The following is a 72,089-nucleotide window of genomic DNA, read 5'->3' on the forward strand; positions in this document are numbered from 1 at the left end:
AAAATGTGAAAATTTTTATAATTTGTCATCAAATTAAAAACCTCGGTCAAGGTTTTCCAAAGTTTAAAAAATAACGGTTAGTTGATGAAATAACGGTTAGTTGATGAAATAACGGTTAGTTAATGAAAAAATAAGAAGTGAAATTTAGCAGCGCGACAAGGTTTATTTACCCGTAATAGAGTTCTATTGAATTCGCTATTGTATCCGCTATTGTATTCTATTCATAAAAACTACTGCAGGAATCGCGGCAATTCCTGAAATACACATTTATTGCTGAACTCTACCGCCGGCGTTTCGCAATTATTAATTTTCAAAATGATCCCATACTCTTACAATTATATATTTATATGTGCTTTTTATATAATATTAACAAATTGCAAATATTGAAACTACAAACTTTGAAAGTGAAAATATATTTACCATCGAAAATATATCATACTTAAATTCTATAGAATCTATAATATCCAACCCAGAAGTGCCCACTAAGGACCGTCGATGTTAGGATTTTTAAAAATCGATATATTGGTCACTCATTATCGATAATAATCGATAAATCGATTTTCCTCCCAATTTTAGTGACCTGAAAATTCAAGTCATTAAGCTTCAAAAGTTTGAATACTTGCAATTGCGCTGCCAGCGGAAAAGTCGGTGTCAAATCATTAAATGAAAAGATGTTTAAGTATGGGCTTAAAATCATCAACATCACTCGGTCTCATTGATTCTAGAAGTTTTGACATTTCAAAATACGTCTGTACTGACATAATTGCGACGGTTAACACACTGCTTACGCCCAATTTTTGGATTTTTTTTTCATTATCGGCAACTCCGATATATCGATTTTCTTCCGAAAGTGATATCGGCGATATTGATATTATTGGATAGCCGATTTTTTGATTATTATCGATTCATCGACGGTCCTTAGTGCCCACTTGAGTCCCAGAAGTCATCGCTTGACCAAACACGCATAGTACGTTGATCGAAAAACCTAGCAGAGTTATAAGACACCGCGTGGCTGTCTTAACAATGCAAAAGAGACGTACAGCTTACCCACTAACACTAGCTCATTTACAAAAACCTATTGAACAATTATGTAGTCAATCGATAGTGCGGACACTCTTCACTTGCAAACCACCAAAATTTGTGCTATTTTGGCATTGGAAAAGAAATCTCGTGAATTATAGAGTGCCCTCTCAACAGTATCTACTATCTGCCTACATGTTTACACTCTAGAAATGCCAACTAAAATCATCCAACAACTTCATTTTAAGAATTATTTCAGTATAGAAATCAATAGGAACAGAAAGAGTATGGTCTACACAATCCAGGAAAATGTTTTATTTGTTTCCTCCACCATTCTATATTTCCCTAAAATTATCACATTTTTTCTCCAAAATCCTATGTAAATGATTCTCCACGTTACGCAGAAATTATGTGCGATAAATCATAAAAATTTGACACAATTTTACATCACTTTAGACAGTATTGCAATATCTTAATGATTTTTAGGCATTTTGAACGGCAACTTGAGTATATTCAGAAATAAAATATCGCGCCAATAGAGGCCCTGCATTCTTTTATCGATTGACTCTAAGCAAAGAATTTGAACCGGTGTCCTTCACCGTAGTTATGGCGGAGTGCAGTCCATTCAATCAAATGTTGTCATCAACCTATGTGATCGTAGTGCAGGGTTATGTGTGTGAGACGAACTGTCACGGTAGATTGCAATCATGCTTTTGTTGAATGCATTTGAGTAGTCCGCCATATTTACGGGATGATACGTCATATGCAAGGCCTCTATGGGATGACACTCTTTTTCACACATTCATTTACAACGCAAACTTGTATCAAATCCCGGTGGTTTGCGACCAATGAAATGTCCGTACCCCTGGATTTATTAATCCCTAGCTGGTATGAATTATTTATTAGGTTTGTCAAGGCAATAACCACGATCCGTTTTGTAATAATATAAAAGCACTTGAAATAGAATCCCGCTGAGTTCAATGAACTGCGCCCTGAAACCGATGGAGAAGTGCCCCATAAACAGTCCCAGAACAACGCCAAATATGGATTAAAAGACCTTTGACCTTGGATGTACAACAGCATGTTATGATCTAATGGGAAACTGTGCACATCAACAAACACCATTTCTATCAAAAAGGCAACGGCCGATATAATTTGAAACCACATAAATTACTAGAGTTGGTTCTTCTCTTGGATTTGGACCAAGCTTTAGAATATCGACTGTTGCGTTTTGAAATAAAACAAACCAGAAATTTATCACCCATTGTAAAAGATATATGGCACATGTACCGAATACATGTACATACATTGGCTGACCTTGTGGATTTCCTGGCCCAGCCATGCTAACCACATAAAAAAATTATACAATTAACCTAGTGCAGCTATTGTCATAGCAGGGTATTATTATGTAATACTCCTGATCCATATTTGGCAATCTCTTGGACTGATAAAGAAGCTCTCCCATTGACCTCTATTAACAGGTCAGTGAGCTCTCCATACACAAATGAATAAGTACAATAGGACAAGGCCAGCACCTATTACCTGCTTAGTAACATGTTATTTTGAAGTCTTCTAAAGCTTAATATCTTGAAGATTAGTAATCGTTAGTGCATATGAACTGCGCATTTATGATGCAAAATATTAGTTCTAATATAAAATTACAAATATTGGTATTATGACACACGGTATACGTGATATATAAAACGACTAATAAAATCATGTCATCATGGCGTCATGTCAAAGGTTCATTATATCCCGTATGTTTGTCTAAATTCATATATATATATGAAAACAATTTCTACACCTATTTAATATGTACTCAGGTGGAACCTTGCTTTTTTAAATTTTCATTTCTTTTTATGTAACAAATTCAGGTTTTTCCATTACGAGGGGCCGCCAATCAATACAAATTTAATGCCAACATTGAATGAACGCAGAATCAAGAATGGGCGTTTCTAGTACATACAGCGTCTGACTCTACCTGCGGACCTAGCCTAAGTCCATACCTGCCAACATTGTAAAAATAAAAATCTGTACAGGGTGCACGCGATCCGGGGCGCGCGAAGCACGCGCTCACCTGTAACGGCACATGCTTGCCAACCTTTGGAACTAAGGTTGGTGTATAATTAGAGTGAAGCAAGAAGTGAAACTTTGGAAAACAGAAGTTATATACTTGTTATTCAAGGTTGGGAAAAATAAAAAAAAACAATTTTTTTTAATTAAATTTTTTCTAACTTTTTGAAAAAAAAAAAAAAAAATTAAAGTTTTGGCAACTTTAGAGAACCACTGGACCTATTCTGAAGTGCTAAGATCATTCACAGGTAATTTGAAAAAATTTGAAAAAAATTACACAAAAATTACAGTTTGTTATCCTTAATATGTAAACCATTAACTAGTGTTTACCTCTTCATGTATCACATATTATAGATGCATTGGTTTTGCATGCATTTATAATATGTGCTACATGAAGAGGTAAATATTGGTTAATGGTTTGCATATTAAAAATAACAAACTGTAATTTGTTTGTAATTTTTTCCAATTTTTTTAAAAATTAACCGTGAATGATCCTTATGATCCTAGCACTTCAGAATAGGTCCAGTGGTTCTCCAAAGTCGCCAAAAACTTTGAAAAAAAAAATCTTAAAAAAAAAAAAAAAAAAAATTTTTTTTGCATTTTCAAAAATCGGATTTGTTCCGATTTTTGAGGTCAAAGGTCACAAAAATCGGAACGAATCCGATTAAATCGGAACAGTTGGCAGGCATGTAAGTCCCATGGGCTCCAAGAGTGGCTCTCCATATACACATGAACAAATACAATGATGGGTCGCCATTGCTCTCCATACCAAATGATCAAATACAATGGAGAGTCCGACTGCCATGCAAATGAGCCAAGTGCCCTCTCAAGGGTCTGCTCTGTGATATCACACTGATCAAACTGATCTTTATGTTATTACAGCGAGGCCCACATACAATGTTCAACACAAAGTGAACGATGTTATAACTTGGAGGGCTATAACAACCAACACCGCCAAATTCGACTGACGTGTGTACAACGTGGGATGCTGAGGAAATTGAATACTCGTTGTCTAATCATGCATGTGTGTTTATGGTTCGGATAGCGGTTACTTAGCAACTCTCGTTCCGCTTGGGTTTATTGAATACACTCTAGTCATCAATGTGTCGTTTCCAGTCCTTGGTTGAACTATTGGGTTCAGCTATTAATTTTTTTAATAATTCTGTTACCCCATAGCATTAAAAAACTGGTATTTTGATAATTAAAATAGCTGGATGCGGTATGCAGCTGATTGGGGTAGTTACGGGTCGTTAAAACCACTAACCGCGAAATGAGGATATCGAACTAGTTTGCCCCGCAGGGCTTCAAAGAACCACAAACTGCGAAATATGGATATCCAACTAGTTTGCCCATAGGGTTACAGAACCGCTAACCGTGAAATATGGATATCCAACTAGTTTGCCCGCAGAAATTACAAAGAACCGCTAACATGAAATATGGATATCCAACTAGTTCACCCCGAAATATGGATATCCAACTAGTTTGCCTCGCATGGCTACAAATAACCACTTAGCGCGCAATATTTTTTACCTCAAAAAAAGAATTAGTATCTACCAAAAAAACGTTTCAAAACGTAAAAAGTGGCCAAAGTTTAAAAAATCTTTCCTGTGTGGCTTTTCACCCTTTTTTAAACTTGGTCCCGTTTATTAAAGTTTCTAAAGACACATGCGAAGTCATCTATAGGCTACTTGTTGGTTTTCTTAGTTGTCAGTGTTTATTTTGTAGAGCAAATGAATTAATGTTAGTATGCGTAATTGAAGTTTTTCCATTATAGACGTTATAATGTATTTTGTAGCAAATACTAAGCTTAGTTAAATTAGCTTAAATTCTTCATCGTCATGTGCGATTCTGCGCCTTATGTACAGATGTACGGCCTATATGTAGCTGCTTGGCACACAGTCAATTTGCTAAGTATATATAATACTCTACTACTCTACGTCATATTGCACCGCTTTCGAACAGTCTTAATCCTATAAGAGCACATTGTTGCATGTAAAAATTAGGACTCATTCTTCTTGTTACTTTACTAAATGGGACCAAGTTTAAAAAAGGGTGAAAAGCCACACAGGAAAGATTTGTTAAATTTTTACGTTTTGAAACGTTTTTGGTAGATTTGTATTATATCGTGAATTTCGATAAATATTGATATCAGAAAGACATCCTTCGTATTCAGAATGCAATTTGATATGTCTAATGTGCTCTTGTGTCCCACAAAAAATACTGTCAAAACACTCAAAACGCTCATTCCAGATCGCTAAGGCAGGGATATTCGGGTAATTTTGCACCCGGGTACCTGACACACTCAGGTGGGTAATTGGGTACCCAAATTTGCAAAAAAAATTAAGTTGGAGTGTCCCAGGACCTTAAGCTAAATGCTAGGATCATTTATGGTTGACCTACAAAAAAAAGAAAAATTTTTGTGTGTTTTAATATTCAAAGTAGGCAAAGCGATAATTTGTGCTCATGTCATACTCTATTAATGATTTCAAAATGGATACAAATTCAATGCATTTTGAAATCATTAATAATTTTTAATTTTTGTTGTTGTTGCAATTTCAGGTAACCCGATAGTGAAATCTCGGACGAGTACCAGAAAACCCGACCAAAAATGCCTGCCTTATTTATACACATTTGTCCTAGTTTTCCTTTGTTTTGTTGGACAATCCTATCACTACATTAATCTTTAAAGACTGACAATAATTTTGCATTTGGTTTTGAAAGAAAATTTTTTTTGTGTTTTTAATATTCAAAGCGATAATTTGTGATCATGTCATACTCTATTAATGATTTCAAAATGGATACAAATTCAATGCATTTTGAAATCATTAATAATTTTTAATTTTTGTTGTTGTTGCAATTTCAGGTAACCCGATGCTGACTTTCTTACCCGCCGGGTAGTGAAATCTCGGACGAGTACCAGAAAACCAGACCAAAAATGCCTGCCTTATTTATACACATTTGTCCTAGTTTTCCTTTGTTTTGTTGGACAATCCTATCACTACATTAATCTTTAAAGACTGACAATAATTTTGCATTTGGTTTTGAATTTGATATGCCCTTGCACACAACAAATGAAATTAAATGAAATGAAATGAGAACAACAATTTATATTCTCACTCCATATTGCTACTGTTATGGCATTACTTTTTTGCTAGTTTTGAATTTCCTTGCAACAATTGAAATTTGGTTGCAGCTGTTGAGAACAATAATTGGACAGATTCTATGGAAAAGGTTTTATTATTTTACTATAAACACAGAAAAAGTTTTTTTAAAAAAAGGCATTTACAACTATTATTATTATTATTATATGGATCTAGAAATTGACAATGCAATGCCCGTATTCTCATAACAAGGACATGCTGAAAAAGATGACAGTGAGAGATTTTTCCATTGCATCAATTTTTTTCATGTATGTAGCATACGTGAGCAGTTGATTCTTCAATATGTAACCTTTTGCTGCATCTAATTCCATATGAATGATAATGAAACTTAGGAAAATAATGAAAAGAAAAGTGGACACAAAATTTGAAAAGTACCGTATTTTCACCGAACTGTCCATACTTTTCAAATTTTTAATGAATGGAGACATTCATATCATATGGTAATTGGTAAATTCAACTTATGCATAATTGAATGTCTCCATTCCCTAACTTTTTAAAACTATAGAAGTATGGACAGTCTGGTGGAAAAACTGTCCACTTTTTTTTTTTTTAACATTTAGCATACGAATTAGAAATTCACACACTCACTTGAAATGTTTCACCAGATGTCTTACTTATAAATTTCTTCCCAAATGAAGGCCATTGATATTCAGCCTCTTATCTGTACGAACACACAGTGGAATGAACACATCAGTAACAATGTTTCATTTGTGTATTGCAAATAGCATTAGTTACATTATGTGGTTATGTGAAACAGATAAATAAAATGTCATTTGTAAATTGTAGGTCTATCTATGTACATTGATTTGGTTTGATCCCTGAGTGAATTTTTTCATGTGTATTTAAGTCACTTCTTTGTGCAAAGCCTTTCTCACATGTATGACATTTGAATGGTTTTACTCCTGGATGTTGTGTCCTTATATGGCTGTACAGACGACTGCTTTGTATGAATCCCTTCATACATATATGACACTTGTATGGCTTCTCTCCTGTATGAACTCTTAGATGACGCTGGAGATGAATGTTTTGTGTAAATGCCATTTCACAATATGTACACTGATATGGTTTGATTCCTGAGTGAATTCTTTCATGTCTTATCAAAATATTTTGTTGTATGAACCCTTTCCCACATGTACTACACTTGAATGGCTTCTCACCTGTATGAACTCTCATGTGTTGTTTCAGATGAGGTTTTTGTGAGAACATCCTGTTACAGTGCGAACATTGGTGTTGTTTGATTCCTTTGTGTGTCATCTTTATATGTCTGTTAAGATTGCTCTTAACACTAAATGCCTTGCTGCATGTAGGACACTTATAAGGTGTTTCTCCTGTATGAACTCTCATGTGTTTTATCAAGTAACACTTTACTTTAAAACCCTTCTTGCATATATCACACTGATAGGGTCTTTCTCCTGTATGAATCCTCATGTGTTTTATCAAGGCACCCTTTGCTGCCAATCCTCTACCACATACACTACACTGATGAGGTTTATCTGCAGAATGTTCTATATTTCTCTGTATTCCATTGTCACTAGCATTGTCTTGATGATGTGATGTTCGGTCTTGTATCTTCACATCAGATACCTCATTACTGTCATTCATAGGCTTAAGTTGATTACTTGCCACAGACTGTGGTGACTTCATATGATAACTGTTCTTCAAATCAGTTATTTGCCTGTTTTGGTTATCTACTGGATGAAATGTAACAGTTCTTGCTGTCCTTCTGTGTTGATCACTTTGATGGCTTGAAACCACTTTACATAGAGATCTGCCTAGCATTGGAGATGATCTTGATTGGTAAAAGGTTAAATCTACATGCTTGCGGTGGCGATACTTCAGATGCTTCAAAAGAAATAAGCGACCTGTGAAGGCTGCGCTGCAGATTTCACATTGATGAAAGTTGCCATCTGTTGGGAAAACAAACAGACAATAAATTTGGTAAAAAGTGTAGAAACTAGACAGTAGTTATGTTTTTTGATCAATTTGGTGGAATACTATACATCCTTCAGATGTTTTCACCTGAGCAATACAAACGGTATACGTGCTTGTCAGCTGGAAAGAACATGCAGTCAGAACTAATTATATTATTGCAGCCTACAATTTCAAGTATGCTTATCTGGTAAAAGGAAGTCTGGACCTTGTGGTATTGGATGCACTGATCAGAGAATATTCTGTACAAGAAATGAATGATGAGACATTGATATAAGTACATGATCATTTATGATGAATGGAAATTAAAGTGAATTGGTTCACTGACTCAATGTGGCTTATTGTTTGTTGCTTACCATTGATGAACTTTTCCTCCTCTATTCCTAACTCTTTGGCATACTCTTCCCCATAATAAACAAGGAGTTCTTTTCCTGCATAGATTGGTTTGAAGCTTCGGTAGTAAACCTGACCACGGAATTGGTAAGCTATGAGGTTCTGTTCTGGTTCATTTCTGGCACAGTTGACATAACGCATCCAGTTGGCTTTGTGCTTGTTTTTTCCATTGATGTAGTGTGTTCTCTTCTTGTCATTAAATATCTGCAGTCAAAGATCAGATATATGAATAAAATTTGAAAGTAAACTAAAGAGTGAACTGAATTATCTGATAACCTACTTTGTAAAGCCACTACCAAATGGGAACAGCATACAAACTTTGCTTTTGGTGAGCGACAGTGGCGGCGCCAGAAAAAAAATTTCGGGGGGGGGGGGAGGCAAAATCAAATGTTGCACAAAATTGCAGCAAAAAGTGGACATTTTCGTAATTTTGGGTTTTTACTGGGGGAAACAGGGGGCAAGAGTTCTGACTGGGGGGCATTTGCTCCCTCATGTCCACCCCCTCCCCCGTGGCGGCGCCGCCACTGGTGAGCGAGGTTCCAATGAAGTTGATCTAGACTGGATAACTAAATTTGATCTCCCTCTGGCTCATCTGGAAAAGGATGGGGCAGGTGCCATTATTAAACCCTTGTTACAGTCTGTTCAAATGAGGGTAATACCTGATTGTCTGCTTCACTTGCCTGCCTTGTAAAAATGCCCAGACCCGCTATCTAGTTGACTCCCTTTCAACAGGTCACTTGGCCTAGTTGAAGTTTCATCAGCATTTTGTCCCTAATTTCAGCTATTGATGCCTAGTATCATGCGCCCTTATAGTAAGCATTCATTTTTACCTAGTCTTAACATGTTACACTTAAAGGCCCTTTCAGTGATTTTACAGGAACATTAAAAAAATTGGAAATTTGTTGGAGTTGCTTAGAAATAAAGAATAAGTCTACAGAATTTCATTAAACCACTTTTCCCTGAATACATCGACAAATTAGTCAAAAAACAGAAGTTTTAGAACGGTTTTCTACTTCAACTCAGATCGACTCGAGAAAATCGAGATTTTCGTACAGTGCGCCACCAATCGACTGGAAAAACTTCCTAGTCCAGTGTTTCTAACACGGGGGAAGAAGAGTCTAAATTGATTTAAAACAGAAGTTTAATTTTTGTAATAGAAAACAAAATAAGCAATTAAAGGTCAGTTAGGTCACCGAGGCAAACTAACAGTCAATTCAAATATGAAAAACAGTTAAAATTGTGTATTTTGTTTAAAATAGTAGCTACTAATGTAATAAGTAGTAGAAACAATACATAGCGCGTGTTAGTGCGATGGAGAGTGAGCTTCTTTCGATCTCGAGTCGGATTGTACTGTCAGTATCAAAAGTCCAGAATCATGCAAATGCTTTATTTTGTCTAAAATACACGGCTTTCGACCGAACCACTAGCAGGCTACCGTAAAACCCCGTCTACAAGGATATACCTAAGAAACGCCCTCAATAAAATTGGTTGCTTGTTGTATTTGGAGTTTGAGCAAATATATACTGGCACTGGGTGGCTATGCATTCCATCTAAGTATGTTGTAACACCAATCAATTGTATTGACATAATAACGACTGTTTCAGTATATCAGGATCGTATAGCTCAATTGATAGAGCGTCAGACTTTGGAACTGAAGACATGCTGAAGAGAGCATGGTCCGGGCACCGTTCCGTTTTTCATTCTCGTTTAATTTTAACTTTTTGACATGTTCTTTTTATCTTTCTTCAAATCTACCTTTCTACTTTTAATTTTAGGTGTGTTTTTTGTGTGTTTTTTTTTGTGTTTTTTAGTTTTTTTATAGTTTTTTATAGTAATTTTGTGGTTTTATAGAAACTAGTAAAAGCATTTATTCTAAATAATAGCGAAACCCACGGTTAGACAGATGTGTTGTAACTACTTGTCTGTCCTCGTCTTTGCAATAAAACCTATGTTGCACCTTTGTGCCATCCCAATTCTTGAGGAATGGTAGGTAGGGTGCGTTTTTGTCTTAAGCACGATTTTGTTTCTACTTGAAATGAAATCAAAATAAATATTGTTCTGTTGCCACAATTGCAGTTTTTTCAATAAAAAAAAAATAGATGAGGAATAATAATTATTCCATATTTGAATCTATTGTCCCATCAAGAATAGAGTGTCTTCAAAAATTTCAATCAATTCATCTGACAAAGGAAACTATTCTGGTCATTCAATTTTGTTTAAGCTTGCACCTGTTATATCACAGGCGTTGGTAGAGAAGGCACACTTCTCTTGTCTTCACCGAAGTAGTGATGTAAACACTAACATGATTAATTACCATAGCTAGCAATGGACATACACTATTTTTTGTTCCACTTGAACCCATACTATAGGCTATTCGCTGTCGATGTGGCGTAATTAATCGGATTAACTACCATAGCAATTGATGAATACAATTTCGAATATATAGCCCTGCACTTCATCGTTCACGTGGCACCTATGCATTAAACCATAGTTGTCAAAGAAATGCTAATCACTCGCCATGTAAGATTAGTATTTATGAAAAGAGTGGTATTCAATCTATGTTTGGTGACATCTGCGGGTGATTAGTGCAATCTGCTTGATGGTAGTTATTGCGATTATTACGTCACCGACAGCGAATTGTAGTATAAACGAATCCAACAAGCCAAGTGATGGTCAGAATTTATTCGCCATTATACGCTGGTGAAGTTGCGTAATGTCGGATTAATTACCATAGCAATAGGTGAAAACAATTTTGAACATATCGCTGCGCTACAAGCAGGTTACACTCATCACCTGTACTGTGTATGTCTGCAATCATAGATTGAATACAATACTGGTCTTTTCAAAGATCTTACAGGTGCAGCATGATATGGTTCAATGAAGAGGTACCGCCTGAACGTATCAGTGTATAACGCGGTATATTCAAAAATTGTTTTCACCTATTGCTATGGTAGTTAATCCGATTATTACGTAACTTTGCCAGCGTATTGAAAAAAAACAGGAGGATGTGAGTTCATAAGGGCAATGTCGGGGATTATAGGTCACAATCGATGTGGAGAGATGAGAGGTCCGACCAACAGCCATAGCGAATGGTTCATGTTCAACTAATTCCAGCGGACGGTCTGTGGCTAGTAAGGAATCGTCTTTGACCACATGCGCAGATCTGTCTCGTCAGGAAGATATTTAATATCCCGAATTTATAATAGGCATATGCCTACCAGTTCCATCGTATAACCGATCTGCTAGAGAATATTTGTTACCATGTTTAATAAATTCAGTATTTATCGTATAATAAAATGTAGCCAAATGTATATTATGTGTCACACGGTTTTCTGCGAACCACTAGCAGGCTATGTTACCACATCTATGACAATGACAAAGGTGAATTTTGATGATTTTTACGATCGTCCGGATGAGCAAATCACTTAATTCCCTCCTCTCCTTATCCTGCCAATATTATATGAATCAAAGAAAAATAAAGAAAAAATAAAATTAAACAAGAAAAAAAGACAAAGAAAAGAAACAATAAAAGAAAAACAATAGAATAAATTAAACTAAATATGAAAAAAAAATTATCACGAAAGGAGTCTTTAGAAAATGCAAGAAAATATAAATGAAAAGTTTGAACAATATTTTGTTTATAAAAGTTTGTGTGACCGTGATGAGGCTCGAACTCACCATCTTCAAATCTAAAGAACCAAAGTCTTATGCCTTGCCAATTGAGCTATGCTCGTGAGATGCGAAATAAAGATAAAATAATACATTGTATACCTGCTTGTGTCGGTAAATGATTTGCTCAAATTCCATAATGATATAATATTGTGGAGGGCGCTAGCGTGAAATATGCTATCATCACAGTCGCTTCTATTCCTTATAGACGGGTTTCTACGGTATGTTAGCACATCTATGCCAATTACAAAGGTACCAAAATCTGAATTTTGATGATTTTTACGATCGTCCGGATGAGCAAATCACTGAATGGGCCTTTAAGTTAATTTTTTGTTACTTGCTTGGTCTGTCCTTCGTCCCGAGTGTACACAAGCATAAACACAGAAGTGATAAACAATCACACTGATTAGCTGATCAATGCTCTTGACAACAAGATGGTTGACCCATTGGTTGTCTGTGCATAGAAGGGGAGGAGGCCTCACCACTCTTATGCAATGGCCAATCACCAGTGCGTATCCGGACCATGGAAGTACTAAAAATTACTTAACTCAAAAAATAATACCCTCAAATTTTACTTGATTCTGAAATCTTGAATGGGTCTACCACAAAATATAAAACAAGACCAAAAGACTATGAAAACCAACAACATGTCTAAATGACAATGCTTACCTCCCAAGAATAGCCACTCTTTCTTCCCATTTGCTCATTTACAACAATCTCTCCTCCATAGGGTCCAAATCTGACTCCTTTTGGAATGAACTTCTCTGTCCATACCCCTTGACCAGCACCTTCTATACCAGCCTCTTTAACAACTAATCCAGGTGGTAAGCTGAGTTTAGCACGGTTCTTGCATTTTGATGGTACTGGAGTATCTTCAATGATAGTCAGAGGATGAGATGGACAGTCATCTTCATACAGCTCATGGCATTCCTCACAATCTATGATAAATGTGTGACAATAATTAAAGGGAGTTATCAATGATATGCCAAAGCAGATATCATCAAAATTAAGAAATCTGCATTTTTTTCTTATTCAAATGTCGGCATAAACTAAATAAATGCACATAAATTGGTGCATGCGGGAGTTTGATAGTAATAAATAAAAAACAATAATAAATCAAGATTCTGATGTTCAAAAAGATTGGGCCACTAAACTAACTTTGAATTTTACTGCTTTTGTTTTGGTTATAAGCATTTAATAAGCTTACTTTTTAGCTGTTGAAAATGTAACAAAAATTCTGTGTTTATGGTTACACCATCCCTTCACTGTATCTAATTATCTTGTCAAAAAGAAAAATACTCACAAACATAGACATCATCTTCTACTGCTTCTAGATCTTTGTAGGATTTTCTTGTTCCTTCTCTTAAGGAGTAACGTCTGGTACCTGTTATGTATATTATGGATAAACTCACTGTGTTATTTAAAGCAAAAATGTATTATCACAATACATAAAATTTGATGATATATGTAACCAGTCACACATCAAAAAGGGGGACTTTACGGCACACAGGATATGAATGAAATCAAGCATAAAAAATAACAAACATAAAATCATGACTTTTGCATGTAAAATCAAAATGCTGTGATCAATTTTGAAGTTGATACAATGCTACTTGCCTACTTTAACATGTAAGTATTATCTGATATGAAATTTGAATTTTGAGATTCCACCTTTTGATATGACTGATCACATAATATATACCCAGTAAACATAAAATGTTGGGTTTTTTAAAGATCATGAATATGTTTTTAAAATGTTATTGTAAAATATTTTGAGCAAAAATGTTTACAAATATTTTGTCAATAGTTAAATAACATTCTGTTAGAATGTTTTGCATCATCATCAGCTATTGCTGGGTAGCTATATGGATACCCATTTTTGCCTCATGAGTGTCACAAATAATGGACCAAAATGACACACATTTATTATAAGGAAATTGTGACTTGTTAAAAGGGGATTTGAGTTTTTTATATATTGAAGTTGCAGATGAAAACTTCAGTTTGAAAGTTTCAGACAATATTTTTAACATGATTAGTATCACAAATTTGGAAAAAAAAAAATCAAATTTTGTAAATAAATCACCACTTGCTGTTTTTTGGCCTTTTCTCCATTCACAGTCGTTGCCAGAAGTGCCTCTTTTGACATACCACGTCACAAATGATGCTATGTGAAATAATATGAGTCATGTTTCTGTCTAGTTTTTAACATGTTAATTAAAAATCAAAGAAATTCTAAATTCAAGAAACGGACAATTTAAAATGGTAGAGGCTCTACTAATCATGTTCTTTTTCAAATTTTATCTAAATGCTCTTATTTAAATAACAGATTCTAATATTTTTTCAAAAATAAAGCAAAACAACAATCACATCTTTCAACAAAATTAACTTGAGATTTACTTGATTTTTTTTTTTTAATAAAGGAGAATTTCACCAGCTAACAGTTCAATTTTCTTTATACAATAATGGGTGATTTATGCCAAATATAAGGCATCACAGACGGTGCTGTGGGCTTGCTAACAAAAATACAAATGCGACTCTCAGAGCACATCAAATCTTGGGCATTGCCCCTTGGGTTCCCCCACCCTAGATGAAACTACGAAACAGGGTTTTAGGCAGGATTTGAAGGTTTGGGTCATTGGGTGTGTAAATTCAAAAATATGGGTGTGTAAATTTTAAGATTTGTATACAAAGTATCTGCCATGTGGGCAAAAACTGGGTGTGTAGGACTGTAATTACAAATTTGGGTGTGTAAAACACTCCACACACAGCTGGCTGCCTAAGCCCTTGCTACGAAATCAACATCATGTTCACTTGCTGAAAAATTAACAATTTAGATATACCGTAAAACCCCGTCTACAAGGATATACCTAAGAAACGCCCTCAATAAAATTGGTTGCTTGTTGTATTTGGAGTTTGAGCAAATATATACTGGCACTGGGTGGCTATGCATTCCATCTAAGTATGTTGTAACACCAATCAATTGTATTGACATAATAACGACTGTTTCAGTATATCAGGATCAGTATAGCTCAATTGATAGAGCGTCAGACTTTGGAACTGAAGACATGCTGAAGAGAGCATGGTCCGGGCACCGGTTCCGTTTTTCATTCTCGTTTAATTTTAACTTTTGACATGTTCTTTTTATCTTTCTTCAAATCTACCTTTCTACTTTTAATTTTAGGTGCGTTTTTTTTTTTTAGTTTTTTTATAGTTTTTTTTTGTAATTTTGTGGTTTTATAGAAACTAGTAAAAGCATTTATTCTAAATAATAGCGAAACCCACGGTTAGACAGATGTGTTGTAACTACTTGTCTGTCCTCGTCTTTGCAATAAAAACCTATGTTGCACCTTTGTGCCATCCCAATTCTTGAGGTAGGGTGCGTTTTTGGCTTAAGCACGATTTTGTTTCTACTTGAAATGAAATCAAAATAAATATTGTTCTGTTGCCACAATTGCAGTTTTTTCAATAACAAAAAATAGATGAGGAATAATAATTATTCCATATTTGAATCTATTGTCCCATCAAGAATAGAGTGTCTTCAAAAACTTCAATCAATTCATCTGACAAAGGAAACTATTCTGGTCATTCAATTTTGTTTCGCTTGCACCTGTTATATCACAGGCGTTGGTAGAGAAGGCACACTTCTCTTGTCTTCACCGAAGTAGTGATGTAAACACTAACATGATTAATTACCATAGCTAGCAATGGACATACACTATTTTTTGTTCCACTTGAACCCATACTATAGGCTATTAAGCTGTGGATGTGGCGTAATTAATCGGATTAACTACCATAGCAATTGATGAATACAATTTGAATATATAGCCCTGCACTTCATCGTTCACGTGGCACCTATGCATTAAACCATAGTTGTCAAAGAAATGCTAATCACTCGCCATGTAAGATTAGTATTTATGAAAAGAGTGGTATTCAATCTATGTTTGGTGACATACGCGGGTGATTAGTGAAATCTGCTTGATGGTAGTTATTGCGATTATTACGTCACTTGACACAGCTAATTGTAGTATAAACGAATCCAACAAGCCAAGTGATGGTCAGAATTTATTCGGCCATTATACGCTAGTGAAGTTATGTAATGTCGGATTAATTACCATAGCAATAGGTGAAAACAATTTTGAACATATCGCGCTGCGCTACAAGCAGGTTACACTCATCACCTGTACTGTGTATGTCTGCAATCATAGATTGAATACAATACTGGTCTTTTCAAAGATCTTACAGGTGCAGCATGATATGGTTCAATGAAGAGGTACCGCCTGAACGTATCAGTGTATAACGCGGTATATTCAAAAATTGTTTTCACCTATTGCTATGGTAGTTAATCGATTATTACGTAACTTTCGCCAGCGTATTGAATAAAACAGGAGGATGTGAGTTCATAAGGGCAATGTCGGGGATAGGTCACAATCGATGTGGAGAGATGAGAGGTCCGACCAACAGCCATAGCGATTCAACTAATTCCAGCGGACGGTCTGTGGCTAGTAAGGAATCGTCTTTGACCACATGCGCAGATCTGTCTCGTCAGGAAGATATTTAATATCCCGAATTTATAATAGGCCTATGCCTACCAGTTCCATCGTATAACCGATCTGCTAGAGAATATTTGTTACCATGTTTAATAAATTCGTATTTATCGTATAATAAAATGTAGCCAAATATATATTATGTGTCACACGGTTTTCTGCTGAACCACTAGCAGGCTATGTTACCACATCTATGACAATGACAAAGGTGAATTTTGATGATTTTTACGATCGTCCGGATGAGCAAATCACTGAATGGGTCTTTAGTTCCTCCTCTCCTTATCCTGCCAATATTATATGAATCAAAGAAAAATAAAGAAAAAATAAAATTAAACAAGAAAAAAAAGACAAAGAAAAGAAACAATAAAAGAAAAACAATAGAATAAATTAAACTAAATATGAAAAAAAATGATCACGAAAGGAGTCTTTAGAAAATGCAAGAAAATATAAATGAAAAGTTTGAACAATATTTTGTTTATAAAAGTTTGTGTGACCGTGATGAGGCTCGAACTCACCATCTTCCGATCTAAAGAACCAAAGTCTTATGCCTTGCCAAGTGAGCTATGCTCGTGAGATGCTAAATAAAGATAAAATAATACATTGTATACCTGCTTGTGTCGGTAAATGATTTGCTCAAATTCCATAATGATATAATATTGTGGAGGGCGCTAGCGTGAAATATGCTATCATCACAGTCGCTTCTATTTCTTATAGACGGGTTTCTACGGTATATTACCAGATTTTGAATACTTAAAAAAAAAAAAATATTTTGCACCTGTGTCATTCTGCATTTCCTTCTTCGACCTCATCCTTTTCTGTTTTTGAGATGTCTGTTTAACAGCATGTGGAGTCACTACATTTGTGTCATCATCTTCAAAGTCACTGACATTAATATTAGCAAGTTGTTCAAATGCATCATCACTATCATACTCAGGGGGTCTAGATGTACTTTCTGGCTTTTTCTGTTTGAAATAAGAAAATAGTTTTTAATACAAACAGCTACAGAAACAGTTTCTCACAATCATGACCTTCTGTGATCGATAATGCATAGAATAAATGAAAAGTTTTTACATGCATGGTAGTAACTTGACTGATAAATTCTAAAGTTTAGATAATTACACAAACAAAAACCTTTTTTTTTAAGTTGTTTTGAATGAGGGTACAGGCACAACAGGTAAAGGCTCCGACTCATCATGAAGTAGCTTGTGGTCACTGGTTCAAATCCCTGCAGTGCCTTGTGTACTTGGTCAAGGGGCTTCACCTTGTTTGCTGAATGCATTACCCCACCCAGGTGTAATTGTGGGAGTTGTTAGGATGATTACATTCCCAAGTGCTGAAAGGAGCTGCACTACCATTATGGCCGAGCCTTGATGAAGCAGAATGTATCTCAATGTCATTAGAACAAATATTGTTTAAGTGTGCTGGTACTATAGTAATGTGCATGTCATCAACATTTACATATTATTATAACTTTGCAAGATGGCTTACCATTATCTTTTAAATTACATGCTACTTACCATTTCTCTCTCTTTCCTTCCAGATTTTTTCAAAGGGACTTTAAAAGATGGCATCTTTTTACGAGCTGTACGGATCAGAATAAAATAATAATGAAAAAGGTGACTTAAAAAAAGTTAAAAATTAATAGAATATCTAATTATGCTTTTGTAATTGTGAAAGATGTATTACCAGTTTATAAAATTACTTAAAATGATTTATGTCCGCCAAATTTTCAACCACTACATTTTGCATTTCTCTACAACTTTCAAGGCATAAACTCTGTTAAGAGTTTGCGAAATGCGGTTCAAAAGAAGATTATAGAAGATTATCTATTCAAACCACCATGCCATGAAAGCTTCTAGAAGTCAATGTGAATGCGAAAATCTGTAGTAGTAAATTATTCACAAAAATATGACAAGTTCAGAACAGTAGTTTTAATATTTCCACATGCAGTACAAAATTACAAGTTATGTATTTAGTTAAAAGACCAATTATTGGAAAACTCTTTTGGTTTGGATAAAAAACACATCACATATTGTTGAAAATTAGTGATTGAATTAGGTTAAACTATTTTTATGTTCCAAAAGTCAAGCTTTTAATATATTATCATGGTATTTTACACAATTAATATTTACATCTGCTTCCTCCAGGCAGCCAGTTGTCATCATCTTCATCGCTGTTTTCAACTGTAACCTTTTTCTTCATCCTTCCAGTTTGTCTCATGAAATCAGGTGGTGGGACATTCAAACCTGAGGAAATGGCAAGCAAGTTTACAATTGACAAAAACAAATCAAATCCTTATTCCTGTTAGTCACTGTTGTGGTAATGCGACACACCATAGTTACTGGTTCACACTTGATTGGGTTGCACTGTTAGCAACACATTAAAATTTAAAATGGCACCAAATTAGATAAAATCTAATCTGAAACATCGCTGAAGAAAGGAAATTTGGTCAAGTGCATCTTGATTGATAAGACTCAAAACAAAATGGAATAATAAACAAAACCAAATCTTACCAACTTTGATCATCATTTCATAATTCTGTTTCATATTTCTCATTCTAAGCCTCTCATACTCAGAGAACTCTGCAAATTCTGCTGCAGTAAAATAAACTTCAATCCCATGGTTATCTTGTTCTGGTGAACTCATCTTGCTCTGTTTACTCGCTTTAAAATTCATCATCAATCTGAAATGGATAAAAATAAGTTAACTTCAGGAAAGACAATGAAGATTTCAAGAGGAATATTTTGTAATTTTTGTACCAACATTTAACTTCCCCCTAGTGTGGGCATGATACCCTATTAGCAACTTAATACAAGAACTTTAGCAAAATTGTCTTCCTCAAAGTTCCTTCAGCTTATATTGAAAATTTAAGAAATCACTCATCATGATCATGTTCTTGGTGATTATAATTGCAAATTTAATTTCATTAATTAATTTTAAAAAACCCACTGTGATGTCCACTGGTGTATCATAGGATTGATTGAGGCATTGAGCATCCAGCATCAGACACCCCCTGCCAGCTACTAGTAATTGGGAGACAGGCTTAATTGCCTACAGACTGAAAATACAGGGAGATCAAAATGGCTGCCTACCTGAGCAACACGGATGGCACATGGGCTGAGATAGTTGCAGATTTTGATATCTAACATTTGCAATGTAAATGCAAGAGATTCACCAGAAAGACTTAGCAGTTATTCAAGAACCTAGTGGAGGTAAAGTTATACGTTGGTATGAAACCATTCCAAGGAACTGTTAAGCTTAAGCTAGCTGTGCTGTGTTATTTGATTCTGTCATGACATGACTTTGAGTAGTGTACCAACGTATACACCAACCTTACTGATGGCCTAGGGACAGAATACCCTTTACTACCAGGTTCACACAAAGTAAACACAGTACACTGCAGTTACTATTTCAAAACAATAAAACACTAGTAACATTTATTTTGGGGTTAATTACATCATCAGGTGGGGCTTTAACCATGTTAACCTGCTTCACAAGTTATAATACACATACACAATCATATAATGTATAGCATACTAGCCATAGAGTAAGAATATTAATATGTTATCATTGGCAGTGCCATCATTGTGGCATGAGATGATCTAGAGTCATTTGTTATCCATATCATGTCTTGATCTGTAGTTGGGAGTTTCCATGAAGACTAGTCTGTACTCTGTAGCCAGTTAATGCATGCTCGCAGTTCTCGTTTTCGTGTACACTACTCAAAGTCATGTCATGACAGAATCAAATAACACAGCACAGCTAGCTTAAGCTTAACAGTTCCTTGGAATGGTTTCATACCAACGTATACCTTTACCTCCACTAGGTTCTTGAATAACCGCTAAGTCTTTCTGGTGAATCTCTTGCATTTACATTGCAAATGTTAGATATAAAAATCTGCAACTATCTCAGCCCATGTGCCATCCGTGTTGCTCAGGTAGGCAGCCATTTTGATCTCCCTGTATTTTCAGTCTGTAGGCAATTAAGCCTGTCTCCCAATTACTAGTAGCTGGCAGGGGGTGTCTGTGGATGCTCAATGCCTCAATCAATCCTATGATATACCAGTGGACATCACACCACTCAAATCTCAAGTTGAATCAATCTGTTGCAAAATATATGTACCGGTACCATACTCTACTTTGATCAGCTCCTGATCAGCGGGAAATGTTAGGCTTTTAAGTTTTACCACTACGCCGAAAAATAGATCTACATTAAGAGTGATAGAGTTGACCTGTCTGGTCTATATTATGTGTGTTTAAATAAAGTAGCCAAATTATAGGACTTCAATTAATAATTCGCAATACTTCTCACAAGTTGTCACAAGACAATTCTCGAAAGAAAATATATTGGTATCAATTCGCGATGTTTAACTTAAGGCCCACCGATTACAAAACTGTAAAGATGTTAATTATGATATAAACTCCCAGCCTTTGACATGGTTCTACATCAACAATAGGCATGATAGGTAGTACATAATGAATAATGAGAGAGTGACCTTTCACTTGACACAAACTACCTAGTATGTGACAGCAACATTACATCAACTACTATTTACTATAGTGACATGAACAGGGCATTTCAAACCATTTACATTTTTTGACACAACTATCACGTTTACATCGCACGTTACACTCGTGCGATGCACTCTTTTCATGTGCATTCACCTGTATACAGTTTGTCCACTCTGAAGTACAAAGTGACAATGTGCACGTATACAGCGCGTTAACAGTGCGTAGTACTGCGACTGCGTTTCTGCTGCAGGTATTCGTGCCTTCAAAGTCAGCACAACGTGTGTGTCCGCGTCTGTACTTTGTACACGCAGAGTAGACTGACTGTAGGAAGGACCTTGTGCACAGAAAATAGGGAAAGGATTTTTAAACATAACAAAGGAACAAGCTCCAAGATCCAGCGTGATTTTTACATATATACAAGGCCTAACATTTTTTGAGCCAATGCCCTTAATTTCAATTTAGTTGAGAGCAGAATTCTCATGCAAACTGGCCCAAACTATATCCAACTTGTACTGTTATAGTGTTAGTGTTACCCAGTGGCGTAGCACTGCCACTGACTGGCAGCGGCGGCACTGTGTCTGGCTGGGTAAAATGGCTGATAAACCTCCCGGCCTAGGGACTAGGTAAATCATCTGACTGATTTGTTTATCATTATCAAATTCCTATAATGCATGAAAGGCTCACACATGCAGTCATGTCATGACGTAGACTCGTAGTGATTGTGATTGTCCCTCGCCCCTGCATGCATGCCACCCGTCATGCCCGTATGATGTATCTGACTCAGCATGCATGCATGCTCAGCAGGTAGGCGGGCCTAACTTATGATGGTTTCATACTACCCTGCCGCTTGCCGCTGAGCAGCGTGGCGCACGCGCATTGCAGACAAATGGACACAATAAAGGCTTGTCATTGGTTGAAACGCCCTGCGGCAGGAAAGTATGACGGGCGCTTAAGGCTAAGTATGTAACTTAACAAACCCAAACCCTAGTCCAGGCCTTCTCAAAGGGTGGCCCGCAGGCCAAATCCGGCCCACGGTGCCCTTATTAATCATGTAATGGCCCGCGGCCTGGCACTGATTGAAAAACAAAATTTAACAAATTAAAAAAAAAAATATTGGGGAAAAATCAAAATAGTCAAAACCCCGGGGTCAAAACAAGAAAACTTATGTTTTTTCATGCAAATTTTGTGTTAAAATTAGGTTAAACCTCTCAGCTTCCAGGGGGCTCCGCCCCATGGATTGGACCCCCGCCAGGGGCCCTAAGATGGACCCCATCATCCACCATGTCCACCATGTTTTAGGTATCCCAGGCAAACCTTATGCTGGGAGCCTGGTTTCATCATACTACCATGCCGCTTGCCGCTGAGCGGCGTGGCGCACACGCATTGCAGACAAACGGACACAATAAAGGCTTGTCATTGGTTGAAACGCCCTGCCGCTTGCCGCAGCGGCAAGCGGCAGGAAAGTATGCTGGAGGCTTTAGTTAACACATTTCCTAGTCAGCCAAATTCGCCGAAAATGTCAATGCAAATTTACATAGAAATTTAAAACAACTGGCTGAAGAAGGAAACCTACATAAATATGTTTTCTATACTTCACTTGACCCAAATATATGATTTTTTATGCTAATGGTGATAAGACAATCGCACATGGAATTTTAGAGGGATTTTGATAGCAGTTCCATTAAAAAAAGCTGCTATCATAATGAGAAAGATCTAGAAACACCCCCGAAATGCCGTTTTGGGGAATTTTGCTAGCTGAATCTTTTTGATGAAAGTCGATCTTTGACCAGATGTAATTGTCTTTGCTATGGAAAGTGCTATGAAAAAAAGGTTTTCAGTTTTGGCTTTGTTTACTCAAGCATGTCAAGGGCTTTAATTTGATATATAAAATGATGCAGTTTGATGGCAAATTTAAAATCACCTAGCCTAGCCATACCTACATGTTTGTCTAGAACCTATACGATGTCCTCATTCACAAACTGATACTATCTGTCCATGGCGAGCGGTCCGAATTTTGAGCCATACAAGTTTACGTGGTGAACTAATGTTTGTCACCCTACGCTCTATAGACTATTGATTTTTTTTAGCCCTTCTCATGTTCTTCAGCATTATTGTTCAACACAATTTGGCCCTTAAAACAAATTAATTGAGAACCCCTGCCCTAGTCTATCGTGATTGGACGAGAAAACGTAATGCAAAAAACAACTACAGACTGTTTTAGCCCTTTTGATAGTCTACTTTTATCAAACAAGTTAAAAACAAATACGAAAAATTTAAGCTTACATTCATCATGTTCATTGCATCGTCTGCTCGCATTCGCATTGAAAAAATAGTGCTGGGCGGTATCAGCAGGCGGTATAGGCCGAATTTATACTCCTTCGCTGACCTACGGTACGAGCGATTGGTAGGACTATAAGTTTACCAATGCAGCAACTTTCAAGAAAAATTTGATTTAATTAAAAAAATGTTGGGGACTTGGGATTGTCTTTTTTTTTTTAACAACTTTCGGCTACTTTGATATCATCGGGCCCGGTACTGTTCCAGTAGGCCTATATTCAGGCCTATAGGCCTAAGAGATAGATAAATAACATTTTCAAACTAGGCCTATAACAAATTTCATTCACTGTAGGCCTACTGTTTTAATGAGTTCTGATTTAATATTGTCATGGCCAGGGCTTTTTCAATATATAGGCCTATTATATAGGGGAGAGTGGGGTAAGTTGAGCCAGGGGGTAAGTTGAGCCACCCCCTCCAGAATGAAAATTAAAAACTTATTTTACTTTGCAGTTCCACTTATTTGTATATGACATAACAGAGGCTTCTCAAGTGTAATATGGAATCACTTGCACATAGGGTAAGAAAGCTGCATTAGAAAGTTCATTTTTCGCACTTTTGTTGAACTTTTGGCAAAAACCAATTTTTTTCATGTTTCACCCAGAAAGAAAAAGGCTAAAATGATAGCATTCTGGATATTGAGGATGTGATATATGAACACTATTTTAGAAAACTATTTAGGCCTACAACTGTAACAAGTTTTAGTCAGGTGGGAGGTTAGGTTTTTGACAAAAAGGGTCACATGGGGTAAGTTGAGCCAAAGGCCATGGGGCAAGTTGAGCATAGGAAAAGCCTGCAGAAATTTCCCCAATTTTTTTTTTCAAAGTAAAATCTTGTCAGAAATTACTTGTATGCAATATTTAGATTAAAGTACTTCTATATCAAACTATTTTTCGAAATAAATACCTGAAAACAACAATTAAAAAAAAAAGGCAAAATTGAATTTCACAGCTACGGCATATACTGTGCATTTCTATGTATGGTGGCTCAACTTGCCCCCACGACTGTCTCAACTTACCCCACCGTTGGGGTAAGTTAAGCCAATTTGCAAATGATTTTTGGTGTCTCACTGTGCGAAAGTGCAAAATATTGATTACAATTTTGTGGTATCATAACCAAGTAAACATACATATGTTTCATTTGTAACACTGCATTTGGGTCCTGCTTTATTTATTTGAGCGTAGTGAAAGTAAATGTAAAAAGTGGCTCAACTTACCCGATTTTAGCAATTTCTTCTTCATCCGCAGGTCGCAGAAAGCGTGTTAATTGTAACCATTAGGCCTACCAGTGTATTTAATGGAGCTGGAGGCTAAAGTTGGGCCTATACTTGAAAAATACCGTAAATTAAACTCATTAGCAATTTCCTTCGAGTCATAGAGAAAAAACAGTAAAATTAGATGGGAAGGGTAAAATTTCATTTGCTATTATAATGAAATAATGTTTTGACTTTTACTGTGTAACTTCTTAAGACACTCACTAGACTATGCCATAGTCGATTTTTGATAAATAAAAATATGTTATTAATCATGATGAACGCATTCAGTTGAACTCGAAATTATACTGATATTTATTACATCAAAATACTAGTATAAAATGGTTATGAAAAAGTTTATATAGGGCCTAGGCCTAATTATATTTGTGACAGTAAAAGTAACTTTTTATACGTAGGCTTCCTATATTATTGAATGCAGCATATCATAGGCCTAATGGCATAACAATAGGCCTAATGGCACTTCAATACTGAACAATTCTAATTTTAGAATCTGCCAGTTTATTACGAGTTAAAAATCTAAGCTAACAATGGTAACTGAAAAGATCAGATGTGAAAATCTATCAATAATTATTGTGCACAAATAATTGAATCAGAGTTTTAAGCTTAAATGTAATAGCCATATACAGATGCACAATTGGCAAGTGGACTACGGAGAAGTCTAGACACTCACAGATTAAAGAAATATAAATTTAATTTATAAAAGACCCAGCCCCCCCCCATGCATCATGGTCGGTGCCCCCTCCCCATACATGCCATATCATGACCCACGCTTATTATACCAATTATTATACCAGTAGGCCCTATTAGCAGTAGATAAATAGGGTATACGCCTACTACTTCATCAATACCGATATTAGCAGTAAATACGGTACGGTAGCTATATTGAGGGTAATATTCCATCAATACCAATATCCAGTGGCGTTACCCCGAATTGAACCTTTGCGTCCTGCTTCCCCCCATCCATGAAAAAGGTAAAGTAGACCTCTACTTCTGAGAGTTATTAATTAACCTCATATTTGGTCATTTTAACCTAAAGAAACCCAATTTTTGCGCGCTTCGCGCGAATTTATTCCACTTTTGTACCATGTTACCAGTTTAGCTTCAAATCAATAGGCCTATGCCAATTTTTTTCGCTCGCTTTGCGCGCATTTGTAGGCCCTACCATTAACTTCTTTTGTCGCCAAAAGCTTTTGGATTCTATATACTTCAAAACAATTTTCCAACCCCATCTCTTCATGCATGCCATGTCAAAAGAAATCTACGCCACTGTTCCCGGGGCACCCCCCGTGTCGCCCAGTGCGACGAGGGTGTTGACGCGCTTACAAACCCAAACAGCATGAACGATGTCTGCCCCCTCATTTATTATAAATGTCTAGTTACACCACTGCCAACATCAGCAGTAGATGGCTAGGGTACCGGTACTACTTCATTAATGCCAATATCAGCAGTAGATACCGGTAGCTAGGGTCTACTTCATTAATGCCAATATCAGCAGTAGATAGCTAGGGTACTGCTTCATCAGTGCCAATATCCGCAGTAGTTAGCTAGGGTACTACTTCATTAATGCCAATATCAGCGGTAGATAGCTAGGGTAGGCCTACTACTTCATTAATGCCAATATCAGCATAGCAGTAGATAGCTAGGGTACTGCTTCATCAATGCCAATATCAGCCTTAGATAGCTAGGGTACTGCTTCATCAATGCCAATATCAGCAGTAGATGGCTAGGGTATTCATTAATGCCAATATCAGCAGTAGATAGCTAGGGTACTACTTCATCAATGCCAATATCAGCAGTAGATGGCTAGGGTACTACCTCATCAATACCAATATCAGCAATAGATGGCTAGGGTATATACTACTTCATCAATGCCAATATCAGCAGTAGATAGCTAGGGTACTACTTTATTAATGCCAATATCAGCGGTAGATAGCTAGGGTACTACTTCATCAATGCCAATATCAGCAGTAGATGGCTAGGGTACTACTTCATTAATGCCAATATCAGCAGTAGATGGCTAGGGTACTACTTCATCAAGGCCAATATCAGCAGTAGATAGCTAGGGTACTACTTCATCAATACCAATATCAGCAGTAGATGACTACGGTACTACTTCATCAATGCCAATATCAGCAGTAGATGAATACGGTACTACTTCATGCCAATATCAGCAGTAGGTAGCTACTAGGGTACTGCTTCATCAATGCCAATATCAGCAGTAGATAGGTAGGGTACTGCTTCATCAATGCCAATATCCGCAGTAGATAGCTAGGGTACTGCTTCATCAATGCCAATATCAGCAGTATACAGTAGATAGCTAGGGTACTGCTTCATCAATGCCAATATCAGCAGTAGATAGATAGGGTACTACTTCATTAATGCCAATATCAGCGGTAGATAGCTAGGGCACTACTTCATCAATGCCAATATCAGCTGTAGATGGCTAGGGTACGGTACTACTTCATTTAATGCCAATATCAGCAGTAGATAGCTAGTGCTACATCAATGTCAATATCAGCAGTAGATGGCTAGGGTATACTACTTCATTAATGCCAATATCAGCAGTATATATATATAGCTAGGGTTCTATTTCATCAATGGCAATATCAGCAGTAGATAGCTAGGGTACCGTAAAATGGGGTAACTTTGGTCAGCGGGGTAACTGCAACTATCTTGGATTTTGACATCTGGCGAAAAATACCGGGAATTTTGCGAGGGACATGGGGGCTAATTTGTTTCTATAGAAAAAATATATAAAAGGTCCATAGACCTTACTAGCCAAAGAATGGTCACGGAATTGAGATTTTGTACCCTATATTATAATATTTCGATCGTAATAATCATACTCCGTGGTTTTATTAAACTATAAAGCCTCGCTTTTAGCAGGGCCGTATTTACCTTTTGGTGGGCCCTGGGCCAGGCCATGTTTATTTTGGAGGCCCCCAAACGCACCGTGAGGAAAGCATGTGCGCATTTGCGCGTGAACATTTTGGACTATTTTAGCCCAAATTGAAGCTGGATTTTGCTATATAGGCCTACCAGTGCGCGCAATGCATGCAAAATTTGCAATTTTGTACACTATTTTGGCCCAAAACATGGTGTTTTTCGGCTGAAATGGAAGATGCATACTGCATAGGGCAATTTTGGGGCCCATAAAAATTGGGGGCCCTGGGCCCGGGCCCATCTGGCCCTATGGTAAATCCGGCCCTGGCTTTTAGCAGGGTATGTTAGTTGAGCATTGAGTGCGTCCTCCTCAGAAAATATTGCAATTATGGCTTTAAATATCTACGTTATAGGCCTACTGAGAAAATCATTGGTAAAATTTATCACCGCTGATGTTAAAGACTTTAAATGTTTGTTTTTAAATTTGCTAAATTTCTACGTTATACCGGAGATCCATCTATAGCTTACCTATCGCTAGAATCCACAACATGCTCATCTATCAGGGCACATTTCTTTAACCCCATATGTTTGCACATTCATTGAATGACCTTTGGAAATTTGGGTACAAAAACTCATACTCTGCAATTTGAGGTCAAATTTAACACTATGGTTGTTTAATTGAGGTAATTGAACTATGCCATTGGGTTGAGGCCATTGTGGTCCATAGTGTATTTACAAGTTGTGCAAGTAGTCACCGGCAATCCAGGACGCGTCGATAAGACCACTTGACATCACTGTTTATCAATAAAGGCGAGGGACTCGTCTATCGATATGCTCGAACGAGCCGCTACACTGTTCAATGGCTTTCCTGTACTATATGAAATGTGGCGGGCGATTTAAAATGCACGTGCCCTTAGCAGACTACGATGCGTACGCACACTGCAGGGCAAAGAACAATTGAAATTGCCATAATGCGCGCACATACTGCCGGGCAATGACGTCAGATGCCAAGTGGTCTATACAAATATTGACTGCTATTAGGGGCATGGTTAAAATTATAGGCCCAAGGTGATCTCAAAACCATGACTATGCCCCGAGGCGTAGCCAATGGGCATATAGTCATGGTTTTGAGATCAACGCGGGCCTATAATTTTAACCATGCCCCGAATAAAAAGCAGTCAATATTTGTTTTATATACCAAATCTTAAGATTCTTGTCATCTGTTTGGTTAAAAGCATCAATTTTGGGAAGAGAAATTAATAGTTTCAATGCGAACGGCACACAGATTACAATCTGCGATTTCTGCGTAAATATATCGCGTGAAAACATTATCGCGTGCGTAATATCATTTTACGCTGGGAAAAACGCGCAGTTTGATCGTGACGCACGTGACCGGTCCATAGCTCATTTCCATGGACCGGTCCATAGTTCATTTTGCGGGCATAGTTAATTCAATGACTGCACTTTCAACCAATCAGATGACAGGAATCTATATATGAGGTATATAATCCTTGATAAGCTTGAGAACTGCATTGCCATAGTTAACCGTAGACTGCAGTGTAGTCATTTCAAAGAGATGTTGATATGGCTTCTGGTTCTTGTCGTGAAGGACGAAGAATATGGTCCCACTGTTAAGCCCGTACTAAAATGAATAAGAAAAGCATAAATCATAGAAAATGAACATGAATGATGTACCTGGCGGGCTGCAAATATTGCCATATACTGAATTGTTTAGGGTAGGAAATTGCATGGGTCTGACTAATTCAAAGAATTCATTTTGATTCAAAGGCTGTCTTAATTTAAACATTACGACATCCTATATAATTCTGGGGCAAACAACTCTTACTTGCAGTTTACTGTCGAGAATGAGCAAATTAGGAACATTCCAGTCATCTTGGATGAAGACAGTTATAAAAGCACCGTTTTCCATCTTGTAAAGAACCTCTTTGTAAGTTTGAGATCGATCTCCTCCAAATCCAAAGGATCCCGGTTTCCAATTGATAGTCTTAGTACCAACTGTTCTATCTTTCTGTCCTCCTTTCCCATGAAAGGCTGCGGATATGGCACTTTCCGCAGATTGTGATGTGAGTTCTGAATAAAATATGACAAAAGAACATCATAGAATATTATCACATTTTTAGACTCTTATTTGGCAATTCCATTTGAATCCACATCCCCGCGTGGCTAAATTTTTCCACAAAGCTATTTAAGGAGTATGGGTTTTAAACAGAGCAGACTATTATTACCTACAATCAAGGAATTTAATAGTTGGTACACCTTGACAATATGTTGGAACTCTTCATTGCCGCTCTGAGAGTTAAGTGAAATTAGTATAACTATGTTTGATGAGAAGTACATACCTTCTCCTTTCCTCTTCCCTCCCCCATTACCCCTCAATCAATGTTGGGGAGACTGGAGAGCCCAATGGAAAAAGTGCTTTCATCAACATTGAACTGGGGGAGAGGGGTGGCGATTTACATTTAGTATGCCCGAGTGTACCAACATTAATTTCTTTGATTGTCCGAGGCGAATGTAAAATATTTCATATAAATTTCGTTTTTGTCTCATAACTCAAAAACGGAATGTCGCATGAGCTTCATATTTCACACAATTTGGGAGTGGATTATAGGCCTTTGAATTATAATAAATTTGTAAATAAAGAAATTGGTTTATTTAGGGAGTGGTCATTGAAATCCTCCCTATGCTAAATTAAACACATTTTGTGATAGTGCAAACTGCATCTAAAATTGGTTTTTGGTCCATATCTTTAAAACAAAAGCACGTATTACAACCAAATTTTACACATTTTGTTATGATGATATGTTTCCACTTCTATCAAATGTACAGTACGATATTCACTCAATTACGAGAAACACAATGCAAATATGTAGCACACCATGTAAAGCTATGTGAAAACCGACGAAGGCCAAATAAGCTGCATAATGGTGAAATTTTGCATTTTAGCTCAAAACAAGAGTTTGACAACACAGAAAAAATGACTACGAACAAAATACTAAGGTTTTGTTAATGGTATTAATCATTGAGAGAATAGCGTTGAACTCTATCACGAAGAGATAAAAAAAAATTGCTGGGGTTCGAACCCGGTACCTCCAGATCATGGGCCACATACCACACCATTAGACTATTACGTGCAACTGTGATAAAGACTTGAATCATTGTACTAATACGTTAAAGATGTTAAACCATGACGCGTATTGAATACTTTTTTCTGTAACTATTGTGGAAACTTAATAAATTATGCACTTTGCATGAAGTTTTGTAAATTGACTCGGTAATCCACGATATATATTCATATTGTGTACAGAAACAGCTCAAAATATAATGACGTTGCTCAGTAACTGACGATATGCCTCGATAATCCACCAAAAAAAACTTGTCTAGTCTTTTTCTAATGATATAATGGATTACCGTGCAATTGCTATTGAATTCAATAGCGTTTGTTTTGGTATACCGTTTGCTTGAATGACCCTGCAACTTTATGATGACAATCATTATGACTTAAAATGAAAGACCATTTTCACGTCGATCCGTGTAGCTTAATGGTAGCAGAGGTCGCTTCGTAATCGAGAGGTCCACGGTTCAAAACTTGGCGCAATTTTTTTGTTTCCCACTCAAAAGGCTACTTGTATTGGAATTGTTAATTTTAATTTGGCCAAACTTATCTGAATGACAATGTTGTTATTTTTTTTCTTTGATTTAATATATTTGTCTTTTTGATTTATCTATATATTATATTTCCGGTGTTTCCTTATTGATAACTTAAATTACCGGTTCATCATGTTTGAAATGGATGGAAACTGTACCTTTTATTCTTTCATCAATACAGTTATAATATATATATTTTAAAAGATAAAATGGTGAATGATATTAACAATCATTTATGGAAATAAATGAAGAAAGAACAAAACAAGATGAGGTCAACGTATAATGTGCACATTTAACAGTTCAAGTTCTTATTACGCGGTTACGTATACGCATTGACTCATGCTGTCTACTGAAGATAACTAATACATAATTATGTAATGAATGATTTATGACCAATTCCTGACTTTGTTATATTATTTGTTTTCAACAATAATCAGGCGTTGAATTAGGACAACCAAATATTCGTATACAGCAATTCGTGCTAAAATAATTATGATAATTAAGAAGAAATATGCAACAGCGTATTAATATACGCGTATTGTTAGAAAACGTGTTTATTTGGCCTATATAAAACTCAGCATTGTGGATGTTTTCAATAACCACTCCCTAAACAAACCAATTTCTTTGCCGTCACAATTTTTCAACACATTTCAATAGGAGAGTATCTACCAAAAACTTGTGAGTGACAACAGTTTGATATGACTTCCCGTTTTGAAGATATAGCACAAAAAACTAACTTTGCGCGCGACAGCTTAGAGAACTAATCATGAAATTCGTGTAGGTTAGGGTATGGGTTGTTTCACTGACCGCTCCCTAAAAAAAGCCAATTTCTTTATCAACAATTTTATAAAGATTCCAAAGCATATGGTATACTCCCATATCATGTGCAATATGAAGTTCATATGACATTCCGTTGTAGAATTATGAGTTAAAAACGAATTTTAGATGCATATTTTGCCGTTTAGAGCCTAATACGAAATATGACGTAATTTAGCATAGGAGATGCTTTCAGTGACCACTTCCTAAATAAACCAATTTATTTATCATCATTTTATACTCATTCTAAAGCACATGGTCCACTCCTACATCGTGTGCAATATGAAGATCATACGATATTCTGTTGTTGAGTTATGAGACAAAAACGAATTTTAGATGTCATATTTTGCGTTCGCCTCGGACAATCAAGGAATTTAATAGTTGGTACACCTTGACAATATGTTGGAACTCTTCATTGCCGCTCTGAGAGTTAAGTGAAATTAGTATAACTATGTTTGATGAGAAGTACATACCTTCTCCTTTCCTCTTCCTCCCCATTCCCCTCAATCAATGTTGGGGAGACTGGAGAGCCCAATGGAAAAAGTGCTTTCATCAACATTGAACTGGGGGAGAGGGGTGGCGATTTACATTTAGTATGCCTGAGTGTACCAACATTAATTTCTTTGATTGTCCGAGGCGAATGTAAAATATTTCATATAAATTTCGTTTTTGTCTCATAACTCAAAAACGGAATGTCGCATGAGCTTCATATTTCACACAATTTGGGAGTGGATTATAGGCCTTTGAATTATAATAAATTTGTAAATAAAGAAATTGGTTTATTTAGGAGTGGTCATTGAAATCCTCCCTATGCTAAATTAAACACATTTTGTGATAGTGCAAACTGCATCTAAAATTGGTTTTTGGTCCATATCTTTAAAACAAAAGCACGTATTACAACCAAATTTTACACATTTTGTTATGATGATATGTTTCCACTTCTATCAAATGTACAGTACGATATTCACTCAATTACGAGAAACACAATGCAAATATGTAGCACACCATGTAAAGCTATGTGAAAACCGACGAAGGCCAAATAAGCTGCATAATGGTGAAATTTTGCAAAAAAAACAAAACAAGAGTTTGACAACACAGAAAAAATGACTACGAACAAAATACTAAGGTTTTGTTAATGGTATTAATCATTGAGAGAATAGCGTTGAACTCTATCACGAAGAGAAAAAAAAAAATTGCTGGGGTTCGAACCCGGTACCTCCAGATCATGGGCCACATACCACACCATTAGACTATTACGTGCAACTGTGATAAAGACTTGAATCATTGTACTAATACGTTAAAGATGTTAAACCATGACGCGTATTGAATACTTTTTTCTGTAACTATTGTGGAAACTTAATAAATTATGCACTTTGCATGAAGTTTTGTAAATTGACTCGGTAATCCACGATATATATTCATATTGTGTACAGAAACAGCTCAAAATATAATGACGTTGCTCAGTAACTGACGATATGCCTCGATAATCCACCAAAAAAAACTTGTCTAGTCTTTTTCTAATGATATAATGGATTACCGTGCAATTGCTATTGAATTCAATAGCGTTTGTTTTGGTATACCGTTTGCTTGAATGACCCTGCAACTTTATGATGACAATCATTATGACTTAAAATGAAAGACCATTTTCACGTCGATCCGTGTAGCTTAATGGTAGCAGAGGTCGCTTCGTAATCGAGAGGTCCACGGTTCAAAACTTGGCGCAATTTTTTTTGTTTCCCACTCAAAAGGCTACTTGTATTGGAATTGTTAATTTTAATTTGGCCAAACTTATCTGAATGACAATGTTGTTATTTTTTTTTTTTTGATTTAATATATTTGTCTTTTTGATTTATCTATATATTATATTTCCGGTGTTTCCTTATTGATAACTTAAATTACCGGTTCATCATGTTTGAAATGGATGGAAACTGTACCTTTTATTCTTTCATCAATACAGTTATAATATATATATTTTTAAAGATAAAATGGTGAATGATATTAACAATCATTTATGGAAATAAATGAAGAAAGAACAAAACAAGATGAGGTCAACGTATAATGTGCACATTTAACAGTTCAAGTTCTTATTACGCGGTTACGTATACGCATTGACTCATGCTGTCTACTGAAGATAACTAATACATAATTATGTAATGAATGATTTATGACCAATTCCTGACTTTGTTATATTATTTGTTTTCAACAATAATCAGGCGTTGAATTAGGACAACCAAATATTCGTATACAGCAATTCGTGCTAAAATAATTATGATAATTAAGAAGAAATATGCAACAGCGTATTAATATACGCGTATTGTTAGAAAACGTGTTTATTTGGCCTATATAAAACTCAGCATTGTGGATGTTTTCAATAACCACTCCCTAAACAAACCAATTTCTTTGCCGTCACAATTTTTCAACACATTTCAATAGGAGAGTATCTACCAAAAACTTGTGAGTGACAACAGTTTGATATGACTTCCCGTTTTGAAGATATAGCACAAAAAACTAACTTTGCGCGCGACAGCTTAGAGAACTAATCATGAAATTCGTGTAGGTTAGGGTATGGGTTGTTTCACTGACCGCTCCTAAAAAAGCCAATTTCTTTATCAACAATTTTATAAAGATTCCAAAGCATATGGTATACTCCCATATCATGTGCAATATGAAGTTCATATGACATTCCGTTGTAGAATTATGAGTTAAAAACGAATTTTAGATGCATATTTTGCCGTTTAGAGCCTAATACGAAATATGACGTAATTTAGCATAGGAGATGCTTTCAGTGACCACTTCCTAAATAAACCAATTTATTTATCATCATTTTATACTCATTCTAAAGCACATGGTCCACTCCTACATCGTGTGCAATATGAAGATCATACGATATTCTGTTGTTGAGTTATGAGACAAAAACGAATTTTAGATGTCATATTTTGCGTTCGCCTCGGACAATCAAGGAATTTAATAGTTGGTACACCTTGACAATATGTTGGAACTCTTCATTGCCGCTCTGAGAGTTAAGTGAAATTAGTATAACTATGTTTGATGAGAAGTACATACCTTCTCCTTTCCTCTTCCCTCCCCATTCCCCTCAATCAATGTTGGGGAGACTGGAGAGCCCAATGGAAAAAGTGCTTTCATCAACATTGAACTGGGGGAGAGGGGTGGCGATTTACATTTAGTATGCCCGAGTGTACCAACATTAATTTCTTTGATTGTCCGAGGCGAATGTAAAATATTTCATATAAATTTCGTTTTTGTCTCATAACTCAAAAACGGAATGTCGCATGAGCTTCATATTTCACACAATTTGGGAGTGGATTATAGGCCTTTGAATTATAATAAATTTGTAAATAAAGAAATTGGTTTATTTAGGAGTGGTCATTGAAATCCTCCCTATGCTAAATTAAACACATTTTGTGATAGTGCAAACTGCATCTAAAATTGGTTTTTGGTCCATATCTTTAAAACAAAAGCACGTATTACAACCAAATTTTACACATTTTGTTATGATGATATGTTTCCACTTCTATCAAATGTACAGTACGATATTCACTCAATTACGAGAAACACAATGCAAATATGTAGCACACCATGTAAAGCTATGTGAAAACCGACGAAGGCCAAATAAGCTGCATAATGGTGAAATTTTGCATTTTAGCTCAAAACAAGAGTTTGAAAAAAAAAAAAAAATGACTACGAACAAAATACTAAGGTTTTGTTAATGGTATTAATCATTGAGAGAATAGCGTTGAACTCTATCACGAAGAGATAAAAAAAAAATTGCTGGGGTTCGAACCCGGTACCTCCAGATCATGGGCCACATACCACACCATTAGACTATTACGTGCAACTGTGATAAAGACTTGAATCATTGTACTAATACGTTAAAGATGTTAAACCATGACGCGTATTGAATACTTTTTCTGTAACTATTGTGGAAACTTAATAAATTATGCACTTTGCATGAAGTTTTGTAAATTGACTCGGTAATCCACGATATATATTCATATTGTGTACAGAAACAGCTCAAAATATAATGACGTTGCTCAGTAACTGACGATATGCCTCGATAATCCACCAAAAAAAAAACTTGTCTAGTCTTTTTCTAATGATATAATGGATTACCGTGCAATTGCTATTGAATTCAATAGCGTTTGTTTTGGTATACCGTTTGCTTGAATGACCCTGCAACTTTATGATGACAATCATTATGACTTAAAATGAAAGACCATTTTCACGTCGATCCGTGTAGCTTAATGGTAGCAGAGGTCGCTTCGTAATCGAGAGGTCCACGGTTCAAAACTTGGCGCAATTTTTTTGTTTCCCACTCAAAAGGCTACTTGTATTGGAATTGTTAATTTTTAATTTGGCCAAACTTATCTGAATGACAATGTTGTTATTTTTTTTTTTTTTTTTTAATATATTTGTCTTTTTGTTTTATCTATATATTATATTTCCGGTGTTTCCTTATTGATAACTTAAATTACCGGTTCATCATGTTTGAAATGGATGGAAACTGTACCTTTTATTCTTTCATCAATACAGTTATAATATATATATTTTTAAAGATAAAATGGTGAATGATATTAACAATCATTTATGGAAATAAATGAAGAAAGAACAAAACAAGATGAGGTCAACGTATAATGTGCACATTTAACAGTTCAAGTTCTTATTACGCGGTTACGTATACGCATTGACTCATGCTGTCTACTGAAGATAACTAATACATAATTATGTAATGAATGATTTATGACCAATTCCTGACTTTGTTATATTATTTGTTTTCAACAATAATCAGGCGTTGAATTAGGACAACCAAATATTCGTATACAGCAATTCGTGCTAAAATAATTATGATAATTAAGAAGAAATATGCAACAGCGTATTAATATACGCGTATTGTTAGAAAACGTGTTTATTTGGCCTATATAAAACTCAGCATTGTGGATGTTTTCAATAACCACTCCCTAAACAAACCAATTTCTTTGCCGTCACAATTTTTCAACACATTTCAATAGGAGAGTATCTACCAAAAACTTGTGAGTGACAACAGTTTGATATGACTTCCCGTTTTGAAGATATAGCACAAAAACTAACTTTGCGCGCGACAGCTTAGAGAACTAATCATGAAATTCGTGTAGGTTAGGGTAGGGGTTGTTTCACTGACCGCTACCTAAAAAAGCCAATTTCTTTATCAACAATTTTATAAAGATTCCAAAGCATATGGTATACTCCCATATCATGTGCAATATGAAGTTCATATGACATTCCGTTGTAGAATTATGAGTTAAAAACGAATTTTAGATGCATATTTTGCCGTTTAGAGCCTAATACGAAATATGACGTAATTTAGCATAGGAGATGCTTTCAGTGACCACTTCCTAAATAAACCAATTTATTTATCATCATTTTATACTCATTCTAAAGCACATGGTCCACTCCTACATCGTGTGCAATATGAAGATCATACGATATTCTGTTGTTGAGTTATGAGACAAAAACGAATTTTAGATGTCATATTTTGCGTTCGCCTCGGACAATCAAGGAATTTAATAGTTGGTACACCTTGACAATATGTTGGAACTCTTCATTGCCGCTCTGAGAGTTAAGTGAAATTAGTATAACTATGTTTGATGAGAAGTACATACCTTCTCCTTTCCTCTTCCCTCCCCCATTCCCCCTCAATGTTGGGGAGACTGGAGAGCCCAATGGAAAAAGTGCTTTCATCAACATTGAACTGGGGAGAGGGGTGGCGATTTACATTTAGTATGCCCGAGTGTACCAACATTAATTTCTTTGATTGTCCGAGGCGAATGTAAAATATTTCATATAAATTTCGTTTTTGTCTCATAACTCAAAAACGGAATGTCGCATGAGCTTCATATTTCACACAATTTGGGAGTGGATTATAGGCCTTTGAATTATAATAAATTTGTAAATAAAGAAATTGGTTTATTTAGGGAGTGGTCATTGAAATCCTACCCTATGCTAAATTAAACACATTTTGTGATAGTGCAAACTGCATCTAAAATTGGTTTTTGGTCCATATCTTTAAAACAAAAGCACGTATTACAACCAAATTTTACACATTTTGTTATGATGATATGTTTCCACTTCTATCAAATGTACAGTACGATATTCACTCAATTACGAGAAACACAATGCAAATATGTAGCACACCATGTAAAGCTATGTGAAAACCGACGAAGGCCAAATAAGCTGCATAATGGTGAAATTTTGCATTTTAGCTCAAAACAAGAGTTTGACAACACAGAAAAAATGACTACGAACAAAATACTAAGGTTTTGTTAATGGTATTAATCATTGAGAGAATAGCGTTGAACTCTATCACGAAGAGATAAAAAAAAAAAATTGCTGGGGTTCGAACCCGGTACCTCCAGATCATGGGCCACATACCACACCATTAGACTATTACGTGCAACTGTGATAAAGACTTGAATCATTGTACTAATACGTTAAAGATGTTAAACCATGACGCGTATTGAATACTTTTTTCTGTAACTATTGTGGAAACTTAATAAATTATGCACTTTGCATGAAGTTTTGTAAATTGACTCGGTAATCCACGATATATATTCATATTGTGTACAGAAACAGCTCAAAATATAATGACGTTGCTCAGTAACTGACGATATGCCTCGATAATCCACCAAAAAAAAACTTGTCTAGTCTTTTTTCTAATGATATAATGGATTACCGTGCAATTGCTATTGAATTCAATAGCGTTTGTTTTGGTATACCGTTTGCTTGAATGACCCTGCAACTTTATGATGACAATCATTATGACTTAAAATGAAAGACCATTTTCACGTCGATCCGTGTAGCTTAATGGTAGCAGAGGTCGCTTCGTAATCGAGAGGTCCACGGTTCAAAACTTGGCGCAATTTTTTTTGTTTCCCACTCAAAAGGCTACTTGTATTGGAATTGTTAATTTTTAATTTGGCCAAACTTATCTGAATGACAATGTTGTTATTTTTTTTTCTTTGATTTAATATATTTGTCTTTTTGATTTATCTATATATTATATTTCCGGTGTTTCCTTATTGATAACTTAAATTACCGGTTCATCATGTTTGAAATGGATGGAAACTGTACCTTTTATTCTTTCATCAATACAGTTATAATATATATATTTTTAAAGATAAAATGGTGAATGATATTAACAATCATTTATGGAAATAAATGAAGAAAGAACAAAACAAGATGAGGTCAACGTATAATGTGCACATTTAACAGTTCAAGTTCTTATTACGCGGTTACGTATACGCATTGACTCATGCTGTCTACTGAAGATAACTAATACATAATTATGTAATGAATGATTTATGACCAATTCCTGACTTTGTTATATTATTTGTTTTCAACAATAATCAGGCGTTGAATTAGGACAACCAAATATTCGTATACAGCAATTCGTGCTAAAATAATTATGATAATTAAGAAGAAATATGCAACAGCGTATTAATATACGCGTATTGTTAGAAAACGTGTTTATTTGGCCTATATAAAACTCAGCATTGTGGATGTTTTCAATAACCACTCCCTAAACAAACCAATTTCTTTGCCGTCACAATTTTTCAACACATTTCAATAGGAGAGTATCTACCAAAAACTTGTGAGTGACAACAGTTTGATATGACTTCCCGTTTTGAAGATATAGCACAAAAAACTAACTTTGCGCGCGACAGCTTAGAGAACTAATCATGAAATTCGTGTAGGTTAGGGTATGGGTTGTTTCACTGACCGCTCCTAAAAAAGCCAATTTCTTTATCAACAATTTTATAAAGATTCCAAAGCATATGGTATACTCCCATATCATGTGCAATATGAAGTTCATATGACATTCCGTTGTAGAATTATGAGTTAAAAACGAATTTTAGATGCATATTTTGCCGTTTAGAGCCTAATACGAAATATGACGTAATTTAGCATAGGAGATGCTTTCAGTGACCACTTCCTAAATAAACCAATTTATTTATCATCATTTTATACTCATTCTAAAGCACATGGTCCACTCCTACATCGTGTGCAATATGAAGATCATACGATATTCTGTTGTTGAGTTATGAGACAAAAACGAATTTTAGATGTCATATTTTGCGTTCGCCTCGGACAATCAAGGAATTTAATAGTTGGTACACCTTGACAATATGTTGGAACTCTTCATTGCCGCTCTGAGAGTTAAGTGAAATTAGTATAACTATGTTTGATGAGAAGTACATACCTTCTCCTTTCCTCTTCCTCCCCATTCCCCCTCAATCAATGTTGGGGAGACTGGAGAGCCCAATGGAAAAAGTGCTTTCATCAACATTGAACTGGGGGAGAGGGGTGGCGATTTACATTTAGTATGCCCGAGTGTACCAACATTAATTTCTTTGATTGTAGCAATCTCTGAACGATTAATTCGAATGTAACTTACCGGTCTCATCTTTGTCTTGAGCGAAGGTTTCATCCTCATCTTGAGCGAAGGTGCCACTGAGCAACAAAATGTTCACAAGTAGCGCAGCTTAGAATTTGAGGAACATTACTGTGTTGATTGCGTAAGATTGCGTAATCTGGATGAAGAAAGTAACCATTCAGGTAATGTTATACAACAGCAGCAGCAGTTACAAAAAAACCCAAAAAAAACATGCAAATTGACAAGATACGTGGACATGACACAAAACTCGTTTTCTGCCCCTGCTTTAGATGGATGAGGATGACACTCTCATCATCAGTTACAGATGAATAAGTACGTTATCCATTGTTAACATCATTCCCAGTCATTTAAAAAAAAAGCTTCAAAATGTTTATGTTTGCCTCTTGTTTCCTGTGTGTTAATTTTTTAATGTATAGTATGAAAATGTTAATCAAAAGTCTGCACAAAAAGAAACTCAGCTGTTATAAATACGCCTATTGTTTCAGATCTAATTGTTTCCACAATATTTCTACATATAAAGAAGGATGATTTATTTACGCGCATTTTGATACCCCATTTGTCCAATTTTGTTCAATACATTATTAACAACACAGCAGCGTTTTAACGACAAAATATCCGAATTTAAAAGTTGCAGTTATTTGTATTGATTTGAAGTCAGCGCGAAGATAAATGGAGGGTTTTACGTGCCACAATGCTTGCGTAATAAGCATTGATCGCTGTAAACTGCAACTTTTAAATTCTGGTATTTTTCTTTAAAAGATACTTTAATATTTGTGCGGGATTATTTCCCGCCAAAAATTTCACCCAAAAAGAGCATGTAGCCTTAAACCATATATAATTTCGGGCCACTTAGTTTTCTTATTTGCCTAGAAATACTGGAATTCTCGATATTTCACATTTACGTTAGATGGAGATGAGGGGTTCAGCCTCCTAACTAGGGTACACAGTGCTGTCTTCAGTCGATAGCACCATTTGAATAGGGTACACAATGCTGTCTTCATTAGATAGCACCATTTGAATAGGGTACACAATGCTGTCTTCAGTCGATAGCACCATTTGAATAGGGTACACAATGCTGTCTTCATTAGATAGCACCATTTGAATAGGGTACACAATGCTGTCTTCAGTCGATAGCACCATTTGAATAGGGTACACAATGCTGTCTTCATTAGATAGCACCATTTGAATAGGGTACACAATGCTGTCTTCAGTCGATATCACCATTTGAATAGGGTACACAATGCTGTCTTCAGTAGATAGCACGATTTGAATAGGGTACACAATGCTGTCTTCAGTAGATAGCACGATTTGAATAGTGTACACAATGCTGTCTTCAGTAGATAACACCATTTGAATAGGATACACAATGCTGTCTTCAGTAGATAGCACGTACACAATGAATGCTGTCTTCAGTAGATAGCACCGTTTCAATAGGGTACACAGTGCTGTCGTCAGTAGATAGCGCTATTATATAGGGTACACAATGGTGTCTTCAGTAGATAGCACCATTTAAATAGGGTACACAATGGTGTCTTCAGTAGATAGCACCATTTGAATAGGGAACATAATGCTGTCTTCAGTAGATAGCACCATTTGAATAGGGTACACAATGCTATCTTTAGTAGATAGTATACAAATATATACTGCCATGAGAGGTTCTGGTTAAAACTATGGGCCGAGGTGAGATCAATAGTATTATTTTCCTGAGGGCGCAGCCCCGAAGGAAAATAGTATTAATTGATCTCAACGAGGGACCATAGTTTTAACCAGAACTTCGAATAAAGGCAGTATATATTTGTTTTATATACTTCATTAATATGTTCTTTGTTCATTGATTGGTTAAAAGATTGGTTATTTGACGTTTGAAAGCTGAAGTACTTTGGCCATATTGTCAGGAAACATGGAGGTGTAGAAAAACAGATTTTGCAAGGGGCCATGGAAGGCAAACGAGGAAGAGGACGTCCACCAACATCTTGGACTAATGACGTGAAGCTGGTTTCTAACCAGGGAATGCAAGGTGCAACACACTTGGCATCGGATCGAGTGAGATGGCGTACTCTTGTGAAGACCACAGCAGCGCTACACAGCGCCACCTGACACAGAGAGAGAGAGATTTGACGTTGCTCTCCAGCTTCTATCCTGAGTGAACAGCACGACCAATTTAAGCACAACCTATATTTTGCCCTTCAAAAAAATCGAATAGGCTAAAATCGGGCTAACCAATTACAGCAGCGCGAAATCACGCTATGGCGGTTTCGCGTGCGTGAACTGTTCCGTCGCATCGAATGCGCGCACGCGGAAGGCATGGTCAAAAGTACTATTTACGGCTTAGAGGTACTATTTACGGCTCATCCGGGACATTGAAAATACTATTTACGGCTTAGAGGTACTATTTACGGATAAGAGTACCGATAGTAGAACTATTTTTGGTCATGTGATCCACTTTTAACCAATCAATGAACAAGAATATATTAATGAAGTATATAACACCATTTGAATAGGGTACACAATGCTGCTACTGTAGATAGCACCATTTAAATAGGGTATACAATGCTGTCTTCAGTAGATAGCACCTTTTGAATAGGGTACACAATGCTGTCTTCAGTAGATAGCACCATTTGAATAGTGTACACAATGCTGTCTTCAGTAGATAGCACCATTTGAATGGGGTACGCAATGCTGTCTGCAGTAGATAGCACCATTTGATTAGGGTACACAATGCTGCCTTTAGTAGACAGCATCATTTGAATAGTGTACACAATGTTGTCTTCAGTAGATAGCACCATTTGAATAGTGTACACAATGCTGTCTTTAGTAGATTGCACCATTTGAATAGTGTACCCCTCATCTACTGCAGACAGCATTGCGTACCCCATTCAAATGGTGCTATCTACTGAAGACAGCATTGTAAAAATTACCTATTCAAATATTATCTACTGAAAACAGTATCATTGTGTACCATATTGAAATAGTGCTATCTACTGAAGACAACATTGTGTACCTTATTAAAATGGTGCTATCTACTGAAGACAGCGTTGTGTACTGTCTTCATTAGATAGCACCATTTGAAATAGGGTACACAATGCTGTCTTCAGTCGATAGCACCATTTGAATAGGGTACACAATGCTGTCTTCAGTAGATAGCACGATTTGAATAGGGTACACAATGCTGTCTTCAGTAGATAGCACGATTTGAATAGTGTACACAATGCTGTCTTCAGTAGATAACACCATTTGAATAGGATACACAATGCTGTCTTCAGTAGATAGCACGTACACAATGAATGCTGTCTTCAGTAGATAGCACCGTTTCAATAGGGTACACAGTGCTGTCGTCAGTAGATAGCGCTATTATATAGGGTACACAATGGTGTCTTCAGTAGATAGCACCATTTAAATAGGGTACACAATGGTGTCTTCAGTAGATAGCACCATTTGAATAGGGAACATAATGCTGTCTTCAGTAGATAGCACCATTTGAATAGGGTACACAATGCTATCTTTAGTAGATAGCTCCATTTGAATAGGGTACACAATGCTGCTACTGTAGATAGCACCATTTAAATAGGGTATACAATGCTGTCTTCAGTAGATAGCACCTTTTGAATAGGGTACACAATGCTGTCTTCAGTAGATAGCACCATTTGAATAGTGTACACAATGCTGTCTTCAGTAGATAGCACCATTTGAATGGGGTACGCAATGCTGTCTGCAGTAGATAGCACCATTTGATTAGGGTACACAATGCTGCCTTTAGTAGATAGCACCATTTGAATAGTGTACACAATGTTGTCTTCAGTAGATAGCACCATTTGAATAGTGTACACAATGCTGTCTTTAGTAGATTGCACCATTTGAATAGTGTACGCCTCATCTACTGCAGACAGCATTGCGTACCCCATTCAAATGGTGCTATCTACTGAAGACAGCATTGTGTACACTATTCACATGGTGCTATCTACTGAAGACAGCATTGTGTAAATTCTATTCAAATAGTGCTATCTACTGAAGACAGCATTGTGTACCATATTGAAATAGTGCTATCTACTGAAGACAACATTGTGTACCTTATTAAAATGGTGCTATCTACTGAAGACAGCGTTGTGTACCCATTTAAAATGGTGCTATCTACTGAAGACAGCATTGTGTACCATATTAAAATAGTGCTATCTACTGAAGACAACATTGTGTACACTATTTAAATGGTGCTATCGACTGAAGACAGCATTGTGTACACTATTTGAATGGTGCTATCTACTGAAGACAGCATTGTGTACACTATTTAAATGGTGCTATCTACTGAAGACAGCATTGTGTACACTATTCAAATGGTGCTATCTACTGAAGACAGCATTGTGTACACTATTCAAATGGTGCTATCTACTGAAGACAGCATTGTGTACCCTATTTGAATGGTGCTATCTACTGAAGACAGCATTGTGTACCCTATTTAAATGGTGCTATCTACTGAAGACAGCATTGTGTACACTATTTAAATGGTGCTATCTACTGAAGACAGCACTGTGTACCCTATTCAAATGGTGCTATCTACTGAAGACAGCATTGTGTACACTATTCAAATGGTGTTATCTACTGAAGACAGCATTGTGTACCCTATTTAAATGGTGCTATCAAAATCAAAAGACTTTGATCGTTTGCAGTCCCTCCAACACAAAGCAGCCAAACTCATATTCTATGCCGCCAGACTTGATAGCCCCACACCATTAATGCATGGCCTTCACTGGTTGCCAGTAAGAGATCGAATCAAATTCAAACTCTGTCTGTACGTCTTCAAATGTTTGCATGAATCTGCTCCTTCATACCTCACAGAATTACTCTCATACAGAATGCGCTCATCTGGACCCGTCACAAGATCCTCTATGCATACCAGTCTTCTGAACACTCACATCGGTAAAAATCGCAGTGGTGACATGTCTTTTCGTTCTGCTGGTCCAGCGTTGTGGAACTGCCTCCCGCGTAACATCAGGGAGGCAACCTCAATGGCAACATTTAAAAAATCTCTTAAGGCTCATTATTATCCTTTTTGACTCTTTGCTTTTGTTCATTCTCTTGTTTTTGCAGTGTATCATAGCGCTTTGATCTTTTTGTAATAGCGCTTTATAAGCTCTAATATGTATGTATGTATGTATGCTATCTACTGAAGACAGCATTGTGTACACTATTTGAATGGTGCTATCTACTGAAGAGAGCATTGTGTACCCTATTTAAAAGATGCTATCTACTGAAGACAACATTTTGCACCCTATTCAAATGGTGCTATCTACTGAAGACAGCATTGTGTACACTATTCAAATGGTGCTATCTACTGAAGACAACATCGTGTACACTATTCAAATGGTGCTATCTACTGAAGACAGCATTGTGTACCCTATTCAAATTGTGCTATCTACTGAAGACAGCATTGTGTACCCTATTCAAATGGTGCTATCGACTGAAGACAGCATTGTGTACCCTATTCAAATGGTGCTATCGACTGAAGACAGCACTGTGTACCCTAGTTAGGAGGCTGAACCCGTCATCCCTCTTCAGTATATAGGACCATTTAAATAGGGTACACAATGCTGTATTCAGTAGATAGCACCATTTTAATAGGGTACACAATGTTGTCTTCAATAGATAGCACTATTTCAATATGGTACACAATGCTGTCTTCAGTAGATAGCACTATTTCAATAGGGTACACAATGGTGTCTTCAGTAGATATCACCAATTGAATAGGGTACACAATGCTGTCTTCAGTAGATAGCACCATTTGAATAGGGTATACAATGTTGCCTTCAGTAGATAGCACTATTTGAATAGGGTACACAATGTTGTCTTCAGTAGATAGCATTATTTGAATAGGGTACACAATGCTGTCTTCAGTAGATAGCACCATTTGAATAGGGTACACAATGCTGTCTTCAGTAGATAGCACCATTTGAATAGGGTACACAATGCTGTCTTCAGTAGATAGCACCCATTGAAAAGGGTACACAATGATAAATTCAGTAGATAGCACCATTTTAATAGAGTACATAATGTTGTCTTCAGTAGATAGCACTATTTTAATATGGTACACAGTGCTGTCTTAAGTAGATAGCACCATTTTGATAGGGTACACAATGCTGTCTTCAGTAGATAGCACCATTTCAATAAGCTACACAATGCTGTCTTTAGTAGATAGTTGTTGTCAAATTCAATTCAATTCCAATTCCAATACAGTTGCAGTTTGTGTTAATTGACCAAAGGCACTGTGTCAAAAAAGGCAAAAACTGTGTCTAGAGATTGAACACTTTTTGTCCTGCGATTTGTAAACACATGTAAAATCTAAACACAAATGTCAACCTTCAAAACAACAAGTGTTTAATATCTAAACACAAGGCATCAAATTACTAAACATGTTTACCACCTAGACATGTAAACAAATCGAGGACAAGATGGTGTCTAGAATGGTGTTTAATATCTAGACACTGTTTTTGCAGTGTATGTTTTTAATTTTGCTACCAATTTTATAACACTTGAGCAACACAAAGTCAAAATCAAGTGCACTACTTGTCACAAAAGCATTTCAACAGAAGATCCTTTATTATGTTAACTAACTTTTCACATTCAAACAATGCAAGTGATTCTTGACCTCTGGGTCCTATTTTATGAAACATTGGAACTTCTTAGTTCTTAGGTGACTGACTTCCTATTATTTGTCTTAACTTTTTGTCCACCATGCACATAATTATAAGCTTAAGGTGTGTGGTACGATCAATAATGGAACCCTGCCCCCACACTAACCTCACAGATGTCAAAAATCAAGGTTTGATACTATTAGATAGTCCCTACTTATCTCCTGCTCCTCCTAAGATTTTACACCCAAAATCCTTGTACTTTTGAAAAAGTAAGAAAAATCTGTAAAAGATTTGCATTTTCTTTAATGGTTTTCCCACAAATTGTTCAAATGTACTATGACTTTTGAGCATAAAAATTAGGATCTTGAGAACAATAGGGGCTTTATAATTAGTGCCAAACGTTTGAGATCTTTGGTAAGTTGGGGGGGCGGTGGATCTCATACATTATCGATCATATCAAGCACTTTAAAACATTGGAAATGCTATATTGCATCATACATGTACATGTAATAAAAGATATTAGTGTCTTTATGAACATAGAACCTATAATTTTTCCACATGACAAGAGAAAGATTGAGAAGAACTCCAAAAAAGTATCACAAAGTTTAACTATATCTATCTATATCTGTGCATGAGAAATGTTATCATAATTTTCTTCAATATATGTGTATTTTATGCTATCATTTTTGAATGAAAGCTTTCCAGAGTACTTAGTTGCAATATGTTTGGTAACATTTTATGTTTATGTTTTGTACCAGTTTATGGTGACTACTGTTTCTTTTTTATTTATCATGTTTAAACAGAGCAAAACTTCACGGGGAATGGCACATTTTACAGGTGGAATGATCTGGAATCACAGACATCATATCTGCGTGTGAATTGAAATGCTGAATTGAAATCAAAGCTGAATTTCCCTTCAATTCCACTTCATTCTTCATCACTCAACATGATTTCAATTCCAATCCAATTCAATTCGTCATTGCTCACGATGATTTCAATTCCAATACAATTCAATTCATGCCCAAGCCCACTCATTTCGATTCCAATTCAATTCCAATGCATTGAAATGAAAATCGCCCAAAATTCATTTCAATTCAATTCGATTTCAATGCATTGAATTAACATTAATATCAACCTGTTACCTCATAAGATCTTAGCGGTGTTTTCGGACTAATGACCCTTTGAATAGGGTACACAATGCTGTCTTCAGTAGATAGCACCATTTGAATAGTGTACACAATGCTGTCTTCAGTAGATAGCACCATTTGAATAGGGTACATAATGCTGTCTTCAGTAGAGAGCGCCATTTGAATAGGGTACACAATGCTGTCTTCAGTAGATAGCACCATTTGAATAGTGTACACAATGCTGTCTACTGGAGATAGCGCCATTTGAATAGGGTACACAATGATGTCTTCAGTAGATAGCACCATTTGAATAGTGTACACAATGCTGTCTTCAGTAGATAGCACCATTTGAATAGGGTACATAATGCTGTCGTCAGTATAGCACCATTTGAATAAGGCACACAATGATGTCTTCAGTAGATAGCACCATTTGAATAGGGTATACAATGCTGCCCTCAGTATAGATAGCACTATTTGAATTAGGCACACAATGATGTCTTCAGTAGATAGCACGTACACAATGAATGCTGTCTTCAGTAGATAGCACCGTTTACACAGTGCTGTCGTCAGTATATAGCGCTATTAAATAGGGTACACAATGGTGTCTTCAGTAGATAGTATACAAATATATACTGCCATGAGAGGTTCTGGTTAAAACTATGGGCCCGAGGTGAGATCAATAGTACTATTTTCCTTTGTCGTTTCTCGGCAGTGACAAAAATAATACTCTTATAGTCAATGTCGACGTTCAATGTTATTGTTATGCTTTATGGACTGCGACGTGGGTATGCTGCTATCCGTAAATAGTAAATATCCAAAAGTACTATTTACGGCTTGAAGGTACTACCTATTTACGGACGTAAATAGTACTTTTTTGCACTTCCTCACAGAATAGTGTGTTTATTTTTGATCACGTGACACACTTTTAACCAATCAATGAACAAGAATCTATGAATGAAGGATATAACACCATTTGAATAGGGAACACAATGCTGTCTTCAGTAGATAGCACCATTTGAACAGGGTACACAATGCTGTCTTCTTCAGTAGATAGTATACAAATATATATACTGCCATGAGAGGTTCTGGTTAAAACTATGGGCCCGAGGTGAGATCAATAGTACTATTTTCCTGAGGGGCGCAATGTGCACGATGTCTTCAGTAGATCACCATTTGAATAGGGTATACAATGCTGTCTTCAGTAGATAGCACCATTTGAATAGGGTACACAATGCTATCTTTAGTAGATAGTATACAAATATATACTGCCATGAGAGGTTCTGGTTAAAACTATGGGCCCGAGGTGAGATCAATAATACTATTTGTAAATAGTATTAATTGATCTCAACGAGGGACCATAGTTTTAACCAGAACTTCGAATAAAGGCAGTATATATTTGTTTTATATACTTCATTAATATGTTCTTTGTTCATTGATTGGTTAAAAGAAAAATATTTGACGTTTTGACTCTCCAGCTTCTATCCTGAATGAACAGCACGGCCAATTATTTAAGCACAACCTATATTTTGCCCTTCAAAAAAATCGAATAGGCTAAAACCGGGCTAACCAATTACAGCAGCGCGAAATCACGCTATGGCAGTTTCGCGTGCGTGAACTGTTCCGTCGCATCGAATGCGCGCACGCGGAAGGCATGGTCAAAAGTACTATTTACGGCTTGGAGGTACTATTTACGGCTCATCCGGGACATTGAAAATACTATTTACGGCTTAGAGGTACTATTTACGGATAGGAGTACTGATGGTAGAACTATTTTTGTTCATGTGATCCACTTTTAACCAATCAATGAACAAGAATATATTAATGAAGTATATAACACCATTTGAATAGGGTACACAATACTGTCTACTGTAGATAGCACCATTTGAATAGGGTACACAATGCTGTCTATACTGTAGATAACTCATTTAAATTGCCTTGGAAAAATTCATAGGCGGCGAGCGGGCGGGCGGGCGGGCGGTGTTTTCGGACTAATGACCCATCGGAATATCAACCTGTTACCTCATAAGATCATAGCACAGATTTTGGCTTACTTCGGGGTCCTGTTGAGGGTAGGCCTCCTCCTGAACAGGCTATGGATTGCTCGGGCCAAAGTGTTGGCGACTGGGTGTAGAAGTTTGTGTGTATGTTTTATTCTTCTTTACCTGGTCAAATTCATCTCTTCCATGCATGAGACCCAGGGGAGTATAGTTAAATATAATTCTAGGCCTAATTTTTATTTTTTGATATTGATAAACAATGTTTTAACCTTTTAATGTTGACTCTTCTTAATCTGACTACTTTTAAAATGAAATAAAACAACTCAATGCAATTCAATACAGAATAACTCGTATAATTTTATTAAGCTATTACCTACTTTGAAAGTAAATACAGTATTGAATGCGTTAACATTTACGAACGAAGTAGAACAAAGACGAGTTTATATTCCTGTGGCCAAGAGGCCGGTCGACTGCATATCCGTCAGTACACGCTTTTCAATACGGAATAAGTGCTAACCTCTCGTGACATCATCCAAGCAGCAAAGTTCATTTCCCATTGAAAAGCGTGTAAAAACGGATATGCAGTTTACCGTTCTACCAATGATAGCATTGGGCTATTCCATTTGAAATCCATACACCCGCTATGAAAAACATGACCTTAATCTCCCACCATGCCCACACAGGGAATGTTGATTTTAAATATTTAATATAGAGTCACCCATTCAGGCAACCCCATTTGAAATTCACACTCCCTGTGTGGAAGATTAAGGTCATGGTGTTTGGATTTCAACAGGAATAGCCCATTTCCCTCCCCCAAATACGGATGCTTTTAGAGTCACGTTAGAAAGGGTTTCGTTTTCTTAATAATTATTTTTGTTAAACATTTATACGTATCAAGACAACAAATACATAAACAGGGAGGAAATGATGCAAGGAGCCCAACAAAGTAGGCCTAATGTGGTTGAAAGACAATCGCTAACCTTGTTTAAGGCCCTCTAAGTTTCCTCCCTCATTACCAGCACTTTAATCCTAGTTTCTAATCTGCACTGCTTTTGGGGCTCGCCAAGTCCATGATATGGGAGCACAGATTGCGGCTACATATAATCATGCGTAAGTTGAACTTCGATCGAACTCGGGTTGAGCCTACGAGCCCGTGTGCTACGAGCCCGTAGGGCGAGACGAGTAGGCTACGCCCGAGTTCGATTTGTCAGCATACGCACGGTCATTAATAGCCGTGGATGATGTGGCCCTCACCTGCTCACTGACTTCGCGTATGGCAAGCTAAGCGGCTCAGAACGTGGGACTAGCTACGCGCAGCTTCTTTCTCGTTACGTGCAGCTTATTAACCAATCAGATTCGCGGTTTTAAACACGTGGAGCTGATGTAAACATCCTCTCTCACAAAATAATATTACGTTGTTAATTTTTGTAAATGAAAATATCTGTAGTATATCAGCAAAAAATGGTATAGGTGCTATGAAAGTAATATCTGAACAGAATGATGATTGTTCTATATTTAGGGGCTATCATTTTCTTCGGAAGGGATCCCAAATATAGGGGGTCATATTTTTTTGGAAAGAAAAATAAGGGGAGGGGGGTCATAAATTGATAATGACAAAATGTAGGGAGTCACAAGATGACTACAGATAGTGTGTTTATTGTATTCAAAAAGACTGATTTCAATACAATTTTAGCCTGTCTAGGGGGTTCGGTGTATCGGTGGTGGGTGTCGTGGGTCATAACATTTTGATGCCGAAATAGTGAGGGCCGCAATTTATTGACGGCGACTTTTTGTAAATTTAGGACCCCCCACCCGTTCCGAAAAAATGATGACCCATTTTACTCTCTCCATATTTACACAGTGGCATGTGATATCGCTTTCCCTGCAATATCTTTACACAGCGCTTTACATCAGCAGTAGTTGTTGTTTGACCTTCATATCCCCTGCACCGCTAATACAGCCCGAGTATAAAGTTACTTGCTATTATATTAAACACGGTGTAAACTTGGAAACACTAAATAAATATGCTTTGTGTCATTTTAGCCAGGCATTAGCAACATGTTCTCTTGACACGTGCTGTGATTTGGCCTCCTTTACCCGTTCGTTATCTATGCTAATTCCGTAAATTAATTACAAGATAATAATTGTGAAAGAGGATACCTATAACTATACTACGCGCAGCTAACGACCCAACCACGTGATTAAATTTGACTATTTTGATTGGTCAAACAGCTGCTCGTAACGAGAAAGAAGCTACGCGTAGCTGTTCCACGCTTTTGGCCCCCTTGGCTTGCCATATTCGCGAGCCCAAATAGCTCAAGCAGGGAGGAAATCTTAGAAGGCCTTGAACAAGGCTAGACAATCGCTGACAAAATATAACCAAATGTTTACAATTCAAAATGAGAAAAAACGACATTATTTCGTTGAACCACAGAAAAACCTTCATAAATTAGTTACTATGTACTTAAATATTGTTGAAATTTAAGTCATTTTGTAAAATGACTGTTGGATCCGATGTTAAGAAGTTGTTGAAATAAATTTGTTTACGAAAAAACATTATCATCCTGCAAATGTGATCGGATATGACGTTGATTTTTGCATTGAAATAAAAACCTCGCATGATTATTATCCCATTTTCACTATGTCACATGAACACATTCTGGGTCTGAATGATGCTATGGGCCTGAATGATCGTGTTCTGGGCCTGAACTTATAACTTTAATTCTGTCAATTGTATTATTTACCGATGGATAGGCCTATAGATAAATAAATACATTTCAGAGATGAGAATATTTAAACTTTCAGCTGATTTCAGACTTTACTCAATTTACTGACCTATTCCCCCTGCTTGTGTAAAGGAGATAACATGACATTTAGACTTTCAAAATATTGTCAGCATTTTGTCATTATTTATTCTCATCACTGAATCAATGGTAGCTATTATACATCATGTGACTGTTAGAGGCCGGTCGAGTGTAGATCCGCCGGAACACACTTTTCAATACGAAAATGCTAAAGTTCATTTCCCATTGAAAAGCGTTATCCGACGGATCTGCGGTCGGCTATTCTGTTAATAAGCCTACCTTGTTTTTACAAGTTTTAAATGTAATTAATGTTTGCACATTAATGTTACTTCTGCATAATATGAGGTTTAAATCATTACTAAAATTTATTTTACCTCTGCTTAATATGTTTAGACTCTAAACTTTGTTTCAAAATTGGCCAAATATCTAGGCTACGTTATACTGAAAAGAATATCGTTGATATGACCGATCCCGATGATGTTAAAGACATTAAAATTGGAAAATTGGTTTAAAGCCATATCGTAACAATTCTTTATAAGAAATAGCATTGCATTTTTGGCCCAAACAGATGAGGCAATATAAAGAAAATCGCTATAAACTACGGTCTACCGCCGCATATGTCGCCAATGCGAGCTACTCCGTTGAATGCGACTCCTTTTGATGTGTTATGACCATCCCGTACCGTACGCCATGTATATGAATAGTATATTTCGATCGTAATAGTTGATACTCCGTCGTTTTATTAAAAGTCTTGGATTTTGTCACAATATACACGATATAACACCTAAGACTTGCTTTTTTTGCGAGGGTATATTAGTTTACTATTTACATTGCAATCGTGTAAAAACAAAATTTTGAAAAACGTTGAGTGCGTCTTCCTCAGAAAATGTTGCAATATGGCTTTAAATATCTACGTTATACCGAGAAAATCATTGGTAAAATTGTACCACCGATGATGTTAAAGACTTAAATATTTTGTTTAAAATTTGCTAAATATCTACGTTATACCAAAATTAGATCCTTCTCCAGCTTTTGGCTATTTACAAGTTGTGCAAGTAGTCACCGGCAATCCAGGACGCGTCGTAGCCCTTGATAAGCTTGAGGACTTCATTGCCATAGTACGCTATGGACTGCAGTGTAGTCATTTTAAAGCGATGTTGATACGGCTTCTGTTCCTTGTCGTGAAGGACGAAGAAAATGTCCCCATTGTTTAGCCCGTACTGAAATTAATATAAAAAAAGCATACATCTATTAATTAACTCGTAAGAAAATGAATGATTTTACTTGGCTTTTAAACGGGGTACAAGTAATGACTATACTTAATTGTTTAGGGTAGGAAAGTACAATTGGAGCAAGTTTGAAAATGAGCAATGTATAAGTGAAAGTTCGATGACCTTTTACTCATACCCCCTCCCTTCAACGTTTGGGAATAAAGGTATTATATAGGGACAACAAGTATACATGTTATCTCGATTCCAACGATACCAAGACACTTTCGGCCCTATTTTTTTCCGACATGGGTCTGAGAATTTGTTTAATGCTCTACATGCTAGCCATAGGCTTCAACATGTTCAACGTAAAAAGTCCAAGTTTTGAGATATTTTCTCAAAATATTAAGAGCTATCTTAAGAACCACTTAACAAATACTTGGCTTGTTTGTACTCATTTTAATGCATTTTTCATGCCGAAGTTCCAAACATGGTCATGAAAATTTACAACTCTGATTTTTTAAAATTAAAAACAAAATTAAGCTTGTCGTCTTCAAATGAAGACAGCCTATCATCCTAGTGGACACGGGTTGGGATACGTTGAAGTTTCAACCTAACCTAATTTCAACCTGATATCAACCTAGATGATAGTTGAAATCAGGTTGAAATTTCAACGTTGAGTTGATGCCCATCAGGTTGAAGTCCATTTGCAAATTCAACCTGATTTCGACGTCGAAATTGATTTAGATGTCGAAATTTCAACGTGATTTCAACGTCAGGTGTACCCACTGGGTATACACTCTAAATTTTGCAACGGATAATGTAGTTGTGACAATTGGTTGAACCGATTGTTGCACTGTCTTGATGCTACGTACTTTGAATAAACCTGTGTACATATAGTGCCTATATTAAAATATAAATCCTGTAAAGCAGCCATAGGTGTCAATTGTCTTTTGGAAAAAGACTCGTAATTGGTAAAAGTAATTTCTTGGCTATTTATACTACACTAACACATAATTGTCCCGAAAATACAAATGCATACTTTTCGGGACAACTATGTATTAGTGCACTTTGTCCCGAAAATACATGATGTAATTTGTATAAATTGTCTTCTAACAATCACGAGCCCTTTACCAAAAGACTAATTTTGGCACATGTGGCCATTTAATGGTAATCATATCATTATAAGCACTGCATGTACACATGTTTATTCAAAGTACGCAGCATCAAGAGAGTGCAACAAACAATGACAAACGGTTCAACTATTTGTTCACAGCTACATTAACCGTTGTAAAATTTAGAGTGTAGGCCTAAATAATTTTGGTGCAAACAACTTACTTGCAAATTACTGTCGAGAGTGAGCGGATCAGGAACTTTCCAGTCATCTTGGATGAAGACAGTTATGAAAGCATCGTTGCCTTCGATCTTGTAAAGAACCTCTTTGTAAGTTTGAGATCGATCTCCTCCAAATCCAAGGAAGGATCCCTGTTTCCAATTGATTTTCTTAGTAGAAACTGTTCTTTCGAACTGTCCTTTTTTCCCACGAAAGGCTGCGGATATGGCACTCTCCGCGGATCGTAATGTGAATTCTGAATAAAAGATAAAAAACAAAACATCATAGAATATTATCAAATTTGTAGAATTTGGCTATTCCATTTGAATCCACAACCCCTGTGGATAAAGTTTTCTACAAAGCTATAGTTTGATCAGCTCTTAATACTATAGGCGGGGAATGTTAGGCTTTTGCCACTACATGTACGCCGAAAAATAGACCCACGTTAAGAGTCTATATTAGTTGACCTGTCTGGCCTATATTTTATGTGTTAAAGAAAGAAGACAAAGTACAGGACTTCAATTAATAATTTGTAATGCTTCTGGCGAGATGTCACAAGACAATTCTCAAAATAAAATATTTTGATATTAATCCGCGATGTTATAAGACCCGCCGATTGCGAGCTGATCAAAGTATACGGAGTGTGGGTTTTAAACAAAACAAACTATTGTGTAACTTCCATTTGAAATACTCTTGTACCCCAGTTGTGTAAGATTGTAGTAGGCCTACTAGTAAAGGCATGTACAAGGAATTGGGTTTTAAAATTATTAGCCCGAGCTATTTTTTTAATTTGGAAAACATACTCCCTCTGTGGAAGTTGTTTTTTAAATCTTCCACAGGGGTTTGACACTGGATTTCAAATGGAATAGCCCAATATTTAGAAGTGATACAATTCGGTTAATGGTTGCCAAATTCAGCAACCCATTTCCTAAACATGCTAAACGTATTTTGACAGGAAGCATATATATGCACTCAAATTTGGTGTACATGGTTAGCGGAATATTCGTAAAATTCTTTTTCGTTAAAGTGGGACAATTTGTGAATTTAGATTGACAAAAATATCAAATGGAAATAGAAGTTTTCGATCGTGTAAATCACATTGAATTGTCTGTATTGATAAGGTTTAACAAAACCTATAAGTTGCCCTCTAAAATCTCTCTCTCTATATATAAATCCGGATAATTTTATACTTGCATAAGATTGATAATGTAAGATGTGTGGTGCGAGCTGGTGGATCCTTTTGTATACTTTTCTATCCTACCACCAGCTCCAAGTACAGGGAATAAATTTACGGGAAAAAATAAAGAAATAACATTGGGGGGGTGAAACCTCTACTAAAAATTATAGGCAAATCGTGGAATGCCTGTAATTACGTCTCCAAAAAAAGAGCGTGAACCAAAATTCACCATTAATACAAGCATATTTTCAGAATTTCCTATGAGCTCACAAAAATGATCATGCTATAATAAATCTGTAGACTTTCCTCTTTCACATGAACCTATGATAAATATTTCCGGTAAAAGCTCATAGTAAACATGGCAGACCCCTCCAATTTCTGCCAAATTTTTGCAAAAGTGTCTCACCCGTTAACTCTATGAGAACTACCTGCCTATTGGTCAAAAAGAAATTTTCATTGTCAATTGGACCAATCAGCAACATTGTTAGAATAATTTCACAACACAAAACAATTGGGGTGAATTATTTGCAAAGCTCCATTCTGATTGGTTATTAAAATGAAGATATCACGTATTTGACCAATCAGAGGCAATGCTAGATCGACAGGTAGTGCTCAGGGGGTTAAATGAAACAGCAAAAACTACATGCTTTAGTTCAAGTAAAAACTAGTAGCAAAGCTCAAAATTAACCCAGTAGCAAATAAGACAAGCTCAGAGCAAACCCGGGAGAGCAAAATAACCGTGTCTTCAAGTATACATTTTCAAGGAAATGATGCAAAGAATCCAACTAACATAACAGACTCCTGCAAAAAATTAACAGTTTATGAGAAAATCTCAAAATTTGATTTTACTTTACTGACCTGAGGAAGGCATATGCATTTTTTTAGTTATTGTAGCATTTGGCAAGTCACAATCTCTGAACGATTAATTCGAATCTAACTTACCGGTCTCATCCTTGTCTTGAGCGAATGTGTCATCCTCATCTTGAGCGAAGGTGCCACTGAGCAACAAAATGTTCACAAGTAGCGCAGCTAAGAATTTGAGGAACATTGCTGTGCTGTAGAATTGCGGAATCTGGATGAAGAAAATAACCATTCAGGTAATGTTATACAACAGCAGCAGCAGTTACAAAAAACAACATGCAAATTGACAATACCGAAAAAACTCGATAGTTAGCATATGTGCTTACTTTCCAGCGCTTTTGAAATCATGAAATTGTACCAAAGTCTAATGCTTTACCAACTGAGCTAATAATAGGGTTGAGATACAAATTTGGCAAGTTTACTTGTTCGTATATAACTCATGATGATTTGCTCAAAAACCCGGGCAAAACCTTTTACACGTTTGGATGGGGCACTTCATGTTTGCATGTTTTAAAAGTGCTCGATAGTAAGCGCAGTGCTAACTATCGAATTTTTACGGTGTACGTAAACATGGCAACAAAACTCATTTTCTAGACGTGACCCTTTATAGGTCTTGGCATAACGTTTGAAGCAAAGCATTGCACGAAACCAAGTGATTCTGTAATGAAGGAAATTGTATGCCATTTTTCCTTTTTAATTTTCCGTTACGGTCTGCTGCAGGCCTACTATTAATCTAGAAAACGTAACACCAGTATTCAACAAATGGCAGTATATTAAATAGAAGAAGTCCATTTTCATAGCAAGTAAGGCGTTAAAAAAAGAAAAAAATAGGCCTACTGGCGGGTACAAAATTATAATTCGGAAATCTAAAAAGCTTATAAGGAATAATATCGAGCTTAAACCTCATCAAATTACAAGTACGTCGGGTTCACCAAATTACAAGTACGTCATTGTCCAAATCACTTGAACTCAAACAAGAGCAGTCTCTTCAACTATCTATAAGTTTCATGTCAGAAATCAGAAGGCCCCTACAGACTTGATGTAGAGTATTCGAAGTAACATGTCTTCGTAATTTAATCTATTCCCATTCGATTTCCAGTAATGTGTAATTTCTAACGAATGTTTGATGACGTAAAATCGAAAATATTTCCACCAGACATAACATATATTATCGGGAAAGAAAAAGGGCAAGGTACAGCAACTTGATGTGGGGAAACAAGTAAAATGCAGACTAGACAGTGCAGGAGGGGGGGGGGGGCAAAAACAGCAAATGTAGGCATAAGAAGTAGGCAAAGTTCGATAGCCAACAATTACCAGTTCCAATGCCCACAGAAGTGCTGAATCTGCAAAAACAACAAAGATCAATGGGAATGCAAAAGTGCACTAGAACGAATGATGAAAATCACTGTGCATATAAACAGACACGCTAAACCAAACATCCAGTGAAGGCAAAGTTCGATGGCCAAAAATTTCCAATTCCAGAGCCCACAAAAGTGTCAGGAAAACAGTACATGTGATGAAAATCACTGTGCACATATACGCGTATAGACTATGCCATAGTCGATTTTTGATAAATAAAAATGTTATTAATCATGATGAACGCATTCAGTTGAACTCGAAATTATACTGATATTTAGTAGGCCTATATCAAAATACTAGTATAAAATGGTTATGAAAAAGTTTAGGCTATATAATTATATTTGTGACAGTAAAAGTAAAGTATAGGCCCTACGTAGGCTTATATTATTGAATGCAACATATCATAATGGCATAATTATAATGACACTTCAATACTGAACAATTCTAATTTTAGAATCTGCCAGTTTATTATCCGAAAAACCACTTGGGAAGCTAACAAACAGAGGGCGTACGGTGACTGAAAAGATCAGTTGTGAAAATCTATCAATTATGCACTCATTAATTAAATCAGAGTTTTAAGCTTAAATGTAATAGCCAGAGTAGTGCACAATTGGCAAGTGGACTACGGAGAAGTCTATGGAAGCTAACAAACAGAGGGCGTACGGTGACTGAAAAGATCAGTTGTGAAAATCTATCAATTGTGCACTCATTAATTAAATCAGAGTTTTAAGCTTAAATGTAATAGCCAGAGTAGGCCTAGTGCACAATTGGCAAGTGGACTACGCGTACGGAGAAGTCTATGCACATATATAGCAGTCAAACAACACCAAACAGACACAAAACAACTGACGTTTCGAGCATCGAGCGCAGATAAACTCAGTGCTCTTCTTCAGGGACAGATAACTTAATATAAAGCAAACAATAAGAACGACATGCTGTAGTTTAAAAACAAATTCAAGTCAAAAATAGAAGTCAAGTTCATATTTAACTAAGTAGCAAACAAGACACGGGACAAGACAGCAAACTCAGAGCAAAATAAGCTGTGTCTTCACTCAATGGGAGCGAGTTCGCTACACATAGCCTGTATATTATCGATTTGATGTCATCAAACATTCGTTAGAACTTCAGCATTACTGGTAATAGAATGGGAATAGATTAAATAACGAAGACATAATGTTACATTGAATAATAATATTCTACATTTTTTTACGTCGAATACTCGGAGTCTGCGGCACTATACATACGAACATGACGAATACGAAATACACTTCATCCACGTTTTCAGTAAGTAACAAAGATCTAGAATAAAATTCATCTACCAGGAACCAGGATAGCACTTCAAAATAACAATGAAATCCTAAAACTAAAACAGATACCAATATTGGAAAGATAAAAGGGTCCATAGTACTATATTAGTACTAAGGCTTACGACTTTCATCACATGAAATGTTAATAAAACATTCACTGAACTGATCTGATGACGCGTTAAAAATGTAATGTACACTCACCGTAAAAACTTTGGAGCCGATTCAGATGATTCGTCCAAAACTTGGATATGCTAGCTGAACTGACGCAGGTTGTGTTGATATAGTTTCAAGTGACTGGTATAACTGATATTCGGTGATATTTATGCAAAAATTAAATCGAAAATTATAAACAGATTTTAGACATTACTTCATTTTGGACCAATCGTTCTTTCCTATCAAACAATATGAAACGAATCATCACCTCATTGGTCAGGTTTTACTGGGAGTGGCGTATACTGCAAACCAGATGGTGTAGACCTTTGTATACATGGTGTCTCAGAATGATAGATAGGCCTACGTGTCCACTCCCGATTTGAGAAAAATATTTAAAATATTGAATCAACTGTGTTTCTATTTTTAAAACCTGCGTTGAAATGCTACAATTGTCGCCTACTTATTCTGTATTTCATTTCTTTATTTTGGCGTGACAATGATATCATGGAAAATCGACGACACGTTTTTTGTTTTTATTTATGGTAAAAGTCTCGTAATAGGTCTGTCACACTACGACGGACTGGATCAACGTACATCACCGAATACAAAAATATTTTATTCGGTGGAAAAATCACCAGTTCGGCAGAAGATTCGGTGGGATTTTGGGTCCGATTCCCGTTCGTCTCTCTATGCGTTGTGGCCGCTAATAATCCTACAGGCGTCTTATATCCGATCGTTCAACGTCCGACAAATGTGCGGATTTGGGGGTCCGATTCCCGTTCGTCTCTCTATGCGTTGTGGCCGCTAATAATCCTGCAGGCGTTTTATATTCAATCGTTCAACGTCCGACAAATGACCGGCGAATCCGTGGCATGTGGCACCAACAGGGACGTCCACCCTATCAGAAAAGTGGCGGAGGAGAGGGTGTTTGAGAGGGTTTTTGACCCCTTAGAGGCAGTGACGTAGCAAGCACTTTTTCAGAGGGTGAACAAAGTGGGGAAAGACAACTTTTAAGGGGGAAAACTTTGACGAAAATGGTCAAATATTGGCTAATAAGTACAAAAGGGCTACAAATCTTATATATCAGGGCAACCAGCGTCCGGGGTAATAGAGATGAGAAACCTTTGGACAATGAAGGCCCAATTGAAGCCACTTGTCATTTTTGGATCAATTTTAGCACTATTATTGGGTACTATATTAGTTTGAAACAGCCGCAAATTGGTGAAACGAAAGCCTAATTGAAGCCATTGAAAAGTTTTCACCATTATTGTATAATATAAACAATTGTTTTAAAAATAACACGTGGATGTCCATAGCAGAAGCAAAAAGGAAGACTTGTTTATTTTTCAAACTGAAGGTCCAATTGAAGCCATTTGCATGGGGACTGTAGGGCCTAATTTACATTATTAGGCCTAGGCCTATTGTGTAAAAATTTAGTTTTAAAAATGGAAAATTTGGAAAATTGTTTTGGTGCATCATTTTTACACTATTATTGCTTTAAACAAAAACCAAAGAAGGCCCGAACTGAATTTGCAAAATTTAAAATGTTACACTGATCCACTGACACTTAGATATAAGACTTCAGACTCATAATTTCAGGTAAAGCATGCATGGATTGATATGTTAAAGTCAGTAATAGACCTAAGTCCGTCTGACTTTGGTGACAAAATGTCACGGGCCCTACATATCGACGGGCCGGCAGTAATTTTCACAGGCTTTGAGGCCAAGGAACCACATTTAAGCACTGCCTATAATAATCACAGGCCTATACTTAGGCTTACTATATACTATCCTGGGCCTACTCAATAACGTACAATTTACCTTTTTCATGTTTTCTCTTCTTTTTTCTTTCTTGTCAATCCTAAAACTGGTAGGAATTTGATATTGCGTCCTCTACCCTTCAGAAAGTGCCCCTCTCTCAATACTACTCACATGCATGCATAGGCCTATACTAAATTACGTGCAATTTAACTTTTTCTCTTCTCTTCTCTCTTCAATTTTTCTCGCTTTCTTTTCTTTTTTCTCGCCTTTCCCCCTTTTTCTACTTGCCAGTCACTAAAGTACTGGGGGAAATATGATATTGCGTCACACACCCTTCAGAAAGTCCCCCCCCCCATGATCGATGCACATGTTCGCCATATATAGGCCTACATCCGGCACAAGCGCCTGCGAAACCTTGCAAACACCTGCGGTATATAAACGAAAGAATAACGAACAAACCCAGGGTATATACAGAACAGTACGAACACACATCGGACAGCTTCCGAACATGTGTATTCGGCACACTCCGTTTCAAGTTTTGTGCATGCACAAAACTTGAAACGTATTGTCGACGGACTAAACAAACATCACCTAACACGAAACGCATTTGGCGGATAATAGCAGGACATATGAAGAACATAAAACGAACATTGACGAACACTAACGGATTTGCTAAAATACCATCCGTTTCTTATACGGAAGACCTATCCGGTGTAGTGTGACACTAACACGGTCTGGGTCAACGTACATCACCGAATGCAAAAATATGCTATCCGGTGGTGAAGGCCTCACAGGAACGTATTTGCAACGAACACGGGCCGAGTGCAACGAACAAAGAACGAACATGAACGAAAGGAGAGCGAACAAACTCCGGCAATATGCAGCACCATACGAACACACATCGGATAAATACCGAACATGTGTATTCGGTACACTCCGTTTCAAGTTTTGTGCATGCACAAAACTTGCCGACGGACTTAACGAACATCACCTAACACGAAACGCATTTGGCGGATGGTAGCAGGACATAAAAAGAACATAAAACGATCATTGACGAACAACAACGAATTTACTAAAATACCATCCGTTTCTTGTACGGAAGACCTATTCGGTGTAGTGTGACAGAAGCATAAGGCATGCATTTTTATCACCACAGTTCAGCCACTGCTGATATGGTGTAGTGGCATATAGAATTAATACGGACAACAAAATAATTGAGGTAACAGTTATGTTCACCCCTGTATCCCAAACAAATATCAACACAGTCAATAGGTGTATCTTTTAGCTCTGATTTAAGGGATGGGGTATGAACCTTTGAACAGTATTTATTGTGGGACATGCGAGCACATCAGACATATCGAATTGCATTCTGAATACGAAGAATGTCCTTCTGATATCAAATAATTTTGATTTTTTGAAATTCGCAATGTAATACACATTTTATGGCAAATCATTAAAATTGATATTTTGATATTTAACAATACTAAAGTATACTTTATAAATCTGATAATATGTACTTAAAGTGTATGTAGCTGGGAGGAAAAGCCGACGATCAATTGAAAATTTTGACCTTTCGTATTGAAGATATGCGTTTTTTTCCCAAAGTACCAAAATAAAAAGTTGGTCTTTTGGGGGAAAAAATCATATCTTCAATATGAAAGGTCATAATTTTCAATTGATCGTCGGTTTTTCCTCCCAGCTACATACACTTTAAGAATATATCATTAGATTTATAAAATTTACGCCATTGTTTTTTAGAATTATGTGGAAATTAATTCTGTAAAAACTGTATTTTTTTAATGTAATTTTCACATTAGACCCGACAAAAGATTACCGTTTTGTTGTTATGATAATCTAATCTTTTGATTTCGTAAATAAAATTAGGGTCTAATGTGGATTTAGGATGCAAACTGGAACAATCCAATGCCTTGTCAAAAGCATTTGCTTCAAAATGGAGTTCGGATGCACTTCGTAATACAACTTCCGCCACTGTCGAATTTGAATATAATGCTATCTTCAGCAGATGGCACAATCTGAATATGATGCATAATGCTATCTTAGTATAGATACCACAATAATTACACACGGTGCATAGTGCTATCTTCAGTAGATGGTACAACTTAAATAAATTATTTTAAATATTATACATATAATGCTATCTTTTGTAGATAGCCGTGCATAATGCTATATTCAGCAGATAACCGAATTTTAATATCGCGCATAATGTTATTTTCACTATATAACCGAATTTAAATAAAGTGCATAATGCTATATTCAGTACATAGGTGAATCAAAGTGTATAATGCTATATTTAGTAGATAGCCAAATATAAATAAGGAGCATAATGCTATATTCAGTAGATAGCCACATTTACATGTTTACATAAGGTGCATAATGCTATATTCAGTAGATAGCGGAACGGAATTTAAATGAAGCGCATATGTTATATTCAGTAGATAGCTGCATTTAGATAAGGTGCATAATGCTATCTTCAGTAGATAGCGGAACGGAATTTAAATGAAGCGCATATGTTATATTCAGTAGATAGCTGCATTTAGATAAGGTGCATAATGCTATCTTCAGTAGATAGCCGAATTTAAATATGATAATGTCATGTTCAGTAGATAACCGAATTTAAATATCGTGCACAATGCTATATTCAGTAGATAGCCGAGTTTAAATACGGTGCATAATGCTATATTCAGTAGATAGCCGGATTTAAATAAGGCGCATAATCCTATCTTCAGTAGATAGCCGAATTTAAATACAGCGCATAATAAATTCAGCAGATTGCACATAATTGCTATCTAAAGTTCAGTTCAGTTCAGTACAGTTCAGTTCAGTTCAGTACAATTCAGTTCAGTTCAATTAAGTTCAGTTCAGTTCAGTACAGTTCAGTACAGTACAGTTCAGTACAGTTCAGTACAGTTCAGTTCAGTACATTTCAGTTCAGTTCAGTTCAGTACAATTCAGTTCAGTACAGTTCAGTTCAGTTCAGTACAGTACATTTCAGTTCAGTTTTATTTCATCACAACACATGACATAAGTATAAGTAATGAATAATGAGGAGACATCTTTAGAATTAGTATCAATGTACAAAATGCATTATATACCGGTAATATATACATATAAGAATAATATTGTGGTGTGTGAGAAACGCAAAGCGTGTAGAATTGTGGCACCCATTTAATAGTTTGTAGCATTAATAATACAATATATAATACTTATAATTAAGGTTACATGCTTTACTATAAACAACGTACATGAAAATGAGACAAAAAATGTTTAATGCTGCAGCAAATGTCAAGTAAAAGTAAAAAAGGTTATAAGCAAATAACTAATTTAGCTGGAAATGGTATAGCATTGATCTTTAGTAGATAGTCCAATTTAAACAAGGTACATAATGTTAACTTCAGAAATAGCACAATGTAAATAGGGTACTCAGTGATATCTTCAGTAGATAGCACCATTTGAATAGGGTACACAGTGCTGTCTACAGTAGATAGCACAATTTAAATAGGTACACAATGATGTCTTCAGTAGATAGCACCATTTGAATAGGGTACACAGTGATGTCTTCAGTAGATAACACCATTTGAATAAGGCACACAATGCTGTCTTCAGTAGATAGCACAATTTAAATAGGTACACAATGATGTCTTCAGTAGATAGCACCATTTGAATAGGGTACACAATGCTGTCTTCAGTAGATATCACAATCTTCAGAGATAGCACAATATAAATAGGGTACACAATGATGTCTTCGGTAGATAGCACCATTTGAATAGGGTACACAATGCTGTCTTCATTAAATAGCACCATTTGAATAGGGTACACAATGCTGTCGTCAGTAGATAGCACCATTTGAATAGGGTATACAATGCTGTCTTCAATAGATAGCGCCATTTAACAAGGGTACACAATGTCATTTAATTAGGCAATACTAACGTTCGAATTTGGTGTTGAAATGAGGAAATTTTTTAGTTGCACTTTTTTACTGTAAAATTAATTTTAAATTTAAAATTCCTAAGGCTGCGATCACATAGAAGTATACGGTATACGGTATTCGCTATTCGCTATACGATACGCTCATTCGATCAGGCTGAGTTCACATAAGAGTATACTATAGTAAACTCAGCCTGACCGAATGAGCGTATTTCGTATAGCGAATTAGTGCCCTCTTATGTGACCCGGTACTATGAAATTACCTTGCTCGATTCAAGCTATACGCGTGCACCTGCAAAACGTGCACCGTATACCCGAATAGTATACTTCTATGTGATCGCAGCCTAACAAAGCTAAATTTAGTATGTAGCAGTTAGAACTACAAATAATACGATCAACAATGGTATTCATAGCCAAAATAATATTCAACTTGCCCAAACCATAGGCGGCGGGCGGCGAAAGCGGGGCGCGTCCCCCATAAATGTGTGCAAGCGGGGACATCACTCCCCCTAAAAATCATTATGGAAGAGAAAATAAGCTATAATTGTCCTGTTCATCGCATACCCTAAAACGGGGATGCTAGAATCACAATTATGCTCTTTAACGCGGCTGTGTACTCTAGCCATTGTTTCTTTCTCAAAATTGAGTTTTTTTGATATGTTTGTACCTTGTTATGTTTTTTATAAATACAAGGAATGAAAATCCAGATTTGTAAACTCCAACTGCAATATTTTAAGGATTTTATTTCACTATTCCACTCGTGTTTGAAATTGAAAAGGAAAGAAAATCTTTGTTGTACCAGCAAGGTACACGCGCGCAACAACTCATCGCGTTGCGTATCGCGCAATTTGTTAACGCACAAATACGCGACGCATACGCGACGCTTATCTGCATGCGCGGCGCATCTTATGGAAACACCACGGAAGCACTGATTTCACAAAAACCTAGTGGTCAAATGGCTCCGTTTTAGCTGATAAAATGTGGGTTTTTTCAAGTTCTTTCCCCGATTTAAATATCAAGTTATGAATGGATTTCGCTCAAACTTCTCAAGGGGCTGTGGATTTACCCGATGTTCACGTAATATAAGTTACAAAAACGAAAACTGTCGCATTCTCCTGTGAGATTCGATGAAAGTGCAAAATGTGACCACTTTAAACTTCAACGGCTATTATTTCAATGTTCATTTTCTCGGTAAAATGACGATTTAGGTACACGATAACTCAATAAATACAGTATCTATAGGTAAGCAAATATGATCATCGTAAAAAGCATGATCGACTCAAGAAACGGTTTTCTCATTTTTTTATATTTTGGTCTATTTCCGATTTTGGGCATCATTTTGTGCAAAAAGGCGTTTTTGAATTTTAAAAAGTTCATTTTGATGCCTTATATGGTCAATATCTCAAAAAATAAGGCCAATATCAAAAAAATAAAAAAACCGTTTTTGGAATGGAGCCTCAAGATTGAGCTAAAACAAAATAAAATATTTTGGAAAGAGTGTTTTTTGTTATGATGTACCTAACAAATATTGCCAAAAACTCACTTTTTTGTGATTTTCTTCAAAATTGTTGTTTTTACCCCAAATCTGTATTTATATTAAGATTTAGTGATGTCTTGCCTTCATAAAAATGTATACTTTTATATGTTTTGCGCGAATAATTACAAAGTTATTGCACTTTTACTACATGCATGTCTGAGAGTACACAGCCACCTTAAACAACAACTTATGTGAAGAGAAAGTTCGGGAACATGATTTTCCATCATGTGATGTCCCAGTTAACACAGATTTCACCATAATGATTTCACCCATATGGTTTCTTTTACTCATACTCTCATACGATAAAAAGACTATTCACATTATATTTATCTCATAAACAATGTATTAGAATACCCCGAAAGAATGGCACAATTCAATTCTTTGTTCAATTCTTTATTTCAAAAAACCCCCACCTGGTTTAATTCTCTATGCACAGATCTACAAGTGTATTATCCCAGCCTAGCGTGGAATCAGTCATATGGTTTATTTCATCATCTAGGCCTACTCCCATAGAATATAAACCGTTTAAATTCAGCAATGTATAGAATTCAAACAGAAACAACACAATGATACGCAACTCATCCCTCACCCACCCAGTTCACACCCACACATAATAGTTCACAGATTCAGCAAGCTGGCAACAATATCCAAATGATGAGAACAAAATAATTAACCCCAGGCTATTACATTTGAAAAACATGCTCCTTCTGTGGATGACTTTTTACAAATCTTCCACAGAGGTATGGGCGATTTGAAATGGAATAGCGCATTTAACCATGGAGGTATATAAATAAATTTATTTATATACCTCCATGATTTAACAGCAGTGTATAGAATAATCAGAAACAACACAATAACAAGCAACTCATTCCTCAACTCACCCAGTTTAAACCCACACATAAGGGATCTGGAATTAGCGTTTTGAGCGTTTGGACAATATTTTTGTGGGACATGAGAGCACATCAGACATATCGAATTGCATTCTGAATACGAAGAATGTCTTTCTGATATCAAATAATTTTCATTTTTGAAATTCACGATATAATACAAATTTTATGACAAACTAATAAAATTTGATATTTTTCACATTTTTGATAAATAATAGTCCTCGAAGTAAGTTTTATAAATCTAATGATATATTCTTAAAGTGTATGTAGCTGGGAGGAAAAGCCGACGATCAATTGAAAATTTTGACCTTTCATATTGAAGATATGGATTTTTTTCCCAAAAGACCTTTTTTTGTTTTATGTTTTTGTTTTAAAATCCATATCTTCTATACTATAGGTCAAAATTTTAAATTGTTCGTCGGCTTTTCATCCCACCTACATACACTTTAAGTATAAATCATCAGATTTATAAAGTTTACTTCGAGTAGCCTACTGTTAAATATCAAAAATATCAATTTTTAATGATTTTTAATGAAAAAAAGGACATTCTTCGTATTCAGAATGTAATTCGATATGTATGATGTGCTCTAATGTCCCACAAAATACTGTTCAAACGTTCGTACCCCATCCCTTAACAATCTCGCAATCCTGACAACGCACTTTCAGATTGTTTCTTTCATTCATACTCCCATAGAATAAAAGAGACCTTTTAGAATTAAAAATATTAGACAATACAAATACGACGCAGTATGCTGCTTTTGTGCACGACACATAACTCACTCTCATCCCACCTAGTTTTAAACCCACACAAATATATTTAAATATGGGGAATAATACTGTCTTCAGTAGATAGCACAATTTAAATAGGGTACACAGTGCTGTCTTTAGTAGATAGCACCAGTTTAATAGGATACACAATGATGTCTTTAGTAGATAGCACCATTTGAATAGGGTACACAATGCTGTCTTCAGTAGATAGCACCATTTGAATAGGGTGCACAATGTAGTCTTCTGTAGATAGCACCATTTGAATAGTGTACACAATGTTGTCTTCAGTTGATAGCACCATTTGAATAGGGTACACAATGCTGTCTTGAGTAGATTGCACCATTTGAAAAGTGTACACAATGCTGTATTCAGTAGATTGCACCATTTGAATAGGGTACATGGTGATGTCTTCAGTAGATAGCACCATTTTAATAGTGTACACAATGCTGTCTTTAGTATATTGCACCATTTGAATAGGGTACACAATGCTGTCTTCAGTAGATAGCACCATTCTAATAGGGTACACAATGCTGTCTTCAGTAAATAGCACCATTTGCATAGGGTACACAATGCTGTCTTCAGTAGATAGCACCATTTGGACAGGGAACACAATGCTGTCTTCAGTAGATAGCACCATTTGAATAGGGTACACAATGGTGTCTTCAGTAGATTGCACCATTTAATAGTATACACAATGTTGTCTTCAGTAGATAGCACCATTTGAATAGGGTACACAATGCTGTCTTCAGTAGATATCACCATTTGAAAAGTGTACACAATGCTGTCTTCAGTAGATTGCACCATTTGAATAGGGTACATGGTGCTGTCTTTAGTAGATAGCACCATTTTAATAGTGTACACAATGCTGTCTTTAGTATATTGCACCATTTGAATAGGGTACACAATGTTGTCTTCAGTAGATAGCACCATTTCAATAGGGTACATAATGCTGTCTTCAGTAGATAGCACCATTTGAATAGGTTACACAATGCTGTCTTCAGTAGATAGCACCATTTGGACAGGGAACACAATGCTGTCTTCTGTAGATAGCACCACTTGAATAGGGTACAAAATGCTGTCTGCAGTAGATAGCACAATTTAAATAGGATACATAATGCTGTCTTCAGTAAATAGCACCATTTGAATAGGGTACACAATGCTGTCTTCAGTAGATAGCACCATTTGGATAGGGTACACAATGTTGTCTTCAGTAGATAGCACCATTTTAATAGGGTACACAATGATGTCTTCAGTAGATAGCACCATTCTAATAGGGTACATAATGCTGTCTTCAGTAGATAGCACCAGTTGAATAGGGTACACGATGCTATCTTCAGTAGATAGCACCATTTGAATAGGGTACACAATGCTGTCTTCAGTAGATAGCACCAGTTGAATAGGGTACACAATGCTGTCTTCAGTAGATAGCACCATTTGAATAGGGTACACAATGCTGTCTTCAGTAGATAGCACCATTTGAATAGGGTACACAATATTGTCTTCAGTAGATAGCACCATTTGAATAGGGTACACAATGCTGTCTTCAGTAGATAGCACCATTTGAATAGGGTACACAATGCTGTCTTCAGTAGATAGCACCAGTTGAATAGGGTACACGATGCTATCTTCAGTAGATAGCACCATTTGAATAGGGTACACAATGGTGTCTTCAGTAGATAGCACCATTTGAATAGGGTACACAATGGTGTCTTCAGTAGATAGCACCATTTGAATAGGGTACACAATGCTGTCTTTAGAAGATAGCACCATTTGAATAGGGTACACAATATTGTCTTCAGTAGATAGCACCATTTGAATAGGGTACACAATGCTGTCTTCAGTAGATAGCACCATTTTAATAGGGTACACAATGCTGTCTTCAGTAGATAGCACCATTTGAATAGGGTACATAATACTGTCTTCAGTAGATAGCACCATTTGAATAGGGTACACAATGCTGTCTTCAGTAGATAGCACCAGTTGAATAGGGTACACGATGCTATCTTCAGTAGATAGCACCATTTGAATAGGGTACACAATGGTGTCTTCAGTAGATAGCACCATTTGAATAGGGTACACAATGCTGTCTTTAGAAGATAGCATCATTTTAATAGGGTACACAATGGTGTCTTCAGTAGATAGCACCATTTGAATAGGGTACACAATGCTGTCTTCAGTAGATAGCACCGTTTGAATATGGTACACAATGCTGTCTTCAGTAGATAGCACCATTTGAATAGGGTACACAATGCTGTCTTCAGTAGATAGCACCATTTGAATATGGTACACAATGCTGTCTTCAGTAGATAGCACCATTTGAATAGGGTACATAATACTGTCTTCAGTAGATAGCACCATTTGAATAGGGTACACAATGCTGTCTTCAGTAGATAGCACCGTTTGAATATGGTACACAATGCTGTCTTCAGTAGATAGCACCATTTGAATAGGGTACACAATGCTGTCTTCAGTAGATAGCACCATTTGAATAGGGTACACAATGGTGTCTTCAGTAGATAGC

At 36.3% G+C, this 72,089-nt stretch overlaps 2 protein-coding genes across 2 annotated transcripts; both read right to left on the bottom strand.

The window, feature by feature from the left end:
* Positions 1-7,046: 7,046 nt before the first annotated feature.
* On the bottom strand, positions 7,047-19,477 carry LOC140139701 (histone-lysine N-methyltransferase PRDM9-like). Its single transcript, XM_072161403.1, has 8 exons — positions 19,303-19,477; positions 18,922-19,035; positions 18,307-18,371; positions 17,565-17,751; positions 13,549-13,629; positions 12,915-13,183; positions 8,540-8,780; positions 7,047-8,161 (listed from the first exon to the last, which is right to left on the bottom strand). Exons 1-8 carry the CDS (start codon positions 19,466-19,468, stop codon positions 7,047-7,049), a joined length of 2,238 nt encoding a protein of 745 aa, XP_072017504.1. The 5' UTR covers positions 19,469-19,477.
* Positions 19,478-53,084: 33,607 nt separating this feature from the next.
* LOC140139796 (uncharacterized) lies at positions 53,085-60,817 on the bottom strand. The gene is made up of 4 exons (XM_072161508.1): positions 60,719-60,817; positions 57,933-58,062; positions 55,819-56,069; positions 53,085-54,492 (listed from the first exon to the last, which is right to left on the bottom strand). The coding sequence occupies exons 2-4, from the start codon at positions 58,036-58,038 to the stop codon at positions 54,313-54,315; spliced, it is 537 nt and encodes a 178-aa protein (XP_072017609.1). The 5' UTR covers positions 58,039-58,062; positions 60,719-60,817; the 3' UTR covers positions 53,085-54,312.
* Positions 60,818-72,089: the final 11,272 nt, after the last annotated feature.

This window comes from Amphiura filiformis, chromosome 18, assembly GCF_039555335.1.
Source record: "Amphiura filiformis chromosome 18, Afil_fr2py, whole genome shotgun sequence".
Taxonomy (NCBI): domain Eukaryota; kingdom Metazoa; phylum Echinodermata; class Ophiuroidea; order Amphilepidida; family Amphiuridae; genus Amphiura; species Amphiura filiformis.

What these genes read in the sequence shown, in the direction of transcription:
- LOC140139701 (XM_072161403.1), bottom strand. Translation starts at nt 19,468, where the DNA reads ATGATGAATTTTAAAGCGAGTAAACAGAGCAAGATGAGTTCACCAGAA. An exon ending in GAAGGAAAGAGAGAGAAATG is followed by an intron (nt 17,752 to 18,306) that starts GTAAGTAGCATG and finishes TATTTCAAACAG; the next exon opens with AAAAAGCCAGAAAGTACATC. An exon ending in AGAGTGGCTATTCTTGGGAG is followed by an intron (nt 8,781 to 12,914) that starts GTAAGCATTGTC and finishes CTTTGACTGCAG; the next exon opens with ATATTTAATGACAAGAAGAG.
- LOC140139796 (XM_072161508.1), bottom strand. Translation starts at nt 58,038, where the DNA reads ATGTTCCTCAAATTCTTAGCTGCGCTACTTGTGAACATTTTGTTGCTC. An exon ending in TCAAGACAAGGATGAGACCG is followed by an intron (nt 56,070 to 57,932) that starts GTAAGTTAGATT and finishes TCTTTTATTCAG; the next exon opens with AATTCACATTACGATCCGCG. An exon ending in CTCTCGACAGTAATTTGCAA is followed by an intron (nt 54,493 to 55,818) that starts GTAAGTTGTTTG and finishes TATTAATTTCAG; the next exon opens with TACGGGCTAAACAATGGGGA.